General features: G+C 51.4%; 1 protein-coding gene across 2 annotated transcripts; it reads left to right on the top strand.

The window, feature by feature from the left end:
• The first annotated feature begins 16630 nt into the window (after positions 1-16630).
• On the top strand, positions 16631-69942 carry NDRG1 (N-myc downstream regulated 1). Of its 2 annotated transcripts, XM_037802439.1 has the most exons (17): positions 16635-16786; positions 21542-21672; positions 28700-28780; positions 33673-33708; positions 46493-46598; positions 48569-48689; positions 51234-51296; positions 52073-52133; positions 53249-53335; positions 55358-55414; positions 57822-57925; positions 59394-59450; positions 60219-60270; positions 62433-62480; positions 64424-64459; positions 65601-65652; positions 68024-69942. In XM_037802439.1, the coding sequence occupies exons 3-17, from the start codon at positions 28718-28720 to the stop codon at positions 68233-68235; spliced, it is 1155 nt and encodes a 384-aa protein (XP_037658367.1). In that variant the 5' UTR covers positions 16635-16786; positions 21542-21672; positions 28700-28717; the 3' UTR covers positions 68236-69942. The 2 variants fall into 2 exon arrangements, with proteins under 2 accessions (XP_037658366.1, XP_037658367.1); XM_037802438.1 differs by lacking the exon at positions 21542-21672 and having other exon boundaries at positions 16631-16786.
• Positions 69943-70151: the final 209 nt, after the last annotated feature.

The raw sequence follows: 70151 nt of genomic DNA, 5'->3' as shown, positions 1-70151 counted from the left end.
TGCCCAGGGCTTGAGGGCTCCCAGGGGAGGTAGGAGGGTACCAGTTCCCAGTCACTCCTTCCTGGGGTCCCCCGCTCTGAGAATCCTTCTCCAGGATTAGGGGATCTTTGGGGCTTGGGCCACCCGGGGTTGGGAATTCTCTGTGAGAGGAAGCACCTGGCTTAAGTACATGGATCCTGTTCTGTAACCCCCAGCCTGGGTTCAAATCCTGGCTCTGCCCCCCTCCAGCTGCGAGCCACATTCTCGCTTCAACTCTCTGTGTATAATTTCCTCATTTATAAAATCAGGATTATGATGATATCTCCCACATGGGGCTGTACTGTGCCTTCAACTGTAGAAAGCACTTAGAGCAGGGCCTGGCCGGGAACTAGCACCCAGTTAAGTGGAACTATAATTGTGAAGAGGGCCTGCCCCCTCCTTCACCCACCGGACACCAAGGGCAGAGGTCCCCTTATCCCTTCCCCTCCCTCTAGCATCCAGGAACAGAGAAGAACCCCTTGCTCATAGCAGGGAAGCTTGTTAGACAAATGCCTGAATGAATAACTGATGAATGAAGGAATGCTATTTTAAATGTTTCCTGGAAGTAGGCAAGGCTAAAGTGCCAGAAAATTTTATTTTTGATCTATACCTCTGTACTATCTCCTCGTAAGTGTCTAAAGACAAATGCAACTTTGTTAAGAGTTGGAATGTGAAAATGAGAGATGGGGGGTGGGGGCAGTGGAGCCAGCAGGCACCCCCACTCAGCAGGGGAGCCGGGCTGAGTAAGCTGGCACAGGGCCAGAGGCTTACCTGCACCTCGTGAGGATGATGCAGCCTGCGTGGGGAGCGCGGCCTACGAGGAGGACGTGACTGAGCACACAGGCCAGAGGGTGCAAGGCCAAGATGTCAGAGAAGCCAGAATGGGACGCCAGTGGCTGGCTGCCCCCTGAGACCAGCGACCTGCCCCCAGCCCTGTGCAGCTGTGAACACTGAAGGAGCCTGGAAGGGAGGGGTGGGTGGGCCGAGCGAGGCTGCACAGCTGGTGGGTGTCGGGGCCCAGCTGACCTTCTGTGTCTGGGTCCCCAGGCTGGCTCCTTCTTTCACTGTCCAGTGGGAACACTGCACACATCTGCAACCAGATTCTCAGGTCTGCAACTAGAAGCTCCGATTCTTGGAAGAAAGGACCCTGCGGAATATTCCACTGTGTTCCCCACAAAAGTTAGAAAGATGCCAAGCAACGCCAATAGGGGCTGCCAGGTCCTTGCTTGCTGCGGTGCTGTGGGGAGACCTGCAGACTGACGGGCTGGTCCCCTAGATGCCCCACTCTGCTCTCTCTTGCTCTCTTTTGGCTATTGATTTTCTACCTGAACAATGCCCTTTTCTCACTATTTTTTCTTCACTGGTTCCTCAGCTCCCCTACCTGCCAGCAAAGCCAAGACTGTGAACCTTGGAATGCAATCACAAAATCTTTAATCGTCCCAGAGAGTCCTTCTGGCCCTAAATACATACAATTTGTCCAGAGTTAGGGGTTGTCACCAGCAAAGTTTTCCTGGAGGAGCTGAGGTTTGACACCCCAGTTACGGTGGAGATTTCAAACTTGACCCAAGCCAGCCAGCCCAAAGCCAGCCCGCTACCCGCCAACGGGTCCATCTGTCCGTCGCCATTTGCTAAGCTTCTGTCATGTGCCAGCCAGGCTTGGGATGCCGAGGATACACCGGTGGCCAGAACTTCTCAAGGAGCTGGAGCCCAAAGAGGAGAGACAGGCCTGCAGACGAAAATCAGGCTCCACTAAGTGTAGAGTTGCCCTGTGACGCGGCAATCCCGCTACTTGGGACATACCCAGAAGAGCTGAAAGCAGGAATTTGAACAGACATCTGCACACCGATGTTCATAGCAGCATTATTCAAAATTGCCAAAAGGTGGAAACAACCCAAATGTCCATCAACAGATGAACGGATAAACAAAATGTGGTATACACATACTATGGGATATTAATCAGCAGTAAGAAGAAATGAAGTCCTAAAGTACACGACAACATGGACAAGCCTTGAGGGAGTTATGTTAAGTGAAATAAGTCAGACACAAAAGGACAAATATTGTATGATCTCACTGATATGAACGGATCATAATATGTAAACTCACAGACATAAAATATTGCATGTAGGTTACCAGGATATAGAATGAGGGTAAAGAATGGGAAGTGGTTGCTTATTATGTACAGAATGTTTAAGTAGGTTGAAATGAAACGTTTGGAAAAGGGCAGAGGTAATGGTAGCCCATTTTTGTGAGAATAATTAGCAGTGCTGAAAGGTGTCTGCAGGTGGTGGAAAGGAGAAGTTTAGAGTCATGTGTGTCACCAGGAGGAAAGTTGAAGATTACAACATGGGAATGTATAACATAGCAAATCCTGTGGTGGACAGTGTCTGTGATTAACTGTGCAATATTAAAAAGTTCTTTCATGAACTAGAAGAAATGTATGACACTATTACAAGCAATGAATAATAGAGGGGTATATGGGGGAAATGTTCCCATTGCACACTATGGACTAGAGTTATCAATAATATTTTAACATTCTTTTCATCCACAGTAAAAAATGTACCAATGCTGTGGGTCAATAATGGGGGGAGAAAAGGAGTGTGGGAGGATATGGGTTTCCTTTTTTATTTTCATTTCTCTTCTGGAGTAATGAAAATGCTCTGAAATTGATCATGGGGTTATATGCACTGCTAGGAGATGATACCGTGAGCAAGCGATTACACACTTCAGATGGTTTGTGTGGTGTGTGAACATATCTCAATAAAACTGCATTTTAAAAAAATCAGGCTTCGACAAGACGCTGCCACCACAGAGAGCCTTCTTCTGGGGGCACTGCAGAGGGGTGTGGGCTTGGAGACGTGGCCCAAGATGAGCTCCCGGAAGGCCTTGGAAGGAGGGTCCCGGATGGATCTTGAAGAACGAAGCGGCCACAACCCCCTGTGCCCACTGGGTAGAGGCACGGTCCCCTCCTCCCCACAAATATTTATCCGGCCCCAGGCTTTCTCCAGACCTCTCCCGTAAAGGTGGCTGCAAACTGTTGCCGGGCAGAGCGGAGAAATTTCCTTTCCCGGCGCTCAGCAGGAACCCTCCTGCGCTAATGACTCTAATCGGTGGTGCCCACAGAACATTCTGCGACAGTGGAGATCTGTACTGGCCGGTGTAACAGCTACTTGCCACAGGGGGCTATGGGCGCTGGAAATGGGGTGGATTTCTCATTTCGCTTAATATTAATTAGCTTGAAAAGAGCCACCTGCAGCTACTGGCTGTCGCCTTTGTCAGTGTGGACGTGGAGGAGGTCGCTGTCTCTCAGGCCGACATCCAAGACTTTTTCCTGTACGTTTGTCCTCCATGCACGCTCTCAGCTCTCGCCATCCCATGCAGGGATGTGGGGGCCCTTTTGCCAGTCTCAGGCCACAAACTCAGGTGTGCCAGAAATATCCATTTCTTCATTCTCTAAATCAGATTTACCCTGACTTGAGCCCCCATATTGCCGTCTTGGTGGGAAAGTCAATCTCAGTCAAGACTGGGGACCCCCCCCCCCCGGTTCCACTGTCAGGCGAAGGCACCCGGGTTGTGTCATGAAGCAGGTGGGTCCTGGGAAACATGAAGTTCCTTCTCGGCAGAGGGTACTTCCTCGGGCACGGGGGTCTCACCGAGGGCACGTGCAGGCACAGCAGCCACTCCTCCTCAGCAAGGCACTCCCAGGGGTCTTGGCTGCTCACAGAACCCACAGACCCTGCCCCTACCCAGGCAGAGGGTCCTTTCCTCTCCACCATCAGGCTTCTCTCCTGTCCTCCCAGAATTCTTGACACACAAATCTCTCATGGCTCAAGCCTTAAAAATCAAAACCCAGCAAGGGCTGTGTCTTGCTTTGGGCCTAATCCCAGGGTCCAGTGGCCTCAAAATGTCCAGGCTTCTTTCCTAGAGCACTGCTGAAAAATAAAAAGAAGAATCCCACAATTTAATAGTGCAAGAAATTATCCTTCCTCATTGATCTCTCACTTTCCACGCGAGGAAAAGTGTGAAAGGCCTGGAAAAGACGTTTCCGGTGAAGGGAATGATGTGTGCCAAGGCACCGAGGTCTGTAGGGCCTGGGGCAGCCTGGTTTCCGTGCAGCTGATGGTGGCGGCTTACTGAGTGCCTGCTCTGGGATGACTGCTGTCAATCTTCATGTGTTAGATGCCATACTGCCCATTTCTAAGATGAGGAAACTGAGGCTCCAAGAGGTTAGATAATTTGGCCATGGTCTCCCAGGATTCAACCCAGGTCTCCTTGACTAGAACCTTAAGTCCCTGCAGCCAGCCTGGGAACAGGTGATGCAAGTGGGGTGCAAGGCGGCAGGTGAGACAGCAGTTTACCTTGGGAGTGGGGAGTCTTGGCAATGAGAAGCCAAGCTTTCAGCCAGGGGATGAGTCAGGGAGGCAGTCTGGAGACTGAGTCATCCAGGTGATTCCAGAAATCAAGAGACCAAGTCAGTCTGGCATCCCAAACCATGGGCTGGTCACTAAACACACACACCATCTCCGACTTCTATTAATAATCAGCCACAGGAAGCCACCCATGGCCACTCACCTAGTGATTAAACTCATTATCACTTCTGCAGAGAAAACAGGGCCTCAGAAGGAGCCTGGAGGAGGTGAGATCACCAGCCACACCCTCTCTTCCTTTGAGAAGACCCAGTGTGAGCTAGGATAGTGGAAAGACTGGATTTGTAGTCATAAGACCTGGCACCTGGGGCCAGGTACTCTCTGGGTAGCAGGTTCATCCAACTACAGAGAGAGACAGTTAATTCAAGAATCTCTGAACCAATATGACCTGAAATTGTCTAGCCCCTTGCGCTTAGTAGGTGCTTGGTGGTTTAGGAGAAAGAACGTCAGCCAGACATGAGAAAGGAAAATTTGGAAGCCAAACTGCCTTAAATCCTAGCTCCACCACTTACTATCCAGCTCATTTTGGGCAAATTACTGTTGTTTCCATTCATAGAGTGGAGATGATAAGATCAGTATCCTATTGGAGTGGTGGTGAAGGTCATGACTATTACATGTAATGGTTTACAACAACCCCAGGTGCCAACGTACTAAGAAAGTGTTAGATATCCCCAAGGTGACTAAGGACCAAGGCAAACCCTTGGCCCAGGACCTTATCTCTCTGAAGCTCAGCTTCCCCGTGTAAAATGGAGACATAATAACTCTGTGTTTGTGGTTGGGGCACTAATTGCATGAGACGATGGATGTGAAGTAGACATTGGGCATTTGCAAGACACCTCCCCACCATCTTTCCTTACAAGAGCCTTTCTAGTTAGACATAGTGGGATCCCAGCAGGAGGGTCCTCCTGGATGTGTGGGGCTCTGAGAGGCCACCAGGAGAGCGGTGAGGTGATGGCAGGCGGCAGGGACAAAGAAGGGCACCTTCTTTGCCAGATTCTTGGGGAGCCTGGGTGGGGTGGGGCCTGAGTCCCGGGAAGGCAGGGAGGGGTCCATCGCATCCTGGACAGGTGTGCTTGAGAAACAGTGATGGAGGGCACCACCGTGGGAGAAGGGTACGATTCTCCAAGAAAACTCCAAGACCCAGACCTAATGTTAACACCATTTAATAATGATAGACATCCCATTTGCCTGTGCAGGATACTGGTGGTAGCAAGTTCTCCCAGAGAGAGCAGGTTCCCGCAGAGCAGCCAGACCTGTCAGTCTTCCCAGCTGTGGGACCTTGGTTAAGCCACCTCACTTCTTTGAGCCTCAGTTTCCTTGTCTGTAAAATGGGAATTACAATACTTGCCTTGTGGGGTTGTAGAAATTAGAAATAAAATGCACAAACTACTGGGCATATTGTAAGCATTCAACAAAGAGTAGGTTTTTAAAAAATAAAGAGTTCCTCTTCCATTATTCTCTCATTTGTTCTCAAATCAGTGCTGTATAAGTATAATACAAGGGCAAAGAAAAGCTTATTTTCCCAAACCCTTGTTGACTGATGAGTGTGAGGCTCCAGGAGGGGAGTGTCTTAACCAAGTGCCTACAGCTCCTTGGTAGCAGAACCGAAGACTTAACTTAAAGTAATTATAGCAAGTTTGGTTTCAAATCTGGGAAATGAAAATGGCTCCAGATGTGGGGTGGGGAAGAGAGTGAGTGAAATGGGTTTCTACTTCTTGTGAACCAGCACAGAGAAAAGAAAAACTGAGATGAGATGCTTGATATGCTTTAATAATATATGATGATATGTTTTAATGATAGGGTCCCCCACTTCTAATCCTTGGAGACCAAGGATACAGACATGAAATAAATAATATCATTCAATCTCACCAGTAAGCAAAGACATGCAAATGCACTGAGCTGGTAATGGATGTCATACCAGTCTTCAGCTATCAGATGGGCAAACGTCCCCAGAGGTGGCAGCACGTCTACTCACAAACGGTGGGGTCCGGCCCTGGTACCACCCTCCTGGAAGGCGGATCAGTGCATTGCTTCTATGACTTCACCCAAAGAAGTTATTGAGAGATTCAACAAAGAAGAGCATGTGGAAATACCCTCGGGCAAGATAATCTATTGACATACAACCTCATTATTGTTCCTTTGCAGGAAACCATGAACACCCAAATGTCCAAAAATGTGCAACCCATTAGATGGACGCTGGTCCACCATGCACAGGAATATGATGTGCAGTAGGAAGGGCCAACTGTGTGGTCTCACGGGTGGCGGTGGTGCGAGGGCTTCTGAGGGGTGACCATGTCCCTGTCTTAACCCAGGTAGCGGTATGTTGTTAGGTGTTCATTTGATAATTATTCCATTATACTGTGCATGTATGTTTTCTGCAGTTTCTGTTTTATGCATATTATATTTCGCAATAAGAAAGAAAAGAAAAAGATTGTGTTAGGCATATTTTTATAAATGCAAAGATGTTCGTCATGTATGGTTATGTGGAAATGAAAAGCAGTCTACTGAAGAGTCAACCTCGTGTGATAGCATTTTAAAACACTGCCATAAAATATCTATATTTATTTACAATTTCATGCCATCATAAAATCTACACACACCCATATGCACACACCCACTTGGAAAAATACCTGGAAGGACATATGCCAAATTAATAAGGGCCATAATTTCTGGGTGTTGGTTTATTTTTTTTTTGTGATGTATTTATTTTTTGGTTTTCAAATCTGTGTATTTGTTCATTTACTGCCTATCTACATTTTTAATCTTTCTACAAGGAACATGATTTTGGAAACATTAATTTTTTTTTTAATAAATGAGAGTAACTCCCATTTCTACAGCATTTTCTAATTCATAATACGCCCAGGATTTAAACATGATCTACTGATGCCGACCATACCCACGTGCTGGGGGTAAAATCATCGTCCACCTGGACACTTTGATGTGATATAACTGGGGGCCGTCTGTTTTAGGCAGCCAGGCCACTGAGAATCTCCCTTCCCTCCCCCAGGTGTGGCTCTCGGGGCTGTCACCAGCGTCACCTGGCAGGCTGGCGAGGCCACGGCAGTCTTGTTTTCTCTCCACCTGTCGCTCCGTGGCTTTGCTGTACCCATCTCCGTGGATACAGCAGTCAGCTGGACCTTCCAAAAGGTCCAACAGTCTGTTCCTGTCCCCAGATCCCTGTGGGTCACCAGGGCCTCCTTCCGGGCCTAGCTGTGGCCTGGGGGACCCAGAGCTGGGCCCGGAGTTGGCTGGCCTTGGGGTATCAGCCGAGTCTGGGCCTCAGCTTTCTCATCTGTGAAATGGGGCTCAGCGCACTTACGCTGCTTCTGGAACAGGGGAGATTTTGCTCTGAGAAGCCTCTGTGCTCTGCCCTCGGAAAGAGGATGGTTAGGCACACACCTCTCTGCCTTCTCAGCCCTCTTTGGACCCGAGGGGTTTTAAGTAGAGGCTTGTTGCTTTCCCCTCCGCATCCCTCCCCTCTTTGCGGCAGAGCAGAGCTGCTGGGCCTGGTCTGTCTGATAACTTGAAGATAGAAACAGCCCTTCCCGGGCACAAACTCACGTTCTGTGGCCTGAGTCCTTGCATCCTGCCGGATGTGCACTCTGCACCGAGTTTCCGGGGTGGCGGTAGGTTTGCACACAGCGCCCCCCACAAGCCTCTGGTCCTGGTGGAGGCAGGAGGCACACAGAGCGCCAATGCCTGGGTGGGGTGAAGGGTTCAATCTCTGTCTAGAAAAAGGGAGTCACGGCCCCTGCAGAAGCAGAGCCACACAGGAGGAGTTAGGGAGAAGAGACAGGAGAAGGCCCGGTCTCCAGCTGACCAAATCGAATTTACCACCAGGTCCACCAAGGCGGACTGAGTTAGAGTTAATTTAACAGGAGAAATGCAGAGTGATTTAGGAGGCTCTGGGTAGGGAGAGTGGAATCTAAGAGTCCTGTAGATTTAGCTTCAGAAAGCACTGGGCATGAGGCAAACAAAAGCAGGGCAATAGATGTGCCCTCCTGATCGGACTAACCCTGGGGTGGGATAATCTATCAATGTACTACCTCATATCATGTTCTCATTACCTCTTTCCCACTCACAATTCTAGGCCCTTTGTGCTCCTCTTTCCCCCATTCTGGCATTCATTTCTCAAAGTCTGTGCAATTTGAGGGATTCCATGGAGGGGAAGGAAGGAGGCGAGGCAGCCTGGAATTTCCTCGAGGCAAGCAAGGAATGGGCCTGGGCTGCAGCTCGCAGGTGGGTAGGTGGTCAGCACATGGGCCTGCTCCCTGCCAGCTACGTGAGGGTTGGTTAGACTTCAGGGGGGTGGGGGACACTGGGGAGCTCGGCCCCAAACCCTCTGCCAAGTTCCCCACGGAAACCACAAACCCACTTGCATTCCAGCGACTGGGTCAGCGATTGATGACTGAAGAGCACACACCCTGTCCCCATTTTGTAGGACACCTGAGTTCCTAGATTCTCTCGAGGCTGAGGAGGAGTTAGGGAGAAGAGACAGGAGAAGCCCTGGTCTCCAGCTGACCAGATCGAATTTACCACCAGGTCCACCAGGGGGGACTGAGTTAGAGTTAATTTAACAGGAGAAATGCAAAGTCACGTGACATTACATCATCGAGATGGGGAGCAAACTTCATAGTTGCTATGAAATCCTTTTGCATTTCTTGAGCCAGATCCTAGGTGGTGGTGAGTTGAGAGATCCACCCAGACTCAGATCTGATTTCTCTACCAACAAAGATAATCATCTGGTCTCAAAAAGTCAGTGCACATCTCCATGGAGAAGAGTAGGAGAGCCTCAAAGGTGAGAAGAGCAGATTAATGCTATACATAAGTCTCAAATCCTCCTTCCCTTCCTCCCTCCCTCCTTCCTTCCTTCCTTCCTTCCATCTAATTAGCGAGCACCACTTGAATCCTGCCTGCACTGTGAGAGGTAGTGTGGCCCCAGGTGGAGAAGCCTCTGCCCCTGTTTGCACAGAGCTCTGCCCTGCAGAGACACAAGCAAAGGCACAGAGGTGAGAACACGCCCGGCACACCTGGGAGCAGAAGGCAGGTTCTGCGGGAAGGCGCAGTGGGTGATGGTGGTGAGGCCAGGGGCTGTTGGAGTGGGGTGGGGCCAGGGTGGTCAGGTGAGGTCAGAAAGGTGAGCAAAGGGTGAAGGGCCAGTTGCTGCCAAGGATGCATGCAGCATCCCCCAAATTTCTCAGGGCCTCTTAGAGGAACTGAGGAAAATTTCCCAGGGATCTACCCTCCTCTGAGATGAGGAGGACCCTAACTGACTGATCTACAATTACTTAATAGCTTTGTGATTTAATCTAGAAAGACCCTGTGTGAGAATGAAGCCAACACAGAGTAAAACTGATGTGGGCAATACTGAGAGATAAACAGAGGCCTGGTGACTTCAGGGCTGGATCCAGCCATGCCTGAAGTCAACAGTCCTCTGGACTTTCCTGCTTATAGCCAATAAATTCACACACACACCTTTTGTTCCTTAAGCCATTTGAAGCTGTATTTGTGCCACTTACATGCTAAAGAGTTCTAATGAATAAAAAAAAGAAAAACACACAATGCTCTGGAGATTGGAAGGTGATAAATCAGTCTCATCCATGCCTACGCTAATGGCTTCCCACTTTAAATATCACTTTTTTAGGAAGTTGTTTCACTGACTATCCACAGTACTTTAGGCTTCTGGGTCATAAAGTCTTCTAGGACACTCTGTTCTTACCTAAAACTACCTGCAACCATGGCAGTTACATCATTTTTTGATGTGGGAGTATGCTTGCTTTGTTTTTAATCCCTTTATTCCTAGCACCTCACATGATACCTGGTGGATTATATGTGCCCAACAAATATTCAATAAATGAAAAAATGAATCTAGTTGGCAGGGAACAAGAGAGATTTACTGGAGGAGCCGATAGTTGACATGGCTCATTCGTATAAGGCATGGGCCTTGGAGGACGGTGAATTAGTTGGGATGGGTTGTATTAGTCTGTAGTGACAAACTGCCACAAAATCACAGCGGCACCTGGCAACAGGGTTTATTTTTCCTTCTGTCACCGATCCACTTGGGGTCAGCTGGCGGCCCTGCTCTAGGACCCAGGTGGTGGAGCCAACACGCTCTGAGCAGCGCAAGTGGCCGTGGCAGGGCGGGGAGGGGGTGAATCACAGGCTGGTTTTCAGCTTTCCCATCCAGAAGTGACATGGGACACTTGCATTCACAATTCACTGACAAAGCAAGTCATGCTGCTCCGCCTAACTTCCAGGATGGAGGGGCGGGAAGGAGGAGAACTGAAATAGGAGAAGGGGATGTGGGAACGCTTTCTAGGATGAGAAAACAGCCTGTTTAACTGTGTGGAGGTGGACGGCCAGCAGTGAGTCATCTCGGTGATGAAGGGGAGTGTGAGCCGCGAGAGACAAGTCTGGGCCTGTCTGTGGGAAGGGCCACACTGGCTCACCCGGGAGTGTGGGGTTAACTTGGGAGGCCATGAGGAGCCATCGGAGGTTTTATTAGGCAGGACCTACGATTTAGGTTGTTGAATTGGAGGGTCAGAGGTCGGGAGCCTGGGCAAGAGGTGCTGTGGGATTGTATGAGACTGGGGTCACGAGGGCTGCCCCCAGGCAGGTGAATAATGAGATCTCCCTGCAAATATGCTACAAATATTAAATGCACATATACTGGGTTGAATAGCCCCTCACCCCCCAATTAATATCCACCCGGAACCTCAGAATGATGCTTGTTTGGAAATAGGGTCTTTGTAGGTGTAATTAGTTATGATGAAGTCACATGGACAGGTTAGGGTGGGCTCTAAGTGCAATATGGCTGGTGTCCTGATAAGAAGAGGACACACCAAGGGGACGCAAAGGGAAGAAGGCCGTGTGAACACAGAGGCAGGAAGTACGGTGAGCCAACCCCAAGGATGACCGGCCACCATCAGAAACTGGAAGCTGCAAAGAAGGGTTCCTTCCTTCTAAGGAGACTTCAGAGAGACGGCAGCCCTGCTGGCCTTGATTTTGGTCCCAGAACTGAGAGAGGATACATCTCTGTTGTTTGAAGCCACCCAGTGTGTGGCAATTTATTACGGCAGCTCTAGGAAATGGATACAAACCAGGAACAAGGAGAAAGTGGTTTTCTCTGGGTGAAAAGTTGTAGACCTCATCAGCGATGGTCAAAGTAAAGCTTGTTATGTACCCTGGACATGGCCTAACAGACAATCGCATTTGGTATTGGTTTCCCTGCACGGTTTTTCCATGGCTCCTAACTGGATACTGTAAGCCAAGCGTGGTCCCAGAGGACTGACATCATTTACATGGGGAGAGGTACACAGATCCAGGTCCTCCACTTGGGATTGGGAAGCATGTAGCGGGGTCCCCTTCCCTTCCCAATAAAGTCCGAGCAATGAGACTGGAGAAAATAGGGTGAGTCCAGAGACAAACACTTGCATTCGTTCACCTATTCCACCAATTTCTACTGATCGCCTCAGGATCAGGGACTGTACCAGATGCCAGGTGGGATGGGGTGACGATGATGATGATGGTGGTGGTGGTAATGATGCTGTCTAACATTTTATCAAGCTTTCCATGTGCCAGGCACTGCTCTAGGCACTTTACATTGCATCAGCTTGTATATTTCTCACAAGAACTCTGCAAGTTAATCTTATAGATGATGAGGCCAAGGCAGGAAATTAAATAACTTGCCCAAGATTATAGAGCCGGTGAGTGGCTGAGATAAGATAGGAACCCAGGCTGACTACATCATCTTGCTAATAAGCACTGAACTCTTTAAACCATCGTGGTCTTGTCCTTCTGGGGCTTACAGCCTAGTGGGGGAGATAGACAACATATAAATAAACAAGTAAATCAAACGATTCCAAATTGAGTTAATTCTCATTACGAAAAAATACGGGGCTGTGACAGAGACCTGTGGCACGGCAAGGGCCATTCTTAATATAGGGACCATCATGGAATCTTCCAAAGGAGGTGCCTTTAAACTGAGACCTGAGGGATGAAAAGAAACCAGCCACTGACAAGAGTTTTCCAAGTGGGGGATCAGCAGAGGCGAAGGCCTTGAGGGGAGGTTAACGTGTCGCAAGGACAAAAAGAAAGATCTATCTTTCTGGTGGGCATTTTGGGGTGAATTACTAATAAGTGCATAGAAAGATAAGCAAAGAGGTGGGAAAGGCAATTTTAAACTCTAGGTCAGACATAAGTCACACAGAAAAAGAAATGTAATCACGACCTAATATATGACTCAGGTGTGGATAATGTTTACATCATCACTACAATATAAAACCCTGAGTATTGATTCTTGCGATGAATAGTTCTTGAAAACTTACTGCATGCTAAGCTCTGCTCTAAGTGCTGGGAAGAGTCAGTGAGCCAAGCAGACAAATATCGAGTTCTTGTAGACCAGGGTTTCTCAACCTCGGCACTATTTGGGGCTGGATCATTCTTTGCTGTGAGGTTTCCTGTGCATTGTAGGGTGTTTAGCAGCACCCCTGGCCTCCACCCACTAGACGCCAGGAGTAACCCCCTTCGGTTGTAACAACCAAACACGTCAGTGAGGACTTCCCATGTGCCAGGAGTGGTTCTCAGGGCTCTGAATGGGATCCCATTTTATTTCCCACATTTTTTCTATGAAGTAGGAACCCTTATTGTCTTATTTTGGCAAATGTAGAACCAGAGGCACAAGTAGGTTGAATAGCTTTCTCATTTCACACAGTCAGCTAGTGGAGGGGCTGGGATTTGAACCCAGGTGGTCCTGCTTTGGCCACTCCCTACTGCCTCATCTTTGTGTGCCTGAGGACTAGGGGCGGGAAGGTTGCGTTTGTGCTCTCTGGAGTAGGGTGAACAACACGGGTCATTCCTCATTTCTCAAATCTTCCTTAGGGGGACGTCAGTTGATAAGACCCAAAACTGAAAAATCTAGTCAGAGCACTAGCAGCATGTTATTTCGGAATACAGAAGTAAATCCCCAAATGATCCCCAAAGGGACAGAGGTACGGCTTCTGGAGAGGCGAGAGTGGGAAAGAGGAGGGTGACAATGAGGTTTTTCCTAACCAGCTTAGCCGAATTATTTGACTAGGTCCATGAGGAATTTGATAAGTTAAACACTAAAAGAACAGTGCAGGCTTGAAGAGGAGGCGGCGGCTATGTGTGCAGATAGCAGTTTTGAGAAGTTAGGGGAGAAAGGAGTGAGGGGAATTGGGCAGCAATAACTGGAGAGGGACTTTGGCTCAAGGGAGGATTGATTTTGGAGGAGTGATTGTTGATTGGAATGTCCCAGAAGAGGGAGAGATGGATGCTGGAGGAGACAGGGGACCCTGGGGGAGCCCATACTGAGCAGCAGAGGTAATGGCCTTGCAGGGACACTTTCTCATCTTGAAGGGAAGGAAGAAGAAGGGGCTGTAGTGGTGGGATTACAAATGTGCACATGGAGGAATTAGATGCACAGAGAGGTGGTGTAACTTGCCCAAGGAGCCACAGCTCCTAAGCGGTAAAATCAGGTTTGCAGCTATGAACCACTGTCTTCTTCCCCCTGCTCCCGAGCTACCCTTGGGTCTCTCCCAACCCCTAGTACCCGTGGATTCCAAAACAGAGAGTTGGGAATAGATGATCCCTACCGTCCTTTGGGTTAGAATATTCTATGATGAAATATAAAGGGTTACTAAAAATAGAAATTTCCAGGGGCCATTAGTCCAGAAAATCCAGTCTCAGCCTGTGACGGATTTGCAGCACGTGAACATTTAACTAAGCACATTTAATTCTACTGCTGACCAGCGAGAACAAGAAATGATTTAAGCAGCTCAATGCAATTGCACCCACATTTGGCTTCGAGAGCTTCTGCTGTCTCCGCCGGCTGGAGCTGAGATGTGGATGTGCAGGCAGCTCTCCTGCCTGGTGGCCTCCACGTATCATAGTGCACCTGTGTGTGCATCGGGTCTGTACTAAAGATGGTATTTGCCCTACAGCATAGCCACCCTAAATGCAAAATAACTGTTTCATCTGGTTCTCAGTGGAAGAAACAGTAATCCACTGCAACACCAAAGGAAAAACTGGCTGTGATGGACCTACAAACAGAGGGAGCGTGTTTCCCTTGGGGCCCTCTCAGGACTTGCCCAAGCCATTTTGGACTCTGCAAGGATGTCCTTTTGCGCTGGTTTTCAGAATACTGCTGCTCTCAGAAAATTCCACTCTACTATTCAAATCCCTCTTTCTCCTTTCTGTTCCACCCCTGACCCCTAACTGGGTCTCTGCTGACTGCCTCCTTGGGGTTCCCAAGCATGAGCCGAGCCTCCCATCTGACACTGCTGGGCCTTGAGCCACAGCTCTGGGCTGTCTGATGTACCTGGCCCAGAAGATTCCCTCAAAGGGACAGGGAGTGGCCTCTCGGGGCAAAATTCGGGGCAAAATTCTCTTTTCCAGGCCATACACTGGGGATTCCATTTGTTATCAAAAGCACTAGCAGCCTCTGCCCCCTTTTGAACTTGATTCTCTGTATCTTTGGCAATTCATAAACCATAGGTGCTCGATAGATGTTTGTTGCCAGCCAAAATGGTGGGCTTAAGGGAAAACAGAGGTACTGGGATAGGATAAAAGAAAACTGTCCTTCCGACTGCTAGATCTGGAGGAGACAACCACATAGCTCCCAAGGATGCAAAGCTTTTGCTTGTCCTGTATCCCTAGTGCCTGGAAGAGTGACTGTGCATAGCAGGTGCTCAATAGAGAGTTACTGACTGAGAGAGCCCAGCTTAACCCTTTGGTTTTATGGATGGGGAAACCAAGTCTTAAAGCTCCTAGGCCGGGCCTCTGAGCGAAGGGGTTCTGCCTTTTCAGTCCTTTTTCTGGTGGTTGAAAACAAGGCCTGACTCACAGTGGCGGCTCAATAAGTATTTGTGGGGTGACAGAATAAATACACATTAGGGCCTCTGGATGCAAAGAAGAAAGCCAGGTCCTGGGCCTTCAGGAGCATGGACAGGGAAGACTGAGAGTCAGGAAGGGGTATCCCAGTCAGATCTGGGTGGCCACAGGCTCAGGGACAAATTCAGGGCTGGACTTGAGGGGGGACAAGGGCAGAGACTAAGATTTGGGTCACAGTCTTCACCCATGAAATGGTGCTTCCCTGGCCCTGTGGTTCTCAAACCTGGATGTACATTGGAACCAGCTGCAGAGCTCTGTAAAGGCCCCCATGGGAGTCTGAGTTAATTGGTCTAGGGTGGGGCTCTGGCATCCACCTGGTACAAGAACGTTCTACAGGGGATTCTAAGGTGCTGCCAGGGTTGAGAACTGCAGCTTCCTTTGGCCCAACAAGCACACACAAAGCGAGGCAGCAGAGAGTGAGAGTGCTAAGGTTAGCTAGAAATGGTGCTTGGCACCAGTTCTAGGAACTGGGAGAAGAAGGGGTCAGAATCTGCCCTTCTGGCCAGGGCTGATGGTGGACTGGAATAGAAAGCCAGGGCCTCAAGTGTGCTTGTGCTCAGGACTGGGAAGGGGAAGAGGGAAGGGGAGGAGCAGAGGCCCTCAAAAGGGGGTGGGCAAGATGGATGAGATTAGATGCCAGCAAGAATGCTAGTGAAGAGCCAGGCAACATGGAAGTGGCATGGAGTGAAAATCCAGGGAGCTGGTGGGCAGAAGCAAAGGAGGCAGTTGTGGGAAGGCAGATAAAAGGAGCTCAGTTGCTAGGACAGTGAGACCTGGAGGAAGGGCGGCGGGGGGGGGGGGGGGGGGGGGGGGGGTGGGGGGGGGATCGCCCAGAAGGGATGTCAGGGCGTGGCGCCATGGTACTCTCAGGAGAAGAAAGTGAGAAGTGAGCCGCCGCAGGGACCAACACGGACACACAGCGACCCCCGGGAGTCCACTTGCACATGTATGAGCGCCCGAATGCACGCACACACACACGCATACAGCCGCATTCTCCATGCACACGAGGGGTTCCGGCCTCCCGGGCGAGGGAGGGGGACGCAGAACCGAACCACAGCCCAGGCGCGGAGGCCCCTCCCCGCCGCGCCCCTACAAAGGCTTGCGCAACAGGCGGCGGCTCCTGCGGGCGTCCGGCGCGCTCGCCGCCCCAGCCCAGCCCAGCTCGGCGCGCAGGCCACGGCGGGAGTAGAGAGCGGGGAAGGGGTGGGTCCCCGCCGCGGGCAGGGCTCGGGAGGGTCGGGGAGGGGCGAGGAGCGGAGGGCGGGGCCGCGGCGCTTATAAAGCCGCCCTCGGCGGGGCGTAAACAAACCTCGCCTGGCTCCTCGCTCCCTCTGCGGAGCGCACGCCCATCCTCGCCGCTCGCCTTGGCCCCCGCTGGGCGCCGCGTCGCCAGCTAGGCACCAGCCCCGTTTGCCTCTCTCCTTCTGCCTTAGGTAAGTCCCACGCCTTCTTCCTCACGAGCACCACGAGGAGCTGAGAGGGGTCGCCTGTAGGGTGCTGCTAAAGCACCTGCTCCGCCCTGGATCCCGGAGCCAGCGCCCAGAGCGGGCATTGCACTGCCACGGTGGCGCGGGCGCGAGGAGAGGGCTTTGGGGTGTGGATTCCTCCAGGGTGGGAGTTTTGATCAGGGGAGAGGAGTAAAGAAAAGACAGGTCCCTGTTCACCTACCCCCAGCTGGGGAAGTGAGGTCCTGGGAGGAGGGGAAGAGGTGGAGCGTCGGCGGGCCGGGAACACCTGGATCGCGCTTCCGGGGTAGCCTCGCTGAGCCACAGCTGGCGCCGCTGGCCAGGGAGCGCGCTGGAAGTGGGCGTAGAAGGAGGCACGAGGTGTGTGTGTGTGTGTGTGTGTGTGTGTGTGTGTGTGTGTGTGTGTAAGGTTGTATCCCTGAAGTAGGGCGCCTGGGGAAGGGGAGATTGCGCGCGCTTTTGTAGACAGGAGTGAGAGGACCTGGAGAAGGGGTGTGGGTGTGTCTGGTCCCCAGACGGAGTGGTAAAGGGTGAGCATCTGGGGACAGGGGCGGATGCAGCCCCGAATCCGGGGTGGTGTGGTGTGATACGAGTGTATGTTGGGGTATGTTGGGGGAGGGTCCAGGGTGTGTCACAGCGGGTGTGACACGCGCTGGGAGCGAGTGTCCACGAGCGCCGCTGGGCAGGGTGCGACCCCCGAGGTGGCCCCGGGTTGGCGCTGTGGCGGCGCGCGAGGGGGCCTGGGCGAGAAGGGTCGCGCAGGCATCTGGCTGTGCAGGCTCTGGCTGCGGCGTGCGGGTGGCGTCATTTTCGCCTCCGCCCACCCCACCCCCACCTCCCAACCCCGCGCTTTCCTTCCCTCCACTGCTTCCCCGGCAGCTCTAGCGGGGAGAACAGCTGGAATTGCTCGGACATTCCCGGGAGATCTGCCGCTGTCTCTGATTCAGAGGAGACTCCCGGCAGGGCGTGTGGAATGGGGCCAACTCTGGGCTCCTGGGGAAAGAGGCTGTCACCGCCTCTGACAAATTGGTAGCTGAAGCTGGGGTTTAGCGGACAGTTTCCTTCCCCAACACCCCAGGGTCTGTTGCCCCTGCTGTTAGATGTGCCTGTGAGTCATGGGGCCGTGCGTAGGGTGCCTAGGGTGTGTCAGGGAAGTATGAGCTGCCTGGCAGCCTATCCAAGATGGAAATCTGGTTGGGGAAGGTCCTGGTTATATTGGGCCTTTGAGCAACCTTTTCCCACCATCCGCCTGGGCCCTTCTGTTTGTTGTGTTCCTTTAAGTTCCTGGAAAAGGAAATTCAGCCAGTGGCCACACCGGTGAGCTTTAGCCTCCCCATGATTTCCATCAGCCATCCTTAACTTGCCCCTAAGCCACCACAAATGAACATAATATCTAAATACACACTGCCTTCTTGCTATGGAACTGCACCTTCAAAGCCAGTCCCCCAGCCCTGGCGGCTCCTGGGCAGAAATTCTGAGTCTTTATTGAGTTTCATAAACATACATTGAAAGAGGTGAGACACAGAGTGGAAACCCCAGTACCTGCCTTCCAGGAGCTCACCTGGTAGGGGAGATGTGCAGGTGACAGTGCAGGTGGCATTGTGTGTGGGAAGTGCAGTGGCTGAGCAATCACCCCACCTGGAGGCAGATGGGGTGGGAGAGGTGGCCTGGAAGTGATGGGAATCTTCGGGTATAAGGAGAGGGACCTGGGTGCCCCTGACATCTGACTTCTTAGCTGGGTGGGCCCTTGTCTTTGCCCCTGCAAAGAGAGTGTGAACAAGGACTCTGTATCACCGTGTACGTGACACCTGGCCCCCCGGCCCGGGACCTGGTACTTAGGAGGAATGCAAATATATGCCAAATGACTTGAATGGCTTCCTCCCCTTCTGCCCCACTGCCCTCTGAATGAGCAGAGGCAGTTGACTGGGTGGAAGCCTTGGGTTTGTTTTCCAGGGAGACTTAGGAGCATCTGTTAGGGCTTCCTTTCCTAAGAGGAAGTTCTTCCGGAGCAGGAGGCAAAGCCAGGATCACTAACCTTTGGATGCATCATTTGAAATGGAATAAAAGACTCACCCATGGACGGGGTCCGACCTTTTCCCATTTTATGACAGGAAACTGAGGCCCAGGGGCAGGGAACACTGAACCCAGGGCGTGGCTGGAGCTGGAACCCTGCTCTATGGAGCCCCCTCTCCAGGCGTCTCCTGGGTGGGATCTAAGGTGGTTCCAGGTCTTGTTTTCTTCCTGTCTGTGGTTGGAGGAGCAAAAATTTGTTAGATCTTCATGAAGCTTCTGGTGAGGAAACTTTGGAAACAGAATATGGGTGGGTTTTTTGTTGTTGTTGTTTTGTTCTTTTGTTTTTGGAGAGAACCAGGTGCTCTTGAAAGACTGGCAAAACCAGCCGAGTGAGAAAGGGACAGAGGGCAGCAGCCGGCCTGGGTGGCCACGGCTGGCTTCGGGCTGTGCTCTCCAGATGGTCGGCAGATCTGATTGAGAGCTGTGAGCTGGAGCTCACCTCCGTCACCTGGGAAAGGACCTGGGAAGGATGGCATTGTGTGTTCTGAATGGCCTGAGGCTGCAGTTTTTCCTTGAGCCCCAACTTCAGAGAATCCCAGCCAAGGCGTGACTCAAAAGCCCAGGGGCCCTGTGCCCCAGGGAGGAAGCCAGGATGATAACTCAGCATCTCAGATTCCAGCAGGGAGGAGAAGCCTTTGGGGACAGGGAGCTGGGCCCAACTCACGCTTGCCAGGAGGGCAGAGGGAGGACAGCTGGCTCTCCACATAGCCCCTTCAATCCTCAAGAATTCTGCCTCGGCCGTGTTGGCTCCGTTGAATGAATGAATGAGGACCCTGAGCCAGGGCTACTTAAGGGACTTGCTTGGAGCCATGACAGCATGCTGGGGAGACGAGACATCAGGCTCATCTGGAAAGTGCAGAGAGACGGTCCAGAGCTCTGTGCCTCAGTTTCTTTGTCTGTAAAATGAGAATGGTAAATGCAGTCTCATTGGGATGTGTAAATATTAAACGAGTTACTCCACGTAAAGTACCTGGCACATGGGAGGCACCACATAAGTGTTGGTGAAAATAACACCCACAAAAAGACATCTTAAGCGATCTCCTTGGGAACCGGGATCAGGAGTCCTGTAACCTAACCGCACCCAGGCCAGTGAAAGTACCTGCATTGCTGAACCCCTGGTTTGCTTCCTGAGGTCCTTTCAGAAAGTTAAGCTATAGCAATAGTATCCAACAGGTTACCAAATCTAGCAGATTGCGTAGAAATGTCAATGAGAGCCTTGTCTGAAATGCAGATTTCCAGGTCCAATCTCTGCAGATTCTGATTTGGTCGACCTGGACTGGGCCAGGAATCTGCATTGTTTAAAAGCTCCCCACACATCATTTTGGCCCAGAATGATGAAAAAGGGGAGAAAGGAAGGGGGCAACCACCCAGCACATACCTTCTTGGTCCCCCCTTTTGGCCCCAGAGTCTGGAGATTCATGGATGCCTTGTAGTTTCTGGGCATTGCTTCATTCAAATGAGATAAGAAACAGTCTTCCCACTTTGCAGGTCAGAAAACTGAGGCTCTGGAAGTTAACTTGCTTGTCCAGAATCAAGCAAGTGGGGTCCTGGTCGAGGTGAGCCACCCTGGACCTTTCCAGGATTGCCAGTCGAGGCAGCCCAGACTCTTCTGAATCCTTCTGTAGGAGATGGCCTTGGTTTCCTGGATTCACCTGAGGTTGCCATTCCTGGCTCCCACCTGGGCAGTTCTGGTCCAAGGTCTTTCTCTTTAAGTTCAGAGACAGAGAATTTGGCCCCTGGGAAGCTGATGGGGAGGCTGGTTTGACACAACAGCATAGGAATAAAATCCGGTTCCGTAGACAAGTTTCTCTTTGACCCATGGTCCGTGACCTTTCCCGTCTCACGTTTATCGAGGACCTGCCCACCTGCTGTGGACTTGGCCTCTAGGCTTTTTCCGTCCAGCAGGATGTTCTTCCAGCTGAGCCAGTAGGAAGTTGGGCTGAGTAATAATCTGTGGAACTTGAATGTTCTGCTCCGGAGTTTGTATTTCCTTTTATAAGTCCCCTCTCTGTACAAGTGCACATTGCAAACCCATAGAAAAGCTCTGCTTGGAGGGAGGTGGGGCAGGGGCCAGATCTCCATCCCACTTACCCATCTCCCTGACTCTACCCCTTTGGCTTCTGAAAAGGTTTGGAACATCCCTTCCCAGAGATGCCTTTAGAGGGATTCTTAAGAGAGGTAATTCTAAGAACTCTCTTAGCTGGGACATCCTCACACCCTCTCCCCTTTCCTTTTTGATCATTGAACTCTCCTTTCTCCAGAGAGCCCTGCCTGGCTTTCCCCTCTGGACCCTCCTTGGACGACTCCTGGCTGCATTGTCTCCCTACTTACCCTGTTACCCCATTAGATCCGAGGGCCTGGCACTTAGTAGGTGCTTAAGTAATGTTTGTCAAAAAGAAACCTCCTTTTATTAAGGAAAAAACTTGGGCCGTCGTGTGCAGGAGAGAGTGGAGGGCCATCCCGGAGGGTGGAAGCTGGGAGACCATTTCGGGGAAGGACCCTGTTAGGGTGGCAAGCATCCGACCTTGGGGACAAAAGGCTTTGTTTGAAGAAGCTATTTCCATGTCCTGTAGTAACACTGGCTCCGTTTGTATGATTTCAACAAATTATCTCACAGACCATCCAGTGCAGCTCATGCTTGTCCTGCAGGTTCACAGAATACTCCTCCAACACGACCCGTGTCCTCCTAGCCTGTCCCTTCGGACAACCACCTCTCTGCCAAAAAAATCACTCGAGCTGCCAAACTTCACTGTGAATCGACAGGAAGGTCCCAGGCCGTGGTGAGAGAAGGGGTGGAAGATGACGGGATTCCTGACACCTCCCTCTTCCTGCAATTCTTTCCCAGACACTCGTTGACCCCTCTCCTGGGTTCTGCGTTCAAGTTGGACGCAATGGGGTGGGTGACTGCTCCAGCCCGTGCCCGCCAAGGGCAGCTTTGGCACATCCAAGGGTGGGGCTAGGGTTTACCTTCCCCGTGGCTGTTTCTTTTTCCTTCTTTTACTGTCAAACACTTCATTGAGTGCTTGTTGGTCCAGGCACTGAGCGAGGCTCTGGGGCCCTCACAGAATTCTGAGTCTGGTTATCTTGTTGGCGTGGAGTGTGTGTAGTTTTACAGACGTCAGTAACTCTGAGACCTCCAGGGCCCCATTCTCAATTTCCTTTCCCCTAACTGGGGGACTTAGTTGAAGGCCTGGTGAGTCCACTCATGCTGTTTACTAGATCGATTATGTAAGAAAACATTTAGAATTCAGGCTGCCAACTTCCTCATCCTCTCCAGAGCCAGGAGTCCCAAGAGGCTCCCCAAACATCAAGAGACTCCATGAACTGCCTTGTAGCTTGACTTCAAAATCTCTTTGGTAAAGAAACATAAAAATGAATGCAGCCTCAGTAAGGCTGGGGTCTCCAAGGCGTCTCCCCATGCATGCAGCAAGGAGACTGTTCTCCAGAAACTTCGGGGGGTCGCTGCATTCAGGGAAGATGCTATGCCGAACAGCAGCCGCACACAATGATTTCCTCCCCCTTTTAAAATTCTGTTTTATAAAGGGCCCACTGTTCTGGAAAGAACACTGGCTTTCCTGTGGCTTTGAAATCTGGCGTGGTCTGGAGGGGACAAATCTGGGCCAGTTGCTGACAATAACAATTGATGCTACCCTTGGCAACAGGCTGGTTCTGGTCCCCCTTCTTTCTCTCCTTCACTAAAGGACTGCAGGGGGCTGTTGTCAGCCCACCCTGAGCTCCCACACCTGTACCCACATCCAAGGACCGAGCTGTACCTCTTTCTCTCGCAGAGAGGGCTCTGGCGTGGCCTTGGGGAAGTCATGTTGTTTTTGAGCCTCAGTTGCCTCTCTGTAAACTGGAGGCGACAAGTCCCACCCTCTCACAGGGACCTCCTCAAGGAGAGTGAAACATGCAGGGATCACTTTCAGAGTATTGAATTTGTTGTACTAGGGGGAGAGCTAAAAGCAGAGGCCCCCGTGGCTGCTGTGAAGGGAGAATAGAAGAGTCTAAGATGTGGGCTCTGCCAGAACACCTAAGCCTACCTCAGAGACTCCGTGTAGACTGTGCAAGGTGTGGGGTGCGGGGTGAGGCACAAGTCCTCGGCTGACCCCACAGACACAAAGCCTCATGGTCCCATGGATCCATCCTTAGCACATCCTATCTGGACGTGGAGGTGAGGCAGGTGTATATGTTTAGAGAAAAGTGATAGCATTGCCAACTGTCCTCTTGAAAACTGATTTAAACCATTTCAGCTTGATGCTTGTCGATGTGAGGCACATTTCGTAACCTCGCAGTGCCTCGGTTTCCCCTTCTGTCAAGTGGTGAGCATGGTGGTGCCTCCATCCTGGGGTTGCTGTGAAGCTCCAGCCCAGGAAGCAGTGAGAAAGCACCATGGAAATTCCTGTCACCCTTGTGGTGGTGTGTCGGTGCAGGGATTCCTCGTGACTTACCTGGGGCACGTGGGTCCAGGAGCTCCCACACCACATCACGGATGTTTCTCTGTCGGATGTCTCCTCTCTTCCACCCCTGGTAGGTCCTACAGCCCAGGAGAGCTTGTTCAAGAGGGTGTGCAGGGCCAGGGGCCTGAGACCAGGAGAAGGAATGGGCCTTGGCCAGGCCATGGGGCTAATCCAGGCCGAGCTGAGCCCAGCAGGGCCCTAGGGGAGACCCTGTGTACACAGGCCTTTCGTTGTGAAGCACTTTTCTGCCTGAGTCCCCACCTGCCCCAAGTTTGTTACGGACTGTGTGATGTCAGAACATGACTGTGCCTGTTTTACACATAGGGAAACTGAGGCCCAGGGAGGGAAATGACTTGATCGAATTTCATAGCAAGAAAGTGGCAGGGCTCCCACATGCTGGACTCCAAAGCCATTGCTCATTGCTGTTCCTCCTAGGCCCAGGCTTTTCGAGAATCGTAGACCCTGTGTGTGTCCCCATCCCCCCCACCCCCACCTCATGACTGGTTAACGAGTCTCAAGTGGCCCTGGGGTTGCTCAAGATGCCTCTGCCCACTGCCCTCCCAGTCCCCGGGGTCATGGTCTTTTCTTCTCCCGGTAAATCCCAGGCTTGGCTTCCAGTGGACCCGTGAGTTCCAGCTAATTGCTGACTGGCCTCCTGAGTCTGTTGAACCTGAAAAGTATTTGCCCTGCGGCTCTTGTGCCTCTGTCACTCATTGACTGAGGTTGCTAAGGGAAAGGGGTCCCCAGTGGGGCCCTGGGTGTGACAGCTGGAAACCTGCTGAGCATTTGCTGAGCACCTTCTGTGGGGACCGCTCCAGGACTAAGAGCGTGTGAAACAGCGTGCATCCTCGCAGATGTCCCCTTGTCTCTGAGGCCACAGGACAGCAGAGTGCATTGACTCATTCAGCAGCTAGTTTTGCCAGATTCTATGTGCCACTGTTGAGTTGAAGCTCGTCTGCTACTCTCTGAGAGCAGGAGTTCTTGTGCCCATTTAACAGATGGACAAACTGAGACTGGGAGGTTAGGTAACTTGTTCAGGACCACAGAGCTAATAGATGGTGATGCCCAGGGCTGACCCTCCAGTCCACCCCCCCAGCTCCTGACTCCCTTTGGTTTCTCTGAATTCCTCCTGGGGAGGGTGGGTAGGAAAGAAAGAAGTGTGCATAAAACCAGTCTGGCCACTGATGTTGTAACATGAAGCTGTTTTTGGCACTGAGCAGGATGTTAGCAGAAGGAGACCTGGCCTGGCCCGATTCCCTGGCTAGAGGGGCTTCCTTTGGTCCTTTGTGAAGAGCAAGATGGACTTGGGGGCAGCGGGTGGGCTGGCAAGTCAGATGCCTGAGCTCCCCCAGACTTTGCTCATCTTGGCCTCGGTCCCCTCATTTGTAAAATTCTCTCTTCGGCCCTTTCTGGTTCTGCTATTCTGGGACTGGCACTTTCCACAGGGCAGTGGAGAGAGGTAGATCCAGTGCTGCACCTCGAGCCCAGGGAGCTGCTGAGCCACCTGGTGGGTGGGTGGGACGGGACGAGGCCCCCGGCTGTGAGCTCTGAGCCAGTATCTGTCTTAGGGACACCAAGCTGGAGCAGCCAAACCAGGCCCACTCCCATGCTGAAGGAGACCCCATCTCTAGTTGGAACTACTTCTCTCGGTGAACCTTAGAGTCTTGGCATTGTAAATTTGAATCCCATGGAAAACCTTTTGGAGGAGGAGTGTGACAAGAAGTAAGAGTGCCAGCTTCTGACCCAATCTCTCTCCTGCTCTCTGTCTGAGTTGATCGTGTGACTTCAGGGGGGCTATTCTGTCCTCTTCTGTAAACTGATGGTGGTGGGGGTGGTGTGTGTGTGTGTTTGTGTGTGTGTGTGTGTGTGTATGCACACATGCACTAGGTTAGATAAGAATCATGTCTAAAGACATTCTCGGGATACTGGTTTCATCCCAGGAACTGCTCTAGAGCACGGGTGTTAACTAGAGTAATTTTTGCAATGTCTGGAGACGTTTTTGGTTGTCACAACTGTGGAGGGTGCTGTTAGCAGCTAGTGAGTGGAAGACAGGGTTGCTGCTAAGCACCCTACAATGCACAGGACGGTCCCCACCACAAAGAGTTATCTAGCCCCAAGTGTCAATAGGTTGAGAACCTCTGCCCTAGAGATACAAAGGGATGGAGACACCATTGGCCCTAGAGGGGGTGACAGACAGGACAGTCATCACAGTGCAATGAGTGAGTGGGGTGCTGGGGGCCCAAGGGAGACACCTGGCCCATTAGACTGTGGGCTCTGGGGTGCAGAGGTCCTCGTGAACACGGCTATTGGTGTTGCTTTTCTACTTGGCTCAGTGTTGGGGACATAAGAGCCCAGTATGAAAGAAACCTTCATATCAACCTCTGGACTCTAACTGTGTTTCCTGGAGCTCAGGGGCTCTTCACGGGCAGCTCTCAAGGCCACAGGCTGGAGGCGGGTTGCAGGGAGGGGGCATCCAAGGGGCTGATGGGGTAGAAGCAGGAAACAGACCTTTTGCTCCTACTTCAAGCATGTCAGCTTTTTAGATGTATATATTTAAATCTGTTTTTATTTACTGCACGCTGTAAGATTTCCCTTGGACAAACAGCTTCTGGGAAAAAAAAAGATTGAAAATTCTCTGGTAGAGGTGACAGGGACAGGGTAAGGGTGGCCCTCGATTGTTCCAGGCCCGCCGAATTGGGATGAGGCCACGCAGCTCCCCTCCTGCCCTTCACGGGCTGACCAGCTGCTGGACCTTGCTCGGACCACGCCGGAGCTGTGGAGGGGCGGCTTCCTGATGTTAAGCCCGGGATGCCCCTGCTCTGTCGGCCGAGGCTTGTGCAGTGCATGCTCTAGAGAGAGCAAACCTCCTGGCCACCCTATTTCCCCATCAGGATATTTAAACATTGACCAACCCACAGGCTGCTCCAGGGCTGCACCCCCCACCCCGAAGCATGCACGCTCACACAGGGACACAGGGACACAGGGATGCCAAGTGCAGAGGCCTTGCAGACTGCAGAGTCCGGGGGCATTTCCCGGATGCTTCCTGGTGTAGACCAGGATTTCTCAGCCTCAGTGCTATTGATCTTTCCACTGAATAATTCCGTTGCGGGGCACTGCCCAGCCCACTGTAGGATGTTTAGCAGCTCCCTGCCCCAGATGTCAGTAGCATCCTCCCCTGGGTCATGACAATCAGAAATGTCCCCTGGGAGACCAAATCACCCCAGTTTGGGTAAACACTGTAATGGTCCTCAGTGGCTTCACCCCGTGGCCCTGTGGCCCCTGAGGGGGCGGGGCTAGAAGAGGCCCCCTCCAGCTCCTAAAAGCCACGATTCCCAAATACTCCGTATTTACAGAGAACTCGCCATTTTCCAACCCGCCGCCTCACGTGGTCTGGGAAGCTAAGTTGTAGGCAAGGAAAAGAGAATGTAGATTAAGCGATTTCACCAGGAGCATCAAAGATTTCAGTTCATTGTTTAGGAAGCCAATTCAGGCTGAAATTGCCTTTTTTTCTGTTCTGAGGAAGGACGAGCAAGCTGCTGGGGACAGCAGTTATATGCTAATGGAATCATGGTGTCTGGAAGCAAAAGAGAATTGACCATCCTGGATTGAGCTACAGCAAGCCTTTGAGTCTTCATAGATCTGGAATTATTTTTAGGGCATGATTTCACTCTTGTGGGTTACTGAGAATTGAAAAGCGAATCTAAATAAAAGCACTGTTTATTAAACTACATAGAACCTGTTCATGTATTAAGAAGGGAGCTGTGGCCCAGCGTTGCATCTGATAGAATGCTAGGAGGTAGAGGTAGAGGCGTGAGCATGACAGGAAACCGGGGGTTGACAGGTGGGATGGAAGGTGACCTGCCGAGGGTCACAGTGCTGCAGGGGCAGACCCCGCCTTCCACCAGGTCCTTTGCTGCGCAGAGTGTGTTAAGGAGACCCTGAGAAATGTGATGTCCTTTCACTCCCAGCATGAAGGGTGGCGTTGCCAGGGCCCTGGGTTTCTGGAAGGCTCCCGGGCTGTGTAGGCGAGGTCTCCCACGGCCAGGGTCTCGGGACCACAAACATGCTGACTTAGCGAGACCTACAGCCCTCCGCTCTTCATGCCTCCTGCCTCCAAGCTGGCCACTGCCCAGGAATGCTCACAAATATAAAACGGACTTTGTTTTCAGAATGTTCTAGAGCAGAGGCTCCAAAGTCTGCATAAAGGCATTCTTGTGGGGCTCATTATCCACTGGGGGATATCACGCTGGGCCCCAGACTGGAGCAACCAGCTGAGAGTGGTGTCTGCCGATGCAGTGCCACAGGTTGGCCTGGGGGGTCTTTTGTCAGGCAGTGGACTGGGGGCAAGCTCACATCTAAGAGGCATTTCACACAGTTCTGGTGAGCTCAGGGAGCTGGGTCTTGAGCAGAGAGCTGGGCTGGGGTTTCAGAGGCTTGTTCTCCCTCTCCTTGGCCTTTACACCCATGGGGCATTGGGCAGCTCAGGACTGTCCAGTTCCTGCTCTGGAAAATGGCCACGTGAGGGCCTTGGCCAGGCTGCTTCTCATTGAATTTTCCAATTCAGAAGCCCTGCTGCTGTGACTTGGGGGCAGGGGCCGTGGGACAGCCTGGGCTGCTCCCTCTTGCCACTGAGTCCTCCCCTCCCAGGCTCTCTTCTGCCCATACCCCCAGCACTGACCCTCATTCTGGGTCCTTTGGGCCTCACCCCAGGTGTTGGTGGGCATTTAATTTTTCCAATCTGACTGTTGATCCAGAAGAGTATCTGTATCTCTAGCTCCCAGATGAAGCTCTCAGAAGCATCCTCGGTGGATGCCACGGCCCTGCCCAGGAGCCCCTGCCTCCAGGAAGTGGCAGATGGCAGCCTGAGCACTGCTCCAGTCTGGCTTTCCGGCTCTTGTCCTTCTGCACATGCCTGTGATAGAGCCCAGGGGCGACCCTTGGGTTCCCCTTTTCATTTCCCACCTCCCTGCTTCGGCTCTTGAAGTCTTTTTGCCTTGAAGTTCCTTTTCTTTTCAAAGTCCCCCTGAGCCTTCAAAGCCCGACAAACCCCTTGGTCTGAGGTTTTCCTGCCTCCTACCTTCCTTCCCCCTCAACATGTAGCAGGGAGCCTTGCACAGAGGTGCATGGGGACAGGTGCCTGTTAGGGTCAGTTGCAAGAAGTGGTAAGACCAGAATGCAGTGCTGGGTATGACAGGCCTCGTCGCCTGTGATGCATTACGTGTGCGGTACGAACTGCTAAGGCAGAGTCAAGGCCCAGTTATTTTGCCAGTCTTATTCCTGGCAGATTTGCTTCCTTTGGGAAACTTATCCCAGCAGGGAATACTGACGTCTGACTTTTGTGTCCTCCCAGGCAGCTGACAGCAGGGACATGTCTCGGGAACTGCAGGATGTGGACCTCGCCGAGGTGAAGCCTTTGGTGGAGAAAGGGGAGGTGAGTGGAGATACTTGTGGCTACCCCCTCCCCCGTCACACACACGTACATGCACACACATACATAAACACACACACATTTATGTGCACTCACACACATACTGCTTCCTTGTTTCCAGCGAGCCTCCTCAGCCAGAAATGCAAAGGGGTTAGAGATTCAAGTGAGCCAGGCCCCTCACCTACACTAAAGGGCTCTCATTTGTAAAGTGAGGGCATCAAACCAGGACATACAGCATGGAGTCCAGTCACCTATAGGGCCTCCCCACCCCATAGCTTAGTGGTTAAGACTACAGACTCTGGGGCCAGACTGCCTGGGTTCAAATCCTGACTGTGACACTTTGCAGTGTCCACTGGCAAATAATTCAGCCTCTCCATGTTCCAGTTCCCCACCTGGAAACTGGGCTCTGAGGACTTCATAAGGCTTGGTGGAGGGAGTCAATTCACAGGGGGCAGTCAGAGCACTGCCTGGCTAGGGGAGGCATGCATTACACCTGAGAAACTACTTTGTTATTAATATGATTATCTTTTTAGTCAAACCTCTCATGTCATCAAAAACCCCTGCCCCAGAGGCTGAGCTGCAGGATCTTTCCCAAGCTGCTTGTTCTGATATAAACAAGCCTTTACATCTGCACACAGGTCATTGCATTTTGAAAGCATGTTCACATCCCATTTCACACTGGGCTGTATAACTGCCTGCGATGGTACATCTCTTTAAAAATGTAGAAGCTGAGCCTCCAAATTGAAGTTACTCACTCTAAGGCCAACTAAATGCCTTAAAAAAAAAATAGCATGCATAGACCACGAGCTACGTGCTGGCTCTGGGCCAACCATATTTCGTGGTTTATCTCTTGCTAGTCCGTGTGATGGGACTGCATGGTTGGGGTTGGTGCTGGGTTCTGTGATTATCTGCATTATACGGAAGAAGGAGCTGAGTCTTAGGGAGGTTAATTTGTCCTCTGTCACCCACTCGCAAAGTGCAGGACCTGGATTCAACCCCGGGCTGGCTGACTTCGGTGAACGGACTTTTTAAAAAAACGTGGGCAAAATTCACATAACATAAAATCAGCCAGGTCCAGATACACAAGCGGTGGTCCTCAGGTAGCTGTCACCCCCACCCAGCTCCAAGACAGGAGACCCCACACTGGCCACCGCCAACCTGCCCTCTGTCTTCATGGATTTACTCATGCTGGCCACGCCACATACATGGAACTACACAACATGCTACCGTGTGTCGCAGGCTTCTCTAACTTAGCATAATGTCCACCCTGCCGCCCGTGTCAGAACTTCATTCCTTTTAACGGCTGATTACTATTTCATCGAGTGGCTACACTGCACTGTTTATCCATCATGCAGTGGATGGACCTTTAATTGAACTCTTTGTGTCTCTACATGTGGCAGCTGCTGTTTTAGGTCCTTATTTCATGGACTTTTCATTACAAATGTGTGAGGTGCTGTCTGAATCCCCATTTCACAGATATAGAAACCAAGTCTCAGAAGGGTAGAGAATCACCCAAGTTTGTCGGATCTGAGGCTCACTGGGATACTTAGACCATTTTGTTTCTCTAAGAGATAAACTCCAGGTTGACAGGGTCTTTCTCTAAGTGGATATTTCCCTTTCCTTTCAAGGATTAGATGGAAGTAAATTTCTTCCAGTTGCTTAGGTTGACTTAGCAAAATGGTTTTATAAAAACTTATTAATTTATTTTTAGAGCAGTTGTAGTTTTATAGAAAAATTATGGAGAAAGTACAAAATCCCCGTATACCCTTCCCTCACATACCCACTTTTCCCTATTTTAACACTGCATTGTGTACCATTGGTGAAGCAATAGCATTATAATTATATTATTAACCAGTCGATAGTTTCCATTAGGGTTCACTCTTTGTGTTGTACGGCTCTTTTTATAAATTTTTATTGTGGTGACATATATACAGCCTACAACTTCCCATTTTAACCACTTTGCAGTATACAATTCCATGACGTTAATTACACTCACAGGGTTGTGCTATCATCAACATCATCCATCATTGGCGAAGTGTTTCTAATTAGTTTGCTGTCGGGAAGTTCTTCCTGATGTCTTGCTTCAGTCCCAACCCTCACTGCACTCTTGTTTACATTTTGAAGGTTGAGATTGTACAGAACTGCTTTCCCCACTCCCAGCCCCCAACACACACACACACACACACACACACACACACACACACACACACACACACACACACAAGCACGCACACAGAAAAGCAGTCAGCACCTTTGCCTCCACTTCAATTTGCCAAACTCCCTCCATTCTTAACCACAGCCCAGGGGGTGTGAGGCTATTTTAGTCCTCAGTAGCAGGAGAGCATCTTTCATGTCTAGTCTCCCAGCCCCCTTCCCCTTACCGCCCCTCTTGCATTTTGTTCTGCTGGTTTCCTGGTGGGTGGTGGTGGGTCTGGCTGGAGCTCAGTTTTCCTAAATGTGTCTGGACTCCACCTGTGGGCCAGGAGGGACACGTGCCGGCAACATCTTGTGGAAATACTGGTCGAGCACAGCTCTCAGCTCCTCTTCTGGGCTACACTTTCACCACTCCACAAGGGACAGGGACCCTTTTTCTTATCTCCTAGGGCCTGTCCTGTCACTACTAGCCCTGGTGAAAGATGGGCTTTGGGAAATTCGGAATTGTTGGACTGAAGGAAATGCACAGAGGTCTCAACTCTTCTCTTCCACCCATGAGCAGGAACTGGAAGGAGAGGGAAAGCATGCCTTGCCTGGTTTCCAGAGACATACCTGGGTCTGAATTCCTGAATAGCAGGGTGACATAGAAAGTCACTGAGCTCTGAGGCTCTAGGAAAATCAGAATAACAATACCTATTTCCCAGGAATGTCAAATGGACTAAAGGGAATGTATTTAGAGTAACAGGAGGCCTGGAGAAGGCATTCAAATGATTGCAAATGTGATCACTGTGATTGCTATGATTGTATCCCTAATAGGCCCTGTCTCTGCTTGAATACCTTTAATGATGGAGAGCTCACCCTTTCAAAAGGAATCTTACTTCATGACTGGAGAGCAGAGGCCCTCATGTGTCACTAGCTGGGTGACCCTGAGCATGTCTTTGGGCTTTATTGTCCTCATTTATAAAATAAGAATTATACCTGCTCCCTATAGTTACAGTAAATTCAGGCAGATAAATGATTGTATTTTTGTGGGCTAAGTGTTTGAATAAAGACTAGAGGAGGGACTGGGGGCCGGAGTTGTTGCAGTGAGTTGCATGGTGATACCTGTGGGAAGAGGCCCAGCCTAGCTGAGCTGGGTGGGCATCCGCAAGTGAAGAAGGGAGGGGCTGCAGAGACCTGACGCTGGCTGCAGCCATGTCCCCTTGAGCACCTGCAAAGAGTTCAGGGTCTTCTGAACGCTGAGAGAGAATGACAATACCAAGAAGGAAGTACACTCAGACTGTCAAAAGCTGGGTCTGGTGAGGTGTGCAAGGGGCTCGAATCCATGATCTCGTGAGTATTTCATGAGGATTAGATTTCAATCCAGGTGATGAGCAGCCATGGAAAAAAAATTTTTTTTTTAATCTTCATTTTATTGAGATATATTCACATACCACGCAGTCATACAAAACAAATCGTACTTTCGATTGTTTACAGTACCAGTACATAGTTGTACATTCATCACCTAAATCAATCCCTGACACCTTCATTAGCACACACACAAAAATAACAAGAATAATAAAGTGAAAAAGAGCAATTGAAGTAAAAAAGAACACTGGGTACCTTTGTCTGTTTGTTTGTTTCCTTCCCCTATTTTTCTACTCATCCATCCGTAAACTAGACAAAGTGGAGTGTGGTCCTTATGGCTTTCCCAATCCCATTGTCACCCCTCATAAGCTACATTTTTATACAATTGTCTTCGAGATTCATGGGTTCTGGGTTGTAGTTTGATAGTTTCAGGTATCCACCACCAGCTACCCCAATTCTTTAGAACCTAAAAAGGGTTGTCTAAAGTGTGCGTAAGAGTGCCCACCAGAGTGACCTCTCGGCTCCTTTTGGAATCTCTCTGCCACTGAAGCTTATTTCATTTCCTTTCACAGCCCCCTTTTGGTCAGGAAGATGTTCTCCGTCCCACGATGCCAGGTCTACATTCCTCCCCGGGAGTCATATTCCATGTTGCCAGGGAGATTCACTCCCCTGGGTGTCTGAGCCCACGTAGCGGGGAGGGCAGTGATTTCACCTTTCAAGTTGGCTTAGGTAGAGAGAGAGGGCCACATCTGAGCAACAAAGAGGCATTCGGGAGGAGGCTCTTAGGCACAATTATAGGCAGGCCTAGCCTCTCTTTTGCAGCAACCGTCTTCCCAAGGGTAAATCCTGTGGTGGAGGGCTCAGCCCATCAAACCACCAGTCCCCTATGTCTGTGACTATACCAAGAAGGAAGTACACTCAGAGGGTCAAAAGCTGGGTCTGGTGAGGTGTGCAAGGGGCTCGATTCCATGATCTCGTGAGTATTTCATGAGGATTAGATTTCAATACAGGTGATGAGCAGCCATGGAAAAAATTTAAGAAGGACAGGGATATTGTCAGGTTTGAGTTTTAAAATGTAGCACATGGATTGGAGACAGGGATACTGGTTAATAGGCAAGTGCAGCCTTGTACCACCCAAGCTTGTGGTCACCTTGGACCTTCAGGACTTTTTTCACTATAGTCAGAAAGGAATCCAGCTAAGGCGTCTACTTTTCTGCTGAACTGTTTTCCTTTGAGGTGAAAAGGAAATTCTCTCTTTGTAAGGAATTAGGCAGGCCCCACAGGGGTGGGAGAGTGGATCTACTTCAGGGCTTGGAGAAGCCCCGTGTGTTCTAGCTTAGTTCCTCAACCTGAGGGAACTGACGAAACTGACCATCTCTCTTATCTATCCACAGACCATCACCGGACTCCTTCAAGAGTTTGATGTTCAGGCAAGTAGAAGATGTGTTTTCCCCCTTCCCTTTCCATGCCCCATCATCTCTCGTTCCGTCTTCCTTCCACTGATTTGAAGTAGATCGATGTTCAGACATGCGGGGGTGGGGGGTGGGAGAAAGGGAGCCATCCCAGCCAGTTCCGGTTCTGCTGCTCCCTGTGGAAGCAGGACAGAGAAGCAGCGCCCTTGGGCCTGAGGAGTGGAGCTGGGCTGAGGGTGTGTGCTGGGTTGGGGAGGGGCGAGGCCGATGGGCCTTGGACCCGGGGGAGGGAGGGGCAGTGTAGCTGAAGGCTTGGTGTTCTTGGCAGCTGTGTGGGAAAGTGAACCCAAGCTTCTCTGCAGTTTACTGGCTCGGGCCTCAAGTGTGTCCTTCCCCACTCAGGGGTGGCTGGAGGGTGAGGGGCTGCGTCTAGAGCTTTGTCTAAGAGCAAGCTCACAGCAGGGGAAGAGGTGGGTGTGACAACATGAGGACTGGGTCAAAACCTCAGGAGCTCTAAGTCCCAGACTCATTATTCCCAACTTGGGTGGGGCCCATTGCAGGGCCGGGTGTTAGGACTTGCACATGTCTTTTAAGGGACCCAATTCAACCCATAAGAGACTAGAAACATGCTCCCGGGTTCCAGAAGAACCCATCCGGTGCTCCCCACTCAGCAGGGTGGTGTCACTTGAGCCTGCTGCCCCAGGAGAGCTGGAGCAGGTACACCTGGTTGGCTCAGCCCACCTCTGTGAGTAGGTAGAGGAGGGGCCCCAGGAGAGGTTGGGCGGCTCTTTGGGGTCTGAGATTGAACCGGAGAGGGGTCTAAGGGTCACCTGAATCACTCGACTGCTCAGTTCCATGTGTCTGTCTCCTGTGTTTTGCCGGCCGTGACCCAGCACGTCAACCCTGGGCACCTCTGGGCCACCCGAGCGCGGGGAGGGCCTGGAGCTGTCAGTTGTTGGCTGTGTCTGCACACAGAACACAGATCTCAGTCCCCAAGGGGCACATGCCTGGCCCCGTTCCACTTTCCCATTTTACTGGGTAGGAAGGGGCACGTCAGAGTGGGCAGTGGCTTCCCAAGGTCACCAGCAGCGACAGAGAGGTGGCACCAGGGCCAGCCTCTGACCCTGGCCTGAGAGCCTCCTGCCGTGCTACACCTTGGGGCCTGCTGAGCGAGCCCTTCCTGGGTGCCAGGCCACGCCCAGGGCTTCTCTGCCAGCGCATCACTCGGTGCTCTCAGCAATAGCAGAAGCATAGGATCTTTTATCCACATTGTTATAGTGGGAAAGCTAAGGCCAGAGAGGGGTTCTGGGCATTGCAGCAGGTGTGCCAGCCTGGGAAGGAAGCCCGCGTTCTCGGTGATATCCCACGCCAAGGTCTCTGCTGCTCCCACTATGGGGCAAGAGCTCCGTCCTGTCCAGCTCCGGTCTCCAAGGACACCCAGCCCACGGGGGAGGGGGAGGTGCTCTGGGAAGCGGGGAGGTGAATGGATCCCATAGAAGGATCCTGCGTTTATCAAGTCCAAGCCTCTCATTGTACAGCTGGGGAAACCGAGGGGCAGAAGGAGAGTGGGAGTTATGACCTGTGATCCGATTGGAATCACTTCCACCTTCCTGAGCACAGGGCGAGATGGCCCTGGGGCACAGCTCTAAAATCTGCAGGCAGCTGAGGCACCCATGGCCCCAGGGATCAGCAGGTTCTGTTGACTGAGCAAAGCTTGAGCGTCGTCAGTGGCCCCAGGGGCAGACAGGTCTCTGGTGCTGGCTCATCTGCCTGATGGGAGCCACCTTAACCTAGTTTCCCCAAGGAAGCCCCTGGGCGGCTTGTGGTTGTGGCTTCCTGTGTCGTGGTGATGACCGTCTGGCCTCGGGTTTGAGCCAGAAAGAGCCGCAAGCTCTGGGTTTGCCCTTTCCTGGCCATTTGATCCCGGGACAAGGCACTTCACTTCCGTCAGCCTCAGTTTCCTCTTCTGTGAAATGGGGACAGTCGCTCCAGCCCTGTTTATGAGGCAGTGGAGAGAAGAAAAGGACAGGGACGAGGTTATGACATGCCCCGTGTCAGTGCGGGGCCACTCCTCTGTGGGTTTTTAAAAACTTGGTTATTGATTCTGGAAAACCTAGAAAGCATAGTGCACCTGCTCCCTGTGGAGGTAATTCCTTGCTTTTGCATCCTGTTACTAGTCTTCAAAGCACTTTTATTCCTGTCCAAGGTCCCAGGTCCCAGGTAGCTGGTGGATCAGGAGCTCAGGCCCCTTCCTACCCAGGAATGCAGATGCAGAGGCTGCTCAGGGTGGGACTGGGCTGCACCCTCTAGAGATCAGCAATGCGGAGACCTGAAGAACACCCGGGGAAGCCTTTGAGAGGGTCGGGAGAGGCCAGTATAGGTTTACCCACATCACGCCCCAGTCGCGAATCCTTAGAGCCATCCTGTGAAGTCGTGCATGTTCCCTATTGCACATTCTGCTTTTACTTTAACAAATACCTGCTCTGTGCCTGGCATTCTTGTAGGTGCAGAGGATATAATAGTGAGCGGGCAAAGGCCCCTGCTTTCAGGAGCTTAGATGTAGAAACAGCACTGCAGAGCACTGGATGTACCTTAAGCATTGTGTGGGTTTTGCTCATCAAATCCTCCCGGCAATCCCTGTCCCCATCTTACGGATGGAGAAACGGAAGCACAGAGAGGATAAGTGACTTTGCCTGAGGTCCCAGAGCTGGAAGAGGGCAGAGCTGGAGTTTGAGCTCAAATGGTGTATTTCCAGCTTGCATGTTTGGAACCACTTCTTTTGGCCCCCTAGAAAGTGTGTGTTTGTGGGGGGTTGGTGGTGATAGGGAAGGGGTCCGATGACAAATGTATGATCAGTTAAGCAAACATGACAATCCCAGATACCGTAAAGGCTCTGATGATGACAGCACAGCCTGCTGAGAAGCCAAGTGAGGTGACAGGGCACAGTTGGGTGCTGTTGCAGGTTGCGGGCGCAAAGACTTTTTGAGGATGTGACATTGAGCTGAGATCTGAATGGCTAGGGAGACCCCATGGCTGGACTGAGATGAGCAGGTTCTTGAGGAAGATAGATCCTGGTGGGGAAGAGGGCATGGGGAAGAAGAGGACGGCAGGGAACCAGGGGCTGCTCTTATGGAGCCTGCTTACGGATCTTATTTCATGAGACGTGGAAGGATTTTTAAACCAGGGAAGAGCTTGATTTAGATTATGCTGTAGACCAGGTTTTTCTGTAAAGGGTCAGATAATAAATATTTTCAGCCCTGCAGGCCACCTTGCGACCACTGAACTGCCCAGAAGCAGCCACAGACCCTAAGTAAGCCAATGAGCCTGACGATGTTCCAATAAAACTTTACTTATGGACACTGAAATTTGAAGTCCATATAATTTTTGCATGTTACAAAATCTTATTTGGATTTTTCTCCAATCTGTGAAAACTGTAAAAAAAAAATAATAATAATTTGCAGGACCATGCAAAATCTGGCAGTGAGCCTGATTTGGCCCAGAGACCACAGTTTGCAGACCTCTGCTTTAGAATTTGCTTTGGCTGCTGAATAGAGAATGGAAGGGAGAGGGGCAAGAGCGGGCAAGGCAGACAAATTAGGAGATTGTAGCAATATCCCAGGCAAGAAATGATGGACTGGGGGGAGCTGTGTAGAAGAGATGTAGACATAGCTGGAAATTGAGACTCAAGACTGTTCATTAGGACTGGGAGGGCTCGGTTCTTCGGAATTTGTGATCTTTGCTTTTATATTTGTCCTTCTGAGAAGGTGGGCTTGGGAGGCACTGTCAAGAGCTGGCTTCCCCAGGGGACTCACTGCCCTGCTGGTGGCACCTGTGGGGTGAAGGGGAGAGGCTGGCAGGTTTCCAGCCTTGCTCCTGGGGCATCCTCTACCCGTAAAGCACCGTGTGGGAGTCTGACCTGAATTTGAATCTGAAGCTTTGTGGTAATGGGACCCTGCCTGGCAAGGTCGTTGAAAGGTGAAATGAATTAATGAGTGTAAAATACTAAGGTTTCAGCACATAGTAAGTGTGCAGTAGACATGGCTGGTTTATTAGCTTGGCCATCACTCTCACTAGTAAACTTTATAATTCAGTATTTGGCCTCTGGCTTGGATGCTGAGCCTTCCAAGGGCAAAGATAATTGATTCCCAAGAGCTGTGAACCAGATCGATATTACCAATGAATCACAATGTTTGAGCTGAAGCCGAGTGATGAATGACACTTTGTCAAGGTTATTGCCAGAAAGATCTTGGCGTAAAAATGACATTAATTTGGATTTGGTGCCTTCAGTCTAGTTGACTCATGATATTTATCAGGGTTACCCCCAGATTTTCCACTGTCCCAAACTGAAGGTGTGGGGCCGCTGTAGGATATCCCTCAAAGCTTCGGAGCCCCTTGGGGCCCTGGTGGGTTCCTGCTCATGGGGCTGGGGACAGAGAATGACAGGAGCCTGGTGGAGGGCAGCTGTGGGGCTGACCGCCCCGGGATTCACATGGGGGCTCCACCCAAAGGGTAGTCACCTGCACAGGGACTTTGCCGTCCATTGTTGGACCCTTTTGCAACCTGCTCTGCTATCCCCACTTTACAGATGAGGAAACCGAGGCTTTGCTGAGGGCAACAGGTAAGTGGGCTGCATTGAACTCTGCTGTCTGCCCCGGAACAGTCCTCACAAACAGCGCTCACAGCCAGGCTCAACCTGGACAGACAAACCGGGCCCTTTGGATGAGTCTCCAGTTCCCCTCTGCACTTCCTGTGAAAAACAGAATCTGGCCAAGCACATAATCTAAACAACACTTCAGTGGACTTATGTTTAACCCGCTTGAGGCAGAGCTGATGTAAGGCTCAAAGAATCATTGTGTCCCTAGGGCACAGATGCCTTATCCATTCATTTACTCGGTTCCTTCTCTGCTCATTGGAAAAGGGTCCCTGTCTGGCCAGTTCTTTGCGAGTCGGGTCTCGGGGGGTTTGCACTGCTTTATTGTGTGTACCCGAAAGCAGCCAGTGTACTTTCTTTGTTGTTTTTTTTAACATTTTTCTTAAACTCTTTATTTTGAAATGATTTCAAGCTTACAAGACAGTTGGAAAAAATATTATATAAAACCACTACAGAGAACTCAAATATATCCCCTACAGTGTTATTTCTTGCAAAATAGTTGGCACTTCAGCATTTTGACTAACTCAGGCAGACCCTCCCTTCCTTCCCCAACGTGGTCAAGAATTCAAGCTCTTTTCTTCTTTTCTCTTCTTTTTGGCATGAATCAAAATGCACACCGTTGCCTAGCGCTCAGCAGCGAGAAGCCGTTGGAGGAAGTGGCCGCTGAGCCGTTGGATGGCCTGCCTTAGGGGATGGCCCAGGTGCCAGAGCAAGGAGCATTGAGACATCTCTTGCCCTGGCTGACATCGTCTTGGGGGCATTTGTTTGGGCTCGGGTGATGCCTTAGGGCAAACTGGTGGGTGCCCAGGTGTGTGAAGTTGTGCCAGCTGATCCGGCGGCCCTGCATGCCTTCCTTCCCAGGAGAGGTCATGGAGCCCTTGGATCCGGGGCCGAGTGGGGCTGCCAACCCAAGGTGCTGTGGCTTGCCTAGAGGATGAACACAGTTTGATTTGGCTCTGGCATCTGGCATCAGGTCTAGGCAGTTATGTTTACAAATTTGGGGAGGGTGGGAGAATTTTGGGTTCCAGCTTATTTTCTTTGGCTGGAATTTTTGAGTCCAAGACTATCAGAGCTGGCAGATTCCATTGAGAGAATCCAGTCCTACCCCTTCCACTGCAGGTGGGGAGGCTGAAGCCTGAGAGAGGAAAGACTTGTCAAAGGCCACTGTGAGAAGGGGAGGAAGGGAATGAGTATTTGCATGCCCACCCATTGTCACAGGGCTTCCTGGTGTGGGTGGGTAGTGTTACCTTCCTCTGGTTAATAACAAAACTTGGAGATATTAAGGAATTTGCCAAAAGGTATCAGCGAGATCATCCTGGAAATCTAATAATCGTGGAAGTCATAATAGCTGATATCCCTTGAGCTCACTGGGAGCTGCGCTGAGCTCTTTTTCTGCATCATTGCATTTAATCCTCACCGCAACCTTATGGGAAGGTAGTATTGCCATCTTCATTTTATCCATGAAGGTATGAGGCCCGGGGACGTGGTAAGGGATTTGCCTAGCATCACACGATGAGATAGCAAAGCCTGCCCACCTCAGCGCACATGTAAGTAACTCCCACCTCACAGGCCGGGTCACTTGGTTTTACCCAAAATTGCCTCTCCTGTTGGACTAGCTGTTTGTGCTTCCTTCCACCAGGATCTTTAGCTAGTCAGATAGTTCAATTTGGTTTGGTTTCCATGGGCATCTCTTTGCTTACCAGAGAACCCTGGGTTCTCTGAGAAATGAGCTGATGTTACCAACCGTGCCTCTGGGTGGAGGGGACTGGAGGGGGCTGGGGCAGGAGGCGGAGGTGGGCAGGGTCTCTTGAGGTCTGGTTTCCCAGGCTGGGGAACTGTGCTGGGCTGGGTGATGTCTGACTCTGATTTCTTTCCCTGCTCTTGGAAGTGGATCAGCTCATGGGGGAGAATAGAAACAGTGACCTTTCACTCATTTATTTCTTTCTACACAGTTGCTTCTTGTTTAGGGCCCCCTGACTGCACGTGGGCAGAAATCAGAGGCTGGGGCACCCTCAACCCACTCTTTCCCATCTCCCACCCTCCCCCACCCCCCAACAGAGTCTGTTGGGTCTTAGAGAAAACCCCGGTGACAGATGGTACGAACACTTATTTGGATCAGCGCAAAATGAGGCTTTGGAAAATAAAACCCAGCCTACTTCTGCTCTCCTGGTGGATTTCCCAGCAATGCTTTCCTGGCTAGAGCAGGAGAGGAGTGTCTGGCCCACCCAGTCCCCAGTAGGGGGTGGGGGTGGGGGCTCCGATTCGGGGCTCCTGGGTCCATCCTGGCTCTGTCAGGCTGACCTGCTATAGACACTCAGCCCCTGGGGTCACAGAAAGAGTGCAGTTGATGGAAATGGGTTCTGACCCCTCTCGGTCATTTGCTAGCTGTGTCCTTGGCTATTTGCTTGGCCCCCTGGGGCTTAGTTCTCTACTCTGTAAAAAACGGGTGTTGGGGGCACTAAATAAACTCCACAGACAGGCTTTCTTCCACAGCCTGCTGGCCTGATCCGAGAAGGACTTGCCTTCTTTTTCCTTGGTGAATTGAGGTGCTCTTTGACTCTCCTTTGCTGTGTTGAGTCTTCGCTCTCCCAGCTACAGCAGTGTGTCCTGGCACAAACCGCGTCAGAGAGGCGCTTTTCAGCTGTCAAGTGGCTGGAATGCTGGCCCTGAGGCCTCACCTGGCTTTAGAGAGTTTGCTTGGTAAATAGTGACTCCTTCTGTGCAAATACTGTTGAGATCCCGAGACCACTGGCTCCGCCCTGCCTCCCCTCCCCCACGGAGGGCACGAGATAGCGAGCTGTGCATGTGTGCATGTGTCTGTGTGTGAGATGTGGGAGTGTGCTGTGTGTGTGTGTGTATTGTGAGTGTGCCTGGCTGTGCCTTGACCCCAATGCTTGCTAGATCCAGTGTGCCCAGCTGACGTAGAGCCCGGGTGACAGTGGCATCCTTTTAGCATCAGCTGCGGTTAGTGTTTCCTCGGGGCTGCTGGGAAGGAGGGATTATGGGAGGAGCAGCAGCTGGGCTCCAGAGGCCCCCAGATCATCTGACTCACTGACTTCAGCCATTGGGGCTGGCCCTCATGGCTTGACAGTAATCAGCAACCATACAATTGTCGGTGTCCATAACAACTGATATGGGGGGAAACGCTGCAATTTGCAAAAGACTTCTAGGTGCCTTCCCAGATCTAGTCTTAGAAGAAGCAGGTAGGCTGATACGGACCTCCATTTTGTAGGGGTTCTTGAGGACAGGATTCTCCAAGAAGGCTTATAACTCGACCAAGGTTACATGACTGACATATCGTTTGGATTCCTATCAGTCAGCAAACAGTGCCCTAAACAAGTAAATGTTTGCTATTCTCGCTGACCTAGAAGGCCTAGTACAGCAAGCCCTGAATGTCACCCAGTCCCAGACTTCTTCTAGCTTCTGTCTCTATCACCCCAAGCTTGGAGCTTTTGTCCTCAGGCTTATAAGATGGCTGCTGAAGCCCCAAGCTTCTCATCTATGTTCTAGATGGGAAACAGGTGAAAGAGAAAGGAAAAAAAATCAAAAGGCCAAATCTGGATCTTTAAAATTTTTTTTTCTGGAAGTCCCAGTAAGTTTTGCTGACCTCTTGCTGGCCTGCGTACCATCCTTGGAGTCTGGGAAGGGGAGAATTTTTCTAGGCACATTGCTGCTTGGTACAAAATTGAACTTCTGTTGTGAAAAGGAAGAGAAGAACAGATGTTCTGGAGAGCAACAACAAAGCCTGCTTTAATTTATAAAGTTCACAAGCCGGGATCGACAGCCAAAGGGATGAAATATTTGAAGAATATCCCCACTTCTCAGCGTACAGGCAGTGTGGACTGTGTAAATCCTGAAGTGCTTCCTCTGGATCAGACCCTGTGTATGGCCAAGTCAGCTTTTCCTCTAAGAAGTGGCAAATCCATGCCCACAGGGATAGAAGGACAGAATGCTCCTTTGGGACCAAAGAGGAAAAAAGGCATGTGGCTGTGAGCATCTTAATTTCCCCATCTGATCTCAGATACATTCTTCCTGGCTTTGATTGATGATCATGTGTGTGCACACATATGTGACATTTAAGGGACAAGACCTAGAAAAGGGAAAGATATTTAAACAAATATTTGCAACTGTGGTAAGCACTGCAAAGAAGAGAGCAAGGGACCTGTGTCGTGGGTACAGCAGGTTTGTGTGTTGGGGGGGTCCCCCTGAACGAGTGATGTCATGCCAAGGTCTTTCCAAATCAGACACATCTGCCGATTAGACACATACTTGCAGTTTGGGGACAAACTTGGGTCCCAAAGGAACACTCTGTCCTTCTATCCCCATGGGGATGGCTTTGCCACTTCTCAGAGGGAAAGCTGGCTTGGCCCTACACAGGGTCTGACCCAGAGGAAGCACTTAAGGATTTACACAGTCCACACTGCCTGTACGCTGGGAAGTGGGGATATTCTTCAAATATATCATCCCTTTGGCTGTCGCTGTAGGAGGGTGAGAGGAGGAGGTACTATGTCTCTGTCGATAAGCCAGAATGCCCAAGATGTGTTTGCAGATTTCTAGTCCTTTGGAGATGCTGGGGAGAAAATGATCTTGTGTCACTTAAATAAATGTGGGGAACTTGATGCATTGCATTGCCCTGTATGTGTTCCTAGTCCCTGTCCCTGCAGAGGAGGGACCCCGATGAGCTCCAAGACAGGGGGACTTTCCCAATCAGGGAAGAGGACACGTGGCATCTGATCTTCTGGGTTCCTCTGTGGCCTCTTGGGGGCGCGTTGGGGGATGTGAGTGATTTCCTCCACCCAGCCCTCTGGGTGACTCATCCCCACAGGGACAGAAGGATAGAACGTTCCTTTGGGACCAAAGAGGACAAAGACGTGTTTGTGAGTGTTGTAATTCCCCCACCCGCTCTCAGACACATTCTTCCCGGTTTTTGATCAATGGAGACAGGGAATGGAGCTGGCCTAGAACCACATGCGTGTATGTGTGCATGTGTGTGCATGTGGTGTGACGGTGTGTGCATGCACGTCCACATCTGTGTGTATGTGTGCATGCAGCGTGAAGGTGTACACATGCGTTTGCACGTGTGAGCACATGGGTGTGTTGTGAAGACATGTACACATGTGTGCATGTGGTGGGAAGGTTGTGCACATGTGTGTGCACATGTGTGAAGGTGTGCATGTGTATGCCTGTGTGCACGTGGTGTGAAGGCATCTGCGCATGTGTGTGTGTGCGTGTGTGTGAGATTTGGGGGACAGGACTCAGACACGGGGTGCTTACACCCTCTTTCCCCCCTCCTCCTTCCTGTGTGGACTGACATCAAGGGTTCAGAGCTTGGGAGGGCGAGGAGCAAGGTGTGAGGAGGTGAGGTGGGAGGAGTAAGATGCAAACAGCCAGGGCTCCCTGAGGCTCAGGCCAGAGCTGGGAGGTTCACCTGGAGGGAGCTGGCGAGTCGCTCACAGCCAAGTAAGGAGCGGAGTGGAGAATGATCCCAAAATAGATCCGAGCTTTCAGCAGACACTGTGTTTTTCTAAAGGTCATGTTTAGCATCGTCATACAAGCGCCAGATCTTTGATCCAACAGGTACTGAGTGCCTCTGGGGGTGGGGGAGGCTGGCAGCTGTCCAGGGTCCCCCGAAGGAACGGCAGCAAACAAGAGGCTGACCCCGCTCTCCTTGGGCTTAGCAGTGGATCCCTCAAATTTCGTTCCACTTCCATGGCTACGTAATTTTAAGGCAGCCAATGGAATGAGCCAAAGCTGTTTCCCACTCCCGCCCTGGAAGTCTGCCAGGAACATTCTTGGGGCCAGCCGGGCCTGGGCATCCCATCTCCACCACCAAGGGGTCCCTTGCCCCCCACATGAACTGGTGCTGTGTTCCATACTCAGCAAGCGCTATCTCCTTTACTCCTAAAGACCTGGTAGCAGCACCCCCTTTCCCCCCAAATACTGATGAGGACCAGGAGGGGTGAGGGAGGGGCAGGGTTGCACTTGAGCCAGGGGGGGCCTGCTGGCCTGGCCTGGCAGCCTGTCTGCAGGGAGCCCCGGCCGGCCAGTCAGAGGAAGCAGTGGAGATTGGGGGGCCCACAATGGACCGTTATGTCCTCCATGGCTTCAGTGCCAGGGCTGGGTCCCAGCGGGTGAGCCGTGCCCCCCACTGGGGGCTGGTCCCTGGCTCCACTGTCAGCACTTGCTTTCGATAGGAAAGAAACCTTTGGCACTCTGGTTGGGGGGGAGAGAGAGAGGGCGGGGAGACAGGAGCGGGTGCTGTCTCAGGGAGCTGTTTTGCTGGGTCGATAAGATGGCCTCAGGAGGACCGTGTGCCAGGGGAGGGTCTGGGCACTAAGCAAGGGCAGGCTCTTCACACTTGGTGCCCTGTTTGTGGGCATCACCTTGTAAAGCTTGTTCACCCGTTAGCCCTACAATGAGGCCTGGGTGGTGCACCCTCGGCTAGCCCTTCAGAGCTGCTCAGGGCCTGCATCAGGGAGTGCGGGGAGGCCCCGGAACTAACTGCCTTGTCCCACCTTGTTAAAAAGCTGAGGCTGCCCTTTGGCACTCTGGAGGGACAGCTGGGGAATTGGAATGCATTTGCTTATTTTTGAACCAAGTTCCTCTGTTTGAGAACCATTTGTCTTGCAGGATTAGGGGACCAGACTTTCCCTGCTCTGCCCTGAAGCCACCCTGTGGTTTACGACTTCCTTTCCCTGAGTCCGCGTGTCTCCTGGCTCCGGGTGACCCATCCCTGCAGGGTGCTTGTGCAGGATGAGGGACGTGGCGTGAAGCGTCTGGGTGTGTGAGCAGCACCTGGGAGGTGCCCGGTAGCAGACGCCAGGCCCCCCCACAGCGGCCCCCAGCCCTGCCCAAGGAAGGAGGAGAGGGGCGTGGAGCCCAGGCAAAGAACCTTCCCAGAGGGGAGGTCACCTCTGTCAAACGTCGACAAAGCTCGAGGGAGCTAGATGAGTGGCACAGGTCATTGGAAGCTTCTGGGTGACCTTGAGGAGAGCAGTTTTGGTGAGGTGGGTGGGAACCGAAGGCAGGTGCGGGCTGAGGGTGAAGGGAAGTGATGGATTGCGGAAGGTGTCCCTGCCACCTCTTCATAGTTTGGATAAAAAGAGGTCCATGAGCAAGTTGAGGTGCTTGGGGATCAAGGCCGGGTGACCACTTTTAGGGGGAAGGAAAAAAGATGGTTGACTTCAGCTCTTGAGAAGGAACCCTTAGAGGTTGCAGCTGGAGGTGTGTGAGGAAGAGTGTGGGGTGACTGGCCAGTGAGCCAGCTTGAGGGTGCATGTTGAAGAATTGGCCTTGACTAGGAGAAGCAAGACCTGATCCTCTTAGAGGCGAGGGCATAAGGGAGGGTGGATGTGGTAGCTGCTAGGAGTCCTTGGCCAGAGGGGTCAACCCAAAATGGCTGAAGTGGGCTGGGCATTTGTTGGCCCACATAACTGACAATCTAGATGCTGTACACCATCAATAAGGCTTCCTTTCTCTCTTTTCTGTCTCTGGGCTGGTCGCCTTGTAGCAACAAAATGGCTGCTGCAGGTTCAGCTCTCCCAGTTTGGTTAGGTCAAGTCCAGTCCACTTCCCAGAAGCTAGACGTGAGTCTGGTTGGCTCTGATTGGCCACTCCAGCTCATGAGCTTTTCCTGAACCGGTCATTGAGGGTGGGAGGTGCATGGCATTAACTGGCCTAACACAGTGGAGGACTCAGGATCCACAGGCCTCCTCGGACTGAGGGTGGAAGGAGGTGTATTCCCAAAGGAAACGGGGCTTTTCTTGGAACTGGGGTGTAAATTCTGGGGAACTCTGAACCAGGTGAGATGTGGGAGCAGGAGATCAAGGAAGTTCATGCCATTTTGGCCTCCACTTTCCAGAAACAAGTCACTGTGTGGAGACGTCCGCTGGGATCCTGCCTTCCCCAGCCTGTCCTCTGCCTCCTGGTAGAACTTCCTTCCCATCCCTCCCTCATCCTTGCAGTGCTTTACCTGGCCAGGGAGACCTGCCTCCCTAAGTCCAGGGCTCTCTTGGTCAAATGAGAAGTGTCCTCATCCTTCCTCAAAATACAGCCGGAAACACACAGGGGTGTCTGCTGTAAGTCAGTACAGCCACACAGGCGTGGTGGATCCCACCTGACAAGCCCATCTGTCTGCCTGTCTTTCCTCAGGAGCAGGACATCGAGACCCTACATGGCTCCATTCACGTCACGCTGTGTGGGACCCCGAAGGGGAACCGGCCCATCATCCTCACGTACCACGACATCGGCATGAACCGTGAGTCCCTGAGCCGTGGTGCCCGCGGAGGGTGGAGGGAGTGAGGGAGCGACAGGGCAGCGGGTCCAGCTGGTGCTCTTGTCTGGGACTTCCTGGGGCTGTTCTTCTGGAAAGAACCCTGGCCACTGTCTGGAAGACACTGGAATGTGCTACACGTGAGGCATAGTGTCGTCCGTGTGCCCAGTGGTACCGTCTGTCTCTCTGTGACAGTGATTTTCTTTTTAATTGAAATGTACAATTCAGTGGTTCTTATCGTATTCACAGAGTTGTGCAACCATCTCTACAATTGATTTTGGAGCATTTCTTCATTCCAAAAAGAAGTCGTGTGTTCTTTATCCATCAGCCCCAGTTCCCCACCCCCACCCTCAGCCCCTGGCAACCACTCCTCTACTTTCTGTCTTTAAGGATTTGCCTATTCTGGACATTTTATATGAATGGGAATCATACACTGTGTCTGGCTTCTTTCACTTCGCAGAATGCTTTCAAGGTTCATCCATGTTGTAGTGTGAATCAGAACTCCGTTCCTTTTTAGGGCCAGATAATATTCCTTTGTACGGACAGGCCACATTTGTTTGTCCGTTCATCAGCTGAGAACATTTGGATTGTTTCCTCTTTTTGGCTATCGTGACCAATGCTGCTATGGACATTCTTAAGCTATCAGGAAACCTTATCACATACGGGATCCCATTTTTCAAAGATGGGATCTACTTAGTGTTAAATTTATATGGAATAGAAGTGAAGCTTTGAGATGATCCAAGAGACACTTATAGACCTCCCAGGCCCAGTAATCTTTGTGAACTTAAGCGTCGGAACCTAGATGCTTGCTTGATTTTTGATTAATGGACTGCCTGATTTATGGTTTTTCCTGCAGGGATAAGTCAGTCACTAAAAAACACCTTTCATGTTCATTTTCCCTTTTCTTTTTTTCTCACTTTTTCCTCTTTGTGTCCATTATGTACCCATAACCATGCTAGGTACTTTGATACATATCACTATGTCGTTAGATTCAAACAAAGAACTGGAATTGCATATGGTGGTGGTACTCCCCCGTTTTAGAGAGGCTCGTTATTAGTTATTGCAGGCTAACTGCTGTAGTAAAAGATCTCCAGGAGTTCTGTGGCTCAACACAATACACATTCATTCCACACTCATGTAACGACTCAGTGCGGGATTTAGTGGAACTTCCATGCTGTGACTCAGGGTCCCAGGCTTCTTCCAGCTTGCAGCTTTGGCCAGCTCCCCTCCATCCTCGGGTAGATGGGCAAAGAGACAGAACCTGGAGGAGCGGGTGGTGGGCCTTGATGAGCCAGGCTTGGAAGTGGTGAGCGGTACATCCTGCTCCCCAGGGCCCAGCCACCTGACTGCATCTGATTGTAAGGAAGTTTGGAAAATGCCATCCAGCTCTGTACCCAGTGGGTCATGGGCCAGTGCTGTGTGGACAGCCTGCCTTCACCTCAGACCTTTAGCAATCAGGAGACCCCCCTGAGGACACAGAGTGTGAGTGGCAGCTCCATGCTTTGTCCATGCTGTCCCTCCCTGTTTGAGAATCTGCATGCTTCGGCCAGTATTCCCAGTGGGAGGTTGTAGGAGCCTGGAGAGAAAGAGCATCTCAGAGGCCCGGCTCATGCTGGGCCATCACGGCCATTACCAGTGAAGGAAGAGGCAGGAACTGGAATGAGGTCCTTTCCCTCTTCCCAGATGCCCCCTTCCAGCAGGGTAAGGCTCATTCGCCAGTGTGGACAGTGGGGTTTACTGACCCTCTCTACTCCCATAACCACTCCCCTGCTCCTTGATTTATTCTTGCCTTTTATCACCAGAGGGAAGTGGGACAAAAAAAAAAACAAAAAAGATACGCATTCCTTCCTGTAAGTTCTTTGGGAATGGAACAAAAGCAACGTGCTTTGCCACCTGAGCCACCTAATTTACTCTCCCCTCACTTCTTCCTCATCGCCCCCCTGCCCGTTTTCCAGACAAAACCTGCTACAACCCCCTCTTCAACTCGGAGGACATGCAGGAGATCACCCAGCACTTTGCCGTCTGCCACGTGGATGCCCCCGGCCAGCAGGACGGTGCCGCGTCCTTCCCCAGCGGGTAAGAGGCAGGAGCCCGGGCCCCGGAGAAGGACGGGGAAGCCAGGCAGGTGGGGGCCAGGGAGGTGCTTGGTGGGCTTTTTAATAGCCATTCACAATCTGGACAGAGCCGATGAGACTAATGGGTAGAAGAAAGATAGAGAAAATTGGGAAGAACAAGAGAGGGAGTGAAATAATATTTATGAAGCGGCTGCTAAACGCTGGGCATTGCCATTTTAAACTTATATGTCATTTCACATAGCTCTCACAGCTGGTTCTGTGTGTTGTTAGCCCCATATTCCAGATGGAGAAACTGAGGCACGGAGGGGTTAACTACCTTCTCAAGTTCACACTGCTAGGAACTGGGGGAGTCGGGATTTGAGGCCATCTGCTGACTGCAGGGCTCATATTCTCTTTGGCATCCTAGGCTGCCCTCCTCCAGGTGTCATCCTGCCCAGTCCTCGTCAGTACGGGGCCACGGTGCCTTTCCAGTGTTCCTGTGGGAATCTGAGCTCAGCGGATGATCAGCACCACTTTGGGGATGGGGGGCAACTTTGCAGAGATACTGCCCCCCTCTGTCTCCTCCCCCTCCCACCAGTGCTCCGATTATAGCAGGGGGGAAGCAGGTTCTTGGGTTTAAAGTCTTCCAGAAGGTGCCTTCTCAGCATATTTACAAGTAGACATACCTTGTCTTTTCTTTTCTTTCTTTTTTTTTTTTAGTGTTGGGAGTGACCTTTAATAATTAACCTTTATCTAAGAAGAAGGGAAGGGGCGCCAGCTACCTGGGGCCAGGTCCAAAAACTAAATAGTTAATAAAATGGGACTCGGTTAACTGTTAACCAGTGTATAACCCAAGAGATTTGTGAGTAAATCTGTCTTTGGCTTGACAACCTGTTTGAAATACTCAAGATAAACCGGTGATTCCTCTCTCGTCCTGGGGAGGTTTCAAGAACATTGAGTCCTGGTCCCACTCTCTGGAATGTCTCTTCCACTGATGCAGATGCCGAGGTAGAGAGCCATTTCCCCCAAGGGGTTCAGTGTGCAGCTGGTGGGGCGCTGCCCAAACAGGACCTGGCTCATTCTGCCGGCTGGAGTCGGGGTGTCGATCCCAGGTCCTCTTAGGGTGTGCTCCCTCCACGCTGGGCCAGAGACAGCAGAGCAGGCCTGCAGACCCCCTGGCTGGGTTCCTCATGTCTCTGGAGTCTGCTTCCTCCTTCTTGACCACTCTCCCCAGGGGCCCTGCCCCCGAGGATGCTGGGATATTTGGAGGCGCTCGCTCCTTACCCAGCATGCCCTGTAGGCCTGCGTCAATCAGAGTTCAGCTCCCTGATTACAGGCAGGGCACTGGTGAAAGAGGATCCTTTGAGTTCCTCCTGGGGAGACAAGAGAGAAAACATGTGAACTCTGGCTTGGGCTGGTGGCACCGGCTGGACCAAAGGGAACCCAGCTTCTGGAAATTTCAGAGGAACTGTGCACACACTTGCTTCTGAAGAGGCAGAGGGGAGCCCGAGGGGAGAGGAAGCATGGGGACTGCAGGCAGCCAGGAGGAGAAGCCTGGGTGCAGGGACACGGTGGGGAGGGCGGCCTCGGGAGAGCAGTGATGTTGGAGGCAGAGGCAGGTGCCAGCCTGGGAGGTGACTTACGGTGGAGCCCAGGGTTGGAGAGGTGTGGACACGGGGGAGCAAGGAGCCCCCTCTGTGCACTTCAGGCAACAGGAGACTGTTACTTTCTGCAAGGCTCCACTTTTTAGTGCGTAGCCCCAGAGTGCCCCATGGGCCAAATGACCCCAGAAGTCCTCACACTCCTAATCCATACCTGCTTTAGCGAAGCAGCTTGGATGAGAGAAGTCCCCAGTCCTGTGTTAAGAGAGGCTTTGCTCCCAGAGGGTATGCTAATAGGGTATTCCCGTGCCCTAGAATTCCCCTGGGTGCCCACTTTCCAAAGTTGGGTGGCCCAGTGCGTTCAGCTCATCCGGGTGAGGCGCCAGCTCCCCCAAGCGCCTGCTAGAGTGTCTCTTTGGAAAGAGGAAGTTATGGTAGGGAATTCCCTATAGTCAGGAATGCATCCCTGGAGAGCTGACCTCCTTTTGGGGAGCCAAAAGTCTGGTGAGTTCGAGTGTGGGCCTTGAAATCCTAAGACATCATTTGAGACCTGGGTTCAAGTCCCTGCTCTTCTGTGGGGCCGAGTCACCACCCCTCAGCCTCGATGATCATTATAATCTTCATTTTGGGGGAAATCGTGGCAACCCCCTATTTGTCCTGAAGACGAGTTCGCCCGTAGTGCTTATAAAATGCTTTGCAGGGGACTTGGAGCTGAGGAAGCAATTGATAAATGTTGACTTTAGAAAATAGAAGGAGAATGAGGGAGGCCTGAGGGGGTCCCTTGTCTGGTGGAGTCGGCTCTCATGTGCTATGGGATGCTCCGGACGGGGGTCTGAAGGGGTCCAGGCTGGGGAGTTTGGGTGCGTGGGGCAGGTTTGGTGCCCAGCCCCTGCCCCGAACACATCGCTGTTGGATTGCCCATCTCTGTGGCCCTTGCTAACTGCATCTTCATCTCCTGTCCCAAGGTACATGTACCCATCCATGGATCAGCTGGCTGAAATGCTTCCCGGCGTCCTTCACCAGTTCGGGTAAGGGCGAGGGGTCAGCTCCCCCACCTGTCTGCAGGGAAGTGCGACCGTCAGTATGTCTGTCCTTTGACCTTGATCTGGCATCAACGCTAAAATTTAGATTGGGGGTTAATGATTAGGGAAGAAAGAGGCGTGCTATGCTGGCTAAACATTAGCGGTGCTCTTGGCACAGTCTCTGCTCTAGCTGCTGTAACTCCGGCTTTTCTCCTTGAGGGAGTGAGTCACCCCAAAGGCTGGCATCCAGCCCCCCTTCCCTGAGTCCTACTCTTGCACTACCTTCTCTAGCCAGTGGAGCCTCCTTAGATAGGGCTGCCTGAGCCGCTGCTCTCTCCCCAGCCCTCCTTCCTCCAGCTCTCTCATTTCCTTCTAATTGGGTCTTTATGGCAAGGACAATACCTCATGGTTCTTGCCCAATTTATTTTCCTTCCAAGTCTGTGATCCAAAATAAAGATTAAGAGTGGGAAGACACGCTGCTCTAATGGGACTTCTCGTAAATGTCAGACAGTCTGGGATCCTTGGAGGCAGCTGGGAGGGAAGTAAGGAAGAGAGGATGAGCCTTTCCCCAAGGTCAGGGTCATCTGTCAAGTCCTAAAGCATGATGCGTTTCGGGTCCTCGGAGGCCGGTCCCGGGAGCGTACTCCTGCTTTGTCTGGCTCCCCAGCCATCCCAGGCGATGACCCGAACAGACCCTGGGGGGATGGAATTCCTTAGAGACGAGGAAGGGGGAGGCTTTTAAGTGGATTCCCTGTGTCACATGGGTTCATATCTGCTTCCAGGCTGAAAAGCATTATTGGCATGGGAACCGGAGCCGGTGCCTACATCCTCACTCGATTTGCTGTGAGTTCTTTGGCATTTTTTTAAAAATTACATTTTAAGTAACAAAATTCATTCAAGGAGGAAACTTGGAAAAACATCAAAAAGCCCAAAAGGGAAAAAAAAGAAATTACCCGTAATGCCCTTTCTCAAGGAATAAGCACCACAAGGGAAGATGGTGGTGTGCGTCCCACGATTACGTGTACCTGAGAGCACGCGACGTTTGTGCACACACCTGTACTCACTCCCAGCTTTTCTTCTTCCTTTACTAAAATACTGTATTTTCCTTATTCTTTTGTCATCTGCTTTGTTCACTTGCCATCTATTGTGGACAGTTCCTCATGTCACTGAATATTCTACATGGGTCGTGGGTAGTTTTTTTGTTTGTTTGTTTTTTGTTTTTTTTAATAGCTGAGCTTTCTTTTGTAGTCAACGTACTCTTGGATCCTATGTGATTCTAAAGTAGACCCAGAGATACATGCATTAATGTGACAGTGGGTCACTTGCATTAATGTGACAGTGGCCCAAATCACTTGGTCCTGGATCCTCTGTATCCGTAACCAAACAATTGTTTAAAAATTCATTGATCCTCATTTCAATCAGTCATATGCATTTTGACTACCTATTATCTGTTGGCTGTTGGGCTTTGCTAGAAATGCTGACATGAATACAAAATGGTATAGTTATCCAGGCTCTGAGCAGATTAAAGAAAAAAAAACAACAAAAAAAAAAAACCACACAACAACAAACACCCTTGACTGTATTCTAGGATTCCTGGTCATAGAGTTCTTACTGCGAGGTATGTGCCCACTGGATCTATGAGGTCCGTGGTTTATTATACCCATTTGACAGCTGGGCAAGCTGACGTTCAGCAAGGGGAAGGCAAGGGCCCCAGGCAGGTCTGCAAAGCACGTGCGCTTTCTACTTCCCTGTGGCCTCCTCTTTCCACTCTCTCCAGGACCTCAGTCCACAGTCTGCTGTACCAGAACCTCAGTTTTGCAAGGATGGGATTGAAGGTTCTTGGGGGGAGGAAGGGGGTCTAAAGTGGCAGCCTAGTTTTCTGGGTTATTTTCTCTTGAGCTTTAGTTTCACAGTTAAAGATAGCCAGGTTCTCCTCTCACCTCTTGCCTTGGTTTTAGCTGAACAACCCCGAGATGGTGGAAGGCCTGGTCCTCATCAACGTGAACCCCTGTGCAGAAGGCTGGATGGACTGGGCTGCTTCCAAGGTGAGGCTGGGGGTGGGCAGGCAGGGGAACCCCTATGTGCAGACCTGCAGGTGGTCCCGCTCTCTCTGACCCTCCCCTTGACCCCAACCCTCCACTATCCCCCATGTACCCCCAGCAAAGAAAGCAACTTTTCCTCTGCTTTGCTCAGATGAGTGAACATCACCTCGGCTACTTGCTGTTCAGGAGATTATTTAAATAGGACGGTCATATCCAAAGGGATACCACTGGGACCTGGACCCTGAGCCAGCTTTGATTAGCATAGCTCGGGTCAGTAAGTATTTGCTGGGTACTTCTCATGTCCTAGGCTTTCTCAGGATGCTGAGGATACAAAGGCAAAAGCTTCACATCTTAGGAAGGCACAGGTTAATGATGGAAAAGAAATATTTAGCTCCTCCTATGTGCTGCTACCTTTTATGATGATGACTGGTAGCATTTATTGAGTGTCTGCCAGGTAGCAGGAGATCTGGAACTTGAACGTAGTTCTCTTGGGCCCCACGGTGCTGGGGTTTCACGTCTGTGTTGTGCTCACTGCCTCCTCCATTTCGGCAGGAGATGCTTTCTCATTCGGCAGATGCCCGATGCCTACCGTGACCCAGCTGTCCCAGTGCTGGGGACACTGAGGTGCCCAAGCTGCAGACCTGCCCCTGGGCTTCTGGACGGCAGGACAGGCTGCCTGGACCAAAGTTACCCCAGCTGTCTCAGGCAGCTCTGTCCTGGCTCGTGGCCAAGGGTCCCTTGTACATCTTTTTTGAATGATTATTTTTTCCAAGTCCCCATTATTTGCCAAGCAGGGGGAATCATTCCAATTGAAAGAGGACAAAGCTTTTCTTTTTGAAAGTGTGCTCTTGCCAGGTTCAGGGTGGCTGTGGGGGGGCAGGGGATTTGCAAGGTTTAAAGGGGCCATGCCCTCCCTCCCTGTTCCCCTGTCCTGGCCACTCGGATAGTGCATTTCTTCCACCAGAACAGAAGAGCCCTTCCCTCCTGTCGGCACGGCATTCAGGAGCAGAACACTATCCCTGTTGTTTTCCAGCAAAGGAAGTGCTATTTCGATCAGACAGTTTGGCTCCCTGATAGCTGTTCTGAGCCAGACTTGGAGGGCTGGCGGCACTGACTGCTGGCTGAAGGGGAGCCTGAGGAGTGTTTGTGGGGTTTTAATAGCCACGCTGTATCCTTCCTGTCAACCCCAGCCTTGGGAGAAAGACCTATGTCAAGTGCTGACCATGTGTCATGTGTCAGATACGGAGTTGCCTCGTGTAATCCTCCCCTCAACCTTGTGGTTTGGAGCTCCCAGCACCCCCATTTACAGATGAGAAGTCTGATGTCCAGAGGCTCTGAAGCCTGCCCTGTGCCACACAGAGGGCATGGCAGGGTCAGGGCTCAGCCGAGAACTTCCAGGTCTGCCCGATGCTGAAGTAGGTCATCACACATTTATGGAGCTCCTGCTGTATACCTAGTGTTTATGGAGCTCCTGCTGTATTCCTAGCATTTATGGCATTCCTGCTGTATACCTAGCACCATCATTGAGGAGACGTAGAGAGGAGAGTTTCCAGTAACCTCAGGATATTCTGAGAGAGGAAACTGACTTGAGGGAAAACTACATGATGATACAGTAGGGATAGTTGGGGGCTGAGCAGGTTCTGGGGTGCAGACTGAAGGAGCTCAGTGTGTGTTTAGAAGAGGCAGATGAGGCTTTTAAGAAGTGGAGTCCTCCTTGTAGAGGACCAGGGAAGCTTTTGGAGCTGGAACTCTGGGAGCAAGTTGAGAGGTTATTAAGCACACATTTAGTGCACCCCCTGGGCACGGGGCTCTAAGAGAAGGAACCAGATGGAAACCCCAGGCCTTGCCTTCAAGGGGCTCCAGCTTCAGGAGGTAACGGGCCAGGTAAGCACGTTCCCACCAAGGGGTGTGTTCTCAAGGCTTGAGTGCTGGGGGAGCCCAGCAATGCCCAAAAGGCAGGGGGTTGTGCTCACCTGGTTTCTCTCCTGCTAACTTTCTAATCCACCTGCTTTGCATCCTTCCCAGATCTCTGGATGGACCCAAGCCCTTCCAGATATGGTGCTGTCCCACCTCTTTGGGAAGGTGAGTGCACGGCCTGGCATTTATGCCGAGCAATTACACGGGGCCACGTGGGGGATAGAGATGACCCAGGCAAGATGGAGTGGGGGCCTCCGTGCAGATGCCTGCAAAATGACGCATCCATTATCCATTCAGCATCGTCACATTAGGCATTTTATTTTTTTTTTCCATGGATTATGTTTTTTAGCAGCTCCATCGAGGTACAGTAAACTGTCCATATTTAAAGTATAAAATTTGACAATTTTGACATATCTTTATACCCATGAAACCATCTCTCTCCTCAAAATAATGGACATGTGCCTCACCCCAAAAGTTTCCCCGTGCCCCTTGGCAGCACCTCTCTGCCTCCTCCCCAGCAGCCTCGAGCTGCTTTCTGTAGCTACAGGTTAGTTTGCATTGCCTAGATTTGTATATAAATGACATCACATGCAGGGTACTCTTTTTTTGGTCTGGCTTCTTTCATTTGGCATAATTATTTTGAGATCCATCCAGGCTGATGCATGAATCAATAGTTCATTCTCTTTTATTGCTAAATAACATTCTTTAGTGCAGACATACCACAACTTGCTTTTCTGTTCACCTGTGTGTGGACGCCTGGGCTATCTGCGGTGTTTGGCCATTACAAATAATGCCCATAGCGAAGACATCCATGGAGCTTGCTGTATGCTGGGTGTGGACTAAGGACTTGACAAGTAACAACTCATGCAAATTACCCAGAAGCCCCATGACCTGTACAAAAAGTGCTATTTCTGGTCTTAGTTTATGGATGAGGAAACTGAGACCAAAGAGGTTAAGTGACTTGTGTAAGGTCTCACAGCCAGGGAGGGGTGGGGCCGGGATTTGAACCTGTGAGTGGCTCCAGCAGCCCATCTCGGAACCACTGCAGGCCACTGGCCGTCTGCCCCCGGGGTTGCCTGCCTCATAGATGGGTCAGTGGTCTACAGAGTCAGCCCCGCCGAGGGCAGGCAGAACCAAGCCTCGTGCAGCCAGCGTTAGCTGCATGCCACCCTCGGAGCCCCGGTCCCCTGATTCCATCCTGGGGCCAGGAGCCCAGGAGAAGGAAGTGCTGTGGGCACTGAACTGGGCCCAGATTCTGGAAATCCCCATCAGTTGCCTGAGCTGGGATCCCCTGCCCTGTGTGCCATGCGTGGTCCACACACCAAATCCTACCCATTCTGTGCAAAGTGTGAGTGTCTGGGGCCCAGGGAAGCAGGTGTTCGGCTTCGGGGTCAACAAGCTATGTCCGTAGGGTTTGGTCTCTTTCTTCTTTTGTGCTTCATTCATAGTTCATGACACATGCTCTCCCCCACTGAGGGTGCCATCTGAAACCGATGGAATTTGGTAAAATCAGTCATCACATACATTTCCTTAGAGGAGGGGAGAGTCTGACCTGGGGTACCCCAGACTCCTTGGAGATGGGGCACACTTGGACATACGTGGGCAGGTGATGGGATTTGCGGTGCCCCCATTGCTGCAACTGTATTTTGATCTGAAGCCCCAGTGTGATTTCTCAGACTGTTTTTCCCCTGATTTTTCTTTTCTGGGCAGTTGAACTCTTGGTTACTTATGTGAACCGTGGACTGTTTTGAGGGTACCTCGGGCTTGAGGCTGGCTTCTCTTTGCTCCCGTCCCTTCCTGCTCTGTTTACCGCTGATCCCATCAGGCCACTTTGGGAAACCTACAGTGACTGCTGATTTACAAATGAGAAACAGAGCAAGCTCATAACTAGTTTGTTTGTCCCAAATCACATTCAGAAGAGGAAGCGGAGAGAGCTGCTGAGGCTGACCTTCAGCAGGCTCTGGCTGGCCGCTGTGGGAACTGAGCTTGTCCTTCTTTCCGGCAACTTCCAGTTGCCTGAGTTGGTTTTGTTTTTCAAGTGTGAAGAACTTCCTTTCAACTCCTCCCATTTAAATATATGTATATATATATTTCTTTTACTTCCATCTTTTTTTTTCTTTTACCATTTACAAAGGGCTTTTGTGTGTACAATCTCAGTTTAGTCCCACCAACTGGTGAAGCAGGTAATATCGTCTCCCTTCGTTTTTTTTGAGGGAACCAAGGCTCAGAGAGGGTAAGGAACTTGCCTGAAAGGGGATCAGTGATGGGCATAAGCTCTAGCTCCAGGGGGATCGACTTCAATTCAAAATGTCCTAAATTGAGCCTAGCAGGTTTGCTTTGACCTTCCAGGTTTGCGTTCTTTCCTGCTATCAGCTGACACTCAGATACCAGTTTGCACCTGTGTGTCAACTTGCAGCTTTCCGGAAGATTGCTTTAGGGCTCTTTGGCAGTCTTATGGCCCAGGCTTGATTATCTTCACCTTGTACCTGATTAACCTGGAGAATGGAGAGGTCAGTGACCTGCCCAAGGTCACAGCACCAAGGAGGGGTATTTCTTCCCTCTGTAAACACAGGAGGAAATGCAGAGTCACGTGGAGGTGGTCCACACCTACCGCCAGCACATCCTGAATGACCTGAACCCCGGCAACCTGCACCTGTTCATCAACGCCTACAACAGGTATCGGGGCGCTCAGCCACCCCCAGCCGTTCGCCAGGCCCGCTTTGCATGTCTGGAACACTGGGCGAGGGAGATGAGGATTACAAAAGTAGGAGAAGGTGCAGCCCCTGAATTGGGGCGAATAGGATGGGTGCCTGGCAAGTCCTTCGGCTACTAGCCGAGACCTCTGGGGACACGAGTGGGGTGCAATCAGGCACTCAGGTTCAGAGGCAAATGCAGGTGCTCACGGCTGACCTTGAGGAAGGGCCAGATGTGAGAAGAACTGGGGTGGGGGGAGCAGCAGAGCACTCTGGGAGGGGAGGCACTGGGGGGCTGCAGGAGGTGAGTTAGTCATTGCAGGGAAAGAGATAATGTAGAACTAGGTCCTTGTCTAGAGCACAGCTGGGGAGGGGGCGGCTCAGCGCCCCAAGGGTCAGCCAGGGGCTCTGGAATCTTCTCAGCCTGCTGAGTCAGCTCTGCCACATTCCCCAGAAGAGGGGCAGGAAGGAGCCTCATCTCCTCAATGTTAATGCCCTCACTTCAGGAAGAGCGTTAGTGTCCTTAACAAAATGTAGGGTGCTTTCTTTTACAATCGTTACCACATCTCAGTTCTGGGGGTACTCGTGATATTCCCACCACATCACTGCTGACTGGCGGGCTCAGCAGTCCATTTCTTTAGCGAACACTGAGAACTGGAGGCAGGCAGGCCTCAGGCTGGGTTGTGGGGACGCAGGGGACCAGGAACAACCACCAAGACCCCACAGGTTTCCTTGCCCCTGGGAAGCATAGAACTCACTGATTCCTCATAAAAACCCTGAGGTAAGGGTGCTATTGTCATCACTGGTTACTGCTTCCAAGGCTAAGGCACAGAGAGGATCAGTATTCTGCCTAAGGACACACAGCCAGTAAGCAGTGGAGTGGGGTTTGAACCCAGCCCTGCCTGTCTCTCTCCAGGCGGTGAGCTGGGGAAGAGCATCTCTTGCTGGAAGCTGCAGGGAGGCTGGTGAGGCAGGGTGTAGGCCTGCAGGGTGGGTGGTGGGCATGGGCTGGGCTGGGCCCACACTGTGCCTTAAGCCTGTACAGTGGGAAACTTTGGGGGTTCAGGACAAGGGAGTCAAATGATCAGGTCTGAGTTTTTAAAGAGATCATTTTGGCTACTATATAGAAGACTGGAGGTTGGGCGGGTTGGGAAACAAAGAGCCAGGGCCTTTTGGGAGGCTGGTCCATTGGCCAGGTTGGGGGGGAGATGTTACACAGGGAGCCTTGTAGTGGAGGACATGATTTGTACTCTTGTAAAAAAAAAGAAAAAAACACGTCGGGGACCATGAGTCGGGTTCCCTGGGAAATGCATGGATCCTGCTTTGGCCACCAAGAGGTTGTGGCTTTGGGAAAACCACATGACCTGGCACAGGTTGAGGAGTGGGGTGGTTGGCCAGAATGGCAGGTGCTCCCTGGCATGGGTGCTAATGACGTCTTCTGCTGCCCACAGCCGGCGGGACCTGGAGATTGAACGGCCCATGCCTGGAGCCCACACTGTCACCCTGCAGTGAGTTCCTTTGCCCTCCCCTTCTGACCATGGGTGGATCTGCCTACTGTCCCTTCAGCCTTGCTCCACTTGCCAGTGGGGCCTTCTGAGCTCGGCAGGCTTGCCACATGTGTGGTCACTGAGGGCCCCTTGAGTTCTACCTGAGGACTGAGCATGCCCAGGTCTGACTCGGTCTTCTCCCTGGGCAGGCAACTTTAATTCCTAAGGTGTCCCTTTACCTAGGCTGGAGCTGGGCTGTGGACTGTTCATTGGCCAGCATTTATTCAGCACCTACTTAGGCTTTGCTTCCCAGAGTCTAGTGATGAATAAGATGCAGGACCAATCCTAAAGTGCTCTAGAAATCTTGGAGGAAGAGACATGAGCACAACTAACTGTTATTCCACCAGTAAGGACTGTATTTCTGTCATTCCTGAACGCACCATATTGTTTAACACCTGAACCTTCACACCTGTCTTTGGTCAGCCATGTCATTCTTGTCTCTTTCGTGATCACCTCAAAGTTCTGCCTTGAGGCAGAGGGGGGCTTTAAAATAAAGGCATCAAGGCAAAGAGATTTTTTTGCTGAAATTCAGACTAAGGTGTAAATGACTACTAACCCTTTTTATCCAAAGAACAAAACCAAGGGAGGAAGGAGTCGAAAGAGCAAAGGGTACTGGGGAAAGCAGAATACCTTTTTTTTAGGCTCTGGGTCCTTGCCTGGCAGGCCTAGGTGTGTGAGAATCTTTAAATGAATCTTGTGCTAACTCCTCGCCTCTGCCCCTGCTCCCAGGTGCCCATCTCTGTTGGTGGTTGGGGACGATTCTCCTGCCGTGGACGCCGTGGTACGTAGAACTGTTCTGCTAAGAGCTCCTGCAGCCCCTGGCACTTTCCTTCTTGCCTGCTCCTTGTTTTCTTTCCCCTGGACTAAAAAATGCATGTGACCCAAGATGGAGGCCATATTCAGTGCTTAGGAGGGGTCAGAGAAGAAGAGAACAAACTCCTTGCCAGACAAGAGCAGGCTTTGGGGAGCTGGAGCAAGATCACGACAGTACATTCTGGAGGCAAGTTTTTGAGCAAAAAGGCCTGGGTGTTGGGTCCTGACTTCTGTCCCCCTCGGCTGTCCGTCAGCCTCTGTCTGGACATGGCCAAGTCCCCCAGCCTCTCCGAGCCTGAGCATCCTGCTCTATAGAACAAGGTTTCCTCTTGCTTCTGAGGGTTTATGTAGGGATTTGATAAGATAAAGTCATAAGGGCTTAACTGATCTTAGCCTGTAGTTTGGTCTAATGTTTAGGTTGGAGATTTGTTCTGAGCGAGGTGCAAAATACCTTCACTTATTGTCCATCTCCTTGGGCCAGGCACTGCTCCAGGTGTTTTGTGGATGTCCTGTGAGATTAATATTATGATCCCATTTCACACATGAGGAAACTGAGGCTCGGGGAGGTTAACTGAGCTGCTCCAGAGCAGAAGTTGAGTGCAACGGAGTCCTGCTTGGCTCCAGACTTGGGCTCTGTCCCCGCATGTCCTGCCTGCATTATGGACGGTCAGCTCCCCGATTGGTGTCTCGTCCTATCAGAAGACTCCAGGCTCAGCCAGGGCTGCTTTCCGGAGCCCAGGGCAGGAGCAGCATTAGCAGGGGGGACTGTAATTTCAGGTTCTGTCAGAGGGAACATCCCTGCCTGGGTGGTTTGTAGTTTGTGGAAATCTCGGACCACAGGCTCCTGATGTCTGCATCCTTTTGTCAGTCCTCCATCCACTCTACCCCATTTCTCCTGGGGCATGGAGAGAACCTGACCTCGAGGGATGGAGGGGGTGAGCACTGGGCTGAAAGTGGGCCCTGCCTGGCCGTTTAATGAGAGCAGTGTCTCCTGGAGGTGAGGAATGAACCGACTGAGAACTCAGCCTAGTTCGGTGTCTCTTTAAGTTGGACAGTCCCAGGCTGGTTGACTTTGTGTGACATCTCCCTGGCCACCCTGTTCTCCTCTGGCTGTACCTGGACATGTGGCATCTTTTAAATACCATACGGGCCTTTGGGTAGAGGGCCCAGCCTCCAGCTTCTTTCCGTGGTGGCTGCCAGCTCTTGTTGCTTGGCAGTGGGCCATCTGCCTCTTCCCCGAGCCCTCCTTATGCACCAGTCTGCTTCCCACTGGCTTGTTTACATGGATGTGTTTGCCACTTGGCTTCCTGGCCAAGAGCTTCCTCTCATTTGGGAATCTGGTGGAGCTTTCAGACTCAGCTGGTGCCTAGTTGTCTGGCAGGAGAGCAGAGACACCTGGGAAGTCAGCTTAGGCAAGGCTTTCTGGCTCATTTCCTGCCTTAATTCCCACCTGCGATGTTGTGGCAGCAAAAGAAGGACACTATCTTTCGGTCATCCCTACAACTGGGGAGTTAGAAAATTTAGGGGCTGTCCTGGGGTGGTGCCTTGTGTTTTGGTCTGCAGAGAGGAATTTGCAGATGTTCACGTGGTAAATATTTAGGGTGCCTCATGAACCATGTATTTCACGTGGGCATGACCCATAGTCACAGGATGCATCAATAGAGGTATACTGTTCATGTCAAGGGAGGTGATAATTCTGTCAGCATCTTGAACATCATAGGTTACGTATGGGTGTTCTGTCATTGAAAAGTTGAAGAGAGAAGCCATCCTGGTGGATGTGCATTTGTCATGTAAAGAACAGTTGTTGGATCCAGGGATTTGAACCTGCAGAATCTGTGGCAGCAGATGGTTAATCGAGGCCATTTGTTTAACAAATATTTCTGGAGCATCTTCTATATTTTAGCTAATCTTCATAGTCACTGAGTGAGAAAGGTGTTATCCCCATTTTAACAATGAAATTGGCAGGGCTGGGTTTTAAACTGGCATCTTTTTCATACAGAAGCCCACATTCTTTCTTCTGCACTCACTGGAATACCAGAGTTTTGATGATAAGTGGCAGGGAAGAGGGAAAGGTATGGCTTTGGCTCCAGGTAGAAAATTAACCCATTTTTTTTCCCTTCCCTTGTGCAGGTAGAGTGCAACTCTAAATTGGACCCAACTAAAACCACTCTCCTCAAGGTACTGGGGAAACAATGATGGTTTGCCTTCATTCTTTCTTATAATCCCCCAAGCTTCCTGCCAAACTGAGTTGTGGCTGATGGAGGCAAGGCTGATAATCCAAAACCAAGGAAATAATTACCTATCTATTCATGAAGACATATTGGGCACAGGGTGGTCGTCTGGAGGCTGCAAAGCTGAGGACATCCCTCCCTGGGACCCCAGAAGTCTCTGGGTGGGGCCGGCCTTGGGGTGACTGCTCAGTCAGTTGGGGGTGGTCCAGGAATGGCGTGGATGGGGGCTTTCCCCAGGGTGAGGCCAGGATGTTTCTCCGAGAGGGGCTCTGCTTGGCTGTAGGAGGAAACTGCCTCCCAAAACCATTGGAGGGCAAGACTCTCCCCGGCAAGTTCTTGTGAGTGCATGGTGTGCTTGCTTTCTCCGGAGGCTGGAATTGACAGTGTTGTCGCAACCTCAGCCAGCGCCCTGCCAGTTGTGGCTGATTGCACAATCCAAACCGACAGTGAGTGTGCGGTAGCCCTGATTAAATATGCAGCATGAGAGTTAGGAACCTTTTCGAGGGGCCCTCCCTGGCCTGGTTGTACCCCGATGAGGGCAGGTTATCTGACAGGGGGGCCTGCATGGGAGAAAGGACAGGAGCTGGGCATCTCTGGGTCACTGCCTCTCTGCTCCCCACTGTAAAAAGTTGATTGCCTTTGGAAGGAATGTGTCTGATACTTATGGGGTGGGGAGCCTGTCCTTATACTAGGCGTTTTATGTAGGTTTTCTTTCAAGACACCCTCAAAGGGGGATTGCTAGATTGGAAGACGCTGGGGCTGCTGATGGGCTACCCTCTGTAAACTGGGACGGTGAGCACCCTTTGTCCAAACATGTTTGCGCCTGGACCTGTGCAGCATTGTGGCGGAAGTTTGGACCCCACGTCTGTAATCCCACAGGAAGCTTGCAGACTAAGTGGTATTGCTCCTAGGAAGATGAGGGGGGTGAGGAAAGAGACGTTTAGAGTGGGTCCGTGACCTGTCTGAGGCCAGGTGCCCCACTGGATAGTAGATCTGGGATCAGAGCACACTTCCACCCAATGCTAGCCAGCTCAGCCTGCTGCACCTCCTGCTGGGGAGTCTCCCCCTTGCGCTGAAGTTCTCATCTGCCGTCACCAGCACTGGGGTCAAACTGAGGGCTGCCCCAGGTCTGCGGGGCCTTGGGGCTCACCCTTGGATATTTGGCCTGGACGGTGTCTCTGGGTTTCTGATGCCCACCCCCCAACTCCAACTCACCGACCACCTCCAGGCCGTCCTCGCCCCCGCCTTCTCCCTGGCTGCCTGGGTTTCTGTATACAGTTCTGACATGACCATTTCCATCTCTCAGTAACTATTCACTTGACATGACTTTGATGTGACTTTGAAATGGCTTTGATTGAGAGGAGATGGCTTTGGGTTTATCAGTTGACTAGTAAGTTTGCAAGTTACAACATTTACAAAGGGGTGCTAATCAGGAGCCCCAGCAGGCCAGAAGCCTTCCAGTCTAGCAGTTTCCTTGGAGGGAATCTTTAAAGAAAATGTGTGTTGAAGGCCCCCTGCGGTGAACAGCTCCAGGTCAGGCAGATCCTGGCTGGAAACAAGCTCTCTCTGGCCCACATTCTGCCTCCCAAATGGGGACAGTCATCCCTTCCGGGCTGTCGTGGACTGACCTGAGACTGTCTGTGGTCCCAGCAGAGCCCCTGGCGTAGCGTGAGCTAAAGGACAGGCAGACACAGAGATGGATGGTAATAAATGCGCAGCAGCCTTGCCCAGCAGGGCTGGGTTTCCTGCCCAAACCATGCCCAGTCCCCACTTGATGCCCCAGCGGGGAACTTTGGGGTCGGGCAGGGGGTAGGTGCCCGTTTGGGACTGGGTCAGGAGCACCAGGAGCCTGGCTGAGGGTTTGGCACTGACCAGCATCCTGTCTCGTAGATGGCGGATTGTGGCGGCCTCCCGCAGATCTCCCAGGTGAGTCCCCATGACACAGCTGTCGGGCTCCGCAGGTGGGGGGCATTTCTACCGGTGTCCCAGTCACCCCTCCTCCCCTCCTGCGGGCCTCACGCCCGCTGTCACCACCTCGCTATGACATCTGACGACAGTTTGTGGACCATTTTACTGTCATAAATGGCCTTTGCATGTGAGGATTCATTTGATCCTCCAGAAACTCCTTGAGAGTAGATGGTCCTGGGGTTCACAAGGGTGAGGGCATTGGCCCAAGGGGGTGTGGTTTGGCAATGGCGGATTAGAACCCAAAGACCGCCTTCACCGTGCTGTATCACACAGGCTTCTGCTGCTGCGGCAGCGCCCGGGGCACTCAAGGCCAGCGCGGAGTGGGTGGAGAGGGGAGGAGACAGAAGTGTGCGAGAGTGTGTGTGTGCATGCACGTGTAAACACAGCAGTGTCGTGTGCTTGCTGCATGATGATAAACTCCCCCAATTCCCCACCCACAAATAACCCCATCAACCTAACAAGTGAACTCACTTTAATCTGTAGTCTAATAACTTTTTTAAAAGTCATATGGTGGTGACATATATGTAATATAAAATTTGCCATTTTAACTCTTTTTAATGTACACTTCAGTGGCGTTAATCACGTTCACAATGTTTTGCAACCCTTACCGCCATCCATTGCCGAAACTTTTTCATCACCCCCCAAATGGAAACTCTGTACCCGTGAAGCAAGAACTCTCCCTTCTCCCCTGCCCCAGGAACCCCTAATCTCTAGGAATTTGTCTGTTCTTGTGATTTGATACAACTATGGCTTTGTATTCTATTTTGAAATGTAATATCATGTGAATTTCCCGCTGTCCTTTTCATCAAACCCTGCCCCCCCTCCTTCTCCTGCCTCCAATCCCGAAAGGGAATCCGGAGATTCTCCGGCACGGAGCAGGTGCTCTGGGGTCCCACCCGCCAGGTGCTGGGGGAGATGAGGTGGAGGATTGTGATTTCCTTACTGTCCCGCTGGAGGAACCGAGTGCCAGAAAGGGGCAGTGACTGGCTTCAGGCCTCTTGAGACTCAGCTCTCTCTAAGGACGGGGCCACAGCGTCATGGGCCATCGGTGGCCTGGGCCTGCAGCAACTGACCGTGCCTTCCCGCCTTTCCCTTGCAGCCGGCCAAGCTAGCAGAGGCCTTCAAGTACTTCGTGCAGGGCATGGGCTACAGTAAGTATGGAGTATCCCAGCATGCCGTGGGTCAGGGGGCAGGTGTGGGATGCCCTGAGCCAGATCTGGATGCTTCTCTCCATCACCTCGACCAGGTTCAGCTTTCCACAAATTGGGCAGGATGGGGAAAGAAACGTTTAGGTGTGTTGCGGTTGGGAGGAAGTCTAGAGGTTCTAGTTTCTCCTTTTTCCTAAATTGCTCATTTTTCCTCCACTGTTGAGCAGAAGTTATTTCACACCAGGGAATTTTTTAGGTTTAGGTGAGGATTAACAATCCTTTAAGCAACAAGAAGACAACAAACAGGGAAACAATGAAACGATGAAAACCTTTTAAAATTTGATTATAGGCTTTCTCAGTTAAGTTGAGGGATGGTGAGGAAGATGGTAACGATGATGATGGTAGTGATTTCTGACAATAATGGTGATGATGAAAGATTATTCATAAATCCTTTAGTTTTTCTCACTTAACCATCACAATACTCCACTGAGATATTCTTACCCTCCTTTTACAAATGTGGAGACTGGGGCTTCGACAGGTTAAGCAAGGAGCCAAGGTTAAGCCAAGGATCTGTTCAAGTTCTTTGAGAATTGTAAAGTGCTGTGCATATGGGTGGTAAAACCACTTATATTCAAGACAGCTTGTGTCTTTGTTAAATCATTAGGAATCGAAGGGTAAGTAGAAGCCTAATTCATAAGCTTGCTACTTCTTCTTTTGAGGATTATAGTTTATTTTTTAGGCCGAATGCATCTGGCCTTTTTTTAGAAGTGCAATCCTGTAGTGAGGACAGAGAGTATCAAGTTTAAACTCTGCTGAAAACAGCTACATTTGGTATCGTTTGGAATATTAGCCAGGGTTCTGGCCCTGACATCTTTTTTGGATCTTCCTGCCCAATACTGGGAATTATGATCCCTGTGACCCTTTTAACTAGGAAGCCATTCAGCCTCTGATCTCTTTTGTTTTTCTCTCCAAGACGTTGACTATTTGCCCATTTAAAGTAGCAGCAGGTAGGTTTGGTGAATTTGCTGCAAGTCTTATAATTGGCCTTGGCCACGTTTTGCTGCCAGCGGGGCTGAGCCCATGGGCCACGCAAGCTCATTCACCAGCCTCAGGCAGGACGCGTGTCCCAGGGTGCCCTCTTCCAGCAACAAACATTTGCCTGCGGGTGTCCTTCCGTTCTCGCCTGCTCTCCCTGTGGGCAGAGTGTGCAGCCAAGGGCAGCACTGGAGAGAGCCTCTGGCCAGCCCTCGTTTCCTTTTTACCTGGCAGGACCTGACTTGAGGCTCGTTTGTCTTGGACCTGCCTGGGCTGTGGAGCGCTGCTTTGCAAGTGTGCTCTGGGGAGAAGGGAAGTTGAAAGCCAGGCCTCAGCCAGGCCTCGCGAAGCAGCCTGCAGGCTGTGGGACAGGAAAAACCATAGTCGCAGAGGCATCCACTGAGACAGAGAGAGTAATCCTTTATTGAGCACATACTCAGTATGATGGGCTGGGCCTCACCCTACCCCTGGGAGGTTAGGAAAACGCGCCCATGTTTCTGGTCCAGAATTAGGGGCTCAGAATATGTGAGGGACAGATCAAGGGACTGACTTCAATTCTTTCAGATCACACACCTGGCTCCTTAAGAAGGGAATTCAGTTCAGCAGGGGTTAATTTTGTTTGTGGGTGTCTGTCCCCGGAAGCCAAACGGGTGATGTAACCCCTGCATTCGCCTGCATTCACCAGCTGCCTCCATTTGTCACATCCTTTCTTCAGTGGGGCCTTTGCAGCAACGCTTACATGGGGGAGGGGGGGGATGGTTTTATCTTCATTCCATTTATGGGCCACCTACTATGTGCAAGTGTACTTGAAGTTCTTGGGGAAGCCCTTCCCTGCCAGTGCCTCGCCAGCTGGGAGTTTGGAAAAGGAGAAAGATGACGACTGACAGCTCTGTCTCAGACTGAAGTACAGGGCTCAGCCCGGCTGACCTCAAATGTCCTTCCCCCTCCAGGAATTGCTGGTGCTGTGGGGTAGGGGGCATATACACACACACTGATATTGGGGGGACATTGTCAGTATTAGTACCCTCATTTTACAGTTGGGAAAAGTGAGGCTCGGAGAGGGATACCCCCAAAGTCACACAGCTGTCAAGCAACGGGCAGAATTGAGGTCCAAACCCAGGTCAGGACTCAGGTGACCCACGGTGGGCTTGTGCTTGCCCGCCACCTCCGTGACGATGTACAATGATGACAGCGAGCCCAGTGGCCGCGTCGCTGAGAGATGAAGACAGAACCCTTAGTGGGATCCCATTGCCACACGCCTGGGTCCGGTCTTCCCGGAGCCTCACTCGGGGCTCCCCCCCGACCGCCACGTCCCCTCTCTCGTCCCCTCTCTCCGCAGTGCCCTCCGCCAGCATGACCCGCCTCATGCGCTCCCGCACAGCGTCCGGCTCCAGCGTCACCTCCCTGGAAGGCGCCCGGAGCCGCTCCCACACCAGCGAGGGCACCCGCAGCCGCTCCCACACCAGCGAGGCCGCCCGCCTCGACATCACCCCCAGCTCCGGGGCCACCGGGAACAGCGCGGGGCCCAAATCCATGGAAGTCTCCTGCTAGGCGGCCCGTGCGGCCCCCGCCCCGGACTCTGTGACCTCCCCCGCGGCCCCCTCCCCTCCAGCCCCTCGCCCCCTGCCTGCCGCACTGCACATAACCCGGTATTAATCCAAAGCTTATTTTCAAAGAGTGAGCTCTGGTGAGGACAAAGTCAGATGGGGATGGGTGAGTGTGAGTCTGGCCAGAGCAGGGGCGGGGGCGGACCAAAGGAAAAGAAGCATCTCCAAGGCGATGCGTGTGTCACCGCAGGGCCTGGTGGCCGCTCTCCACCCGCCCGCGCAGATGCCCGACAGCCAAACCAAGGAATGTCGCAGGAAGCACTTCACACACCCATGCGCAGCCTGGCCCGGGCATCCTGGTGCAGACGGGCATTTTGTCCAAGGCCCAGCCCACCTCCTTCCTGTTTCCTCCCCAACGAAAGAAAAACCAACCCGGTTTCTGGAAGGAAACCCTTTTCTGATTTGGGGAGGGGGAGAGCAGTGACTTGTGGGTGGTTCTTTTAACAGTCAAAACAGGAAGAGGGAGGAAAAAGAGGTGAAATTTATGTCGCGGCTCGAGGCATTTGGAAAAACAAACCTCTTGTAGTTAACTTGAAGTAATAGATTTTTAAAGATGTGCATACATAAACTTTTTAATGCTGAAGCATGCAGGCCTGTTTTTCTGGCATCCTTTTAATATACGACTAAAGTGGACCACAAAATCTCTTGGCTTTGCAAAGACAAGGTCTTGGCAAACGTTTGGGGTGTTGATTTTAAGGCTTTAGCTCTGCCATCTGCCGCCTCCTCTACAGCCCCTCCCCCCACCCCAAATGCATGAGTGAGTGATTATTTTCATCTATGGGAAAGATCACTTAGATTTGTGGATGCATTCTTTGAAATGGTGGGGAAAACATTCTGAGCAGATGTACCTGGCTGTGATAAATCTACGTGCAGGGGACGGGTAGAGATATTGGGGTGGGGGTGGCATTTGGGTTACTAGATACAAAGCATTCCTTTTGGTTGTGATGGAATCCAGTGCAGTTGTAATTTTAGTGGATCCAGCCTGGTACCCAGGAATCTAGTGTGATTGAGTTAAATCCAGCTTCCAATGTTTGCCAGCTGGGGTATAATCTGAATTTGATGGTTGTACATTTCTGATCTGGTGATGTCACTGTATCTTCAGGTTGAACATTTTGCTTTTGTGAGTGGTGGAAATTCACATGGGGCTTGGTGGCTGAGAAGATGTAAGGATTTTGGAATGTATATTCCATAGGACTTTCCTTCCCTCTCCCCCACCTTCCCCTAGTCCCCACCCCTAAGCTTCCTTTTGCTGAATGGGTGGTACCACTGATGGGTCTGGGCATCCTGACTGTAGCCGTCAAGTTCCTGTACTACAGCCTTTTTTGACTTTCATTTTGGCCAGCCATGGATTTTCTCAGAGGAAGTCTGATCCAAGAGAATAGACCCCTGTGAATCAGCTACTGGGACCTGAGGATTTCCAGGACCCTAGAGTTGGTAGAAGGAATTGGGCAAGCCTCCTAGGTAGCTGGAGTGCCGTGACTCAGTTTACCTGCCACCTACCACCTTGGGGCTTCCCCCAACCTTGTACAGAAAGGTCAGGGTTAAGGGTAGGAGTGGCTGAATTGAGACGGGAACTGTTGTGTCTGTCCAGAGGAGTTTCTTAATGAGATATTTGTAATTATTTCCAGATCAATAAATTTGTAACTTTGCAGTGGCTTGTGTCTTTTTTTCTCTACCAGAGAGATTGTGCATGCAACATCAAGGTACAGGTATGGGTCTTTCCAAGAGGAAATCACCAGTCCTTGATACCTGGGGCCTCCACTGGAATTCTTTGCTTTAGAACGGCTCTGTCCAATAAAGAAGGAAAAAAAGGATTAAAATTTTTACAACATTTATCATCAAATGCAAATCAGATGAGAG

This window comes from Choloepus didactylus, chromosome 14 (genome assembly GCF_015220235.1).
Source record: "Choloepus didactylus isolate mChoDid1 chromosome 14, mChoDid1.pri, whole genome shotgun sequence".
Lineage (NCBI taxonomy): Eukaryota > Metazoa > Chordata > Mammalia > Pilosa > Megalonychidae > Choloepus > Choloepus didactylus.
This window is presented reverse-complemented; position numbering and strand designations above follow the sequence as displayed.

Excerpts from the sequence above, each read along its gene's own strand:
- NDRG1 (XM_037802438.1), top strand. The coding sequence starts at position 28,718 with ATGTCTCGGGAACTGCAGGATGTGGACCTCGCCGAGGTGAAGCCTTTG. Across the intron at positions 51,297-52,072 it reads GGCGTCCTTCACCAGTTCGG|GCTGAAAAGCATTATTGGCA; the intron begins GTAAGGGCGAGG and ends ATCTGCTTCCAG. Across the intron at positions 52,134-53,248 it reads ACATCCTCACTCGATTTGCT|CTGAACAACCCCGAGATGGT; the intron begins GTGAGTTCTTTG and ends CCTTGGTTTTAG.